Source organism: Magnolia sinica, chromosome 1 (genome assembly GCF_029962835.1).
Source record: "Magnolia sinica isolate HGM2019 chromosome 1, MsV1, whole genome shotgun sequence".
NCBI lineage: Eukaryota > Viridiplantae > Streptophyta > Magnoliopsida > Magnoliales > Magnoliaceae > Magnolia > Magnolia sinica.
The window spans coordinates 136982770-137054858 of NC_080573.1; the positions used below are offsets into that span (position 1 = coordinate 136982770).

Consider the following 72089-nt stretch of genomic DNA (forward strand, 5'->3'; position numbering starts at 1 on the left):
CACTTGAGATTGGGATATACCTCATTTTTTCTCTCACGGAATAAAATGATCTAAAAAAATAGATGGACGAATGGATGAAACACATACATCATGGTGGGGCCCGCAGAGCACTGACCACCAGCCATTGGCTGATGGCAGGGGAATAGCCAATCCGTTTCCCCATAAACCACCCAAAGAACACAGATGAGAAGCATTACTTCACCGTACGTACAATAGATCGCAGCCAAACGAAACTCGTGCGCGCCACATCAATGACAATGATGTAAAATTGCTCCAAAAATCTCATAGAACCTATTTTTTTGTGGGAACTAACCCCATCGTCTGCTTCCGTGTGGCCCACCTAAGTTTTGGATAAGCCTCATTTTTTGCCTTATATCTTCTCTTGGTCAGGCCGAGATGATGGACGGAGTAGATTTATGTCATCATTAGTAGGATCCACCATATCTAAAAATTAAAAATTTTAAAATATAAATAAAAATATCTTCCGCACACTGATTAAACCACTTTCTCCATTCTTCCTTCATTTTCGTACGGTAATGGGCGACGAAACCATCCCATAATATCTACTCTTCCATTCCATTATGCACCCCTTTATAAAAAATTTATAATAATAATAATAATAATAATAATAAAGAGAGAGGGAGAGAGAGAAAGAGAGAGAGAGAGAGAGAGAGAGAGAGAGAGAGAGAGAGCTCTATAGATCAAGAGAGAGATTAAAGCGGGGCCGGATCATTAGACTTTTAAGGTAGGTGATCTTATCCTGAAATTTATCGTTTTCATTTATTTATTATGCTTATTTAATCCAAAATTTTGATAGGAATATTATTGTTAACTGAATTTTTATATAGGGAATCCTACTCATTTATGAATTTCTATTTTATATATTTCTAATATTTAATGCTGAAATAATTTATATATATATATAATAAAATAAATTCATAAAATAAAATAAATAATTTATCTAAGTTTATATTTTAATTTTTTAATTCTTAAATTTTTATTAAGATTAAAAGTTAAATATGAATTCTTTCTAAATTTTAAAAAATTAATTAATATAAAAGTAAATTATAAAAAAATAGATTAAATTCAAATTAATTTATGAATTTATTTAAATTAGTAAATTTGAATTAATTTTAAAATATTTTTAATTAATGAGTATGTTAGTTATTAAATTTAATCGTTTAATTAATCCGAATTATATATATATATATATATATATATATATATATATATATATATATATATATATATATATATATATATATATATATATATATATATATATATATTCAAGTTTGGGTGCGACCAAAAATTTAAATTCCAATAATTTATAATACTTAGAATTAATTATAAAAATAATTTAAAATTTGAATGTAAAAAAAAAAATAATAATAATAATATCCAAAGTCCAAATTAATAACTTCCTTAAACTTATTGAATTTAGATATAAAAATAAATAATAATAAAATCTTGAATTTAGATTTAAAATAATTAGATAAAAAAATTTAAGATAGATTAACTTAAATTATTAGATAATAATTTAATCACATTATTAATGTTATATTATAAAAATCAGTGTAATATTTTTATTTCTGTAAATATTAAAATGTAAATTTTAATTCTAAAATTTTAAAGAGTTAATTAAATTAAATTTAAATGAACTTAAGTTTAAGAAATTTTTTTAAATTTTGGAATTGAAACTAAAATTTCTTGTACATTATTTCACAAAAATTCCTAAATTAAATAATAGTAAAATAATATTTTATTTAAGTTTTGAATTATTAAAGTTTCAACAAAATTTAAATTTAAAATTATTAATTAGAATTATATTATTGATATTTGATTGTGAAATAATTATTCATCTTACATGTATGTCTACCATTTATTGAGCATCAATTTTAATATGTTGGATGTAACATAAGCAAGTAGAGCAATCGTGTCTCTTGGGTGAAAGACCCTAAATTAGTAAGTAAGGCAATCGTGTCCTTTGGGTGAGAGACCCTAAAGCCAACAAGTAGGGCAATCGTATTCCTTGGGTGAAAGACCCTAGAACCCACTGGATCCTTTGAAGTCTCCTCTGTGTACAGCGTATGAGTACAATTGTGTGCGTGGACATACGTTAAAGGTACAACTAGAGCAGTAGTCTAACCAGCTAACGTACAAATGGGTCCACCACTATGAGATACCAGTGCGTGGGCGTTAATACAACGTGACCATCCACTTGGGTATGGTGTTGTAAGAAATGATATAAATGTTATGAGTATTCATGGAAATATCACATGTATCGCATTTTCACAATTCTGTTATTAAATTTCATTATCTGTATTATATTTCCTTCATTGTTATAAAATTGATATTATCTAAACAAGTTAAATTTTGGGTAAGAAATGATCCTACTGGGCTGTTATGCTCATCCTACTAAAAAAATGCACAGGTGCAGAGCTAGAATACTACAAGCAAGCGGGCCTCTACTATTAGCTTTATTTTCTAAAAAATTAAGTTTCGTTTTAATTCAATTCAAGTTTTTTTTGTTGTTTAGGTATAGTTTATGTTCAAATTTCGATGTAGAAAGGAAAAACTATCAAAAAAGTTAAATTTAATAAACACTTTAGCTGTATTTTCTTTGATATGACGGTAAATATTTATTGAATTTGATTGAATCAACTGGATTGTAATAAATGTCATTATATTATAACTCACGAACTTTGGGATTCGGGTCCCGAAGACCTTATTCGGGTACTCGAATTTCGTGGCATGAAAAGTTGGTATTAGAGCCAAGTTTGATCAAAAATTGTGGGCCTAGGATTGTCTTTAAAATTAGTGACTCAAACATATATTAAATCCCTTTACTTTTATGATAGGAAAAATAGAAATATAAATTTATGGATTATTGCATTATATTGACATCAGATATGATCTTATTTAGGCTTGACATTGAACTAATAACCTAAATCTGAACCCTAAGGAATTTTTAAGAATTTTTAGCATACTATATTAAATTGGACAGCAATAGTAAGCAGAAAATACTTAACTTACAAAAGTCATAACTAATTAATTAAAACTCCTTTTAAGTTGATTCCAAATCCCAGTCGTAGATTAATAAGTGTAGTTTTAGTAAAAAAATAATTCGAAAATTTAAATCTAGGTTTATCCTTTACCAATATTAAGTTATGTGTATACTAGTCAGGAATCATTTGTTTTTGGACAGACCTAATTATCTGAATTCTAGAATTTTCTGTAAACTTTGTATTAGGCTGAAATTTTATATAATTATAGTGACTCATATATGTATCCTCATAAAAATTTTTAGATCAATCCGATGCTTATAAGTATCAGAAACGTTAGCGGGAATAGTATCCTAAGAATCTGAATTTTCTGCACTACAACCTTGATACATATCACTGCCCGAAATTCTCTTAATCTTCATGTGTTAGTCTTTTAGATCATCAAATTTGTCTTGCAATCCAATAAATTTTTCATGCTCCTAGAGACCTTAAATAGTATGCACTCTATTAATGATACTTAGAATTCAATTTAGTTACTAAAACCTACCTTGGTTGTCACACACTAAGCTTACATGTTTAATTAATCGTAGATTATGGCGGATCAAAACATTGATGTCGGAGCCACATCAAGAGCTCCTAGTCCCGATACCACTGAAAACGGGTCACTTATGGGTGAAATTATTAAGGCCATAAGAGATCTTACAGCTCTTGTGAGCTATCAGATAAAACAAACTCAAGTGCAAGGTCAAACTCAAACCATTCACGTAGTTAACGAAGGGATAGGAACTTTATTGAAAATGTTCAAAAAACGGAGGCCGCCTATATTTAAGGGTGGGCCTGACCTATCTGAGGCCGAGGTGTGGAAGAAACAGATTGATAAGATATTCACGATTATGAAGTGCAATGAATACCATAAAGCAGAATTGGCTATTTACATGCTAGAAGGGGAGGCGGATCATTGGTGGGACTCAGTCATTAAGATGAACCCGAGAGTTGAAACCTGAAACTGGGCCCAGTTTTGTAAGAAGTTTGACAATAAATACTTTTCTTTGTATGTGAAAAATCAAAAGGCAGGAGAATTCATGAAATTAGAATAGGGTGATATGACAGTGCGCCAGTATGATGCTAAGTTCACGGAGCCATCGCGATTTGTAACTTTTCTGGTGTCTGATGAAACCCACAAGGCACAAAAATTTGAGAAAGGTCTGAGAGCCTCTATTCGTAGCCGATTAGCCCCTTTCGTACAGAAGACCTATGCCGAAGTATTAGACCGTGCCTTAGTAATGGAGAAGGACATCAACGAATATTGGAAGAATCGTGATCAGAGGAGGGACGTAAAGAGTGGTGCTAGAACTGTTATACATATATCTCCAGCCCAGCAAGATGCAACTAAGAGACAGAGAACAACATCAACATTGATGGCCAGACCGACGACAGCACTTCTTGCACCACGTTTTCGAGATTTTACTATAATTGTGGACTCGAGAGCCACACTTCTCATTTTTGTTCCAGACCACAGCGCACTCAATATCCACAAAGGTCAGGACCTTCACATCAGTCTTTCAGGCCTTCCCAGCAACAGGCGTCACCGTCTATGTCACAGTGACTCACAACCATCCTCGAGACCACCTCAGCCATATCCACAGAGGTCGCTACAATCGTACCCGAGGCCACCACAGCAAGAACCTTCATCAGTATATCAAAGACCACCTCAGCAGTCGCCGCTATAGGTTAGACCTCAGCAGTACCAGCAGTCGAGGCAGGGAGTTCAAGCACCACGACCACAAGCTCAAGGTCGAATCTATGCCCTAGTACAGTCAGGAGACGACAAAATGCAACCGTACGAGAACTTAGCGCAACAATACGAGGGCTCAATTCAAAGTTATGATGTTCCAGCACAGTCTGAGGATGGAGCGACCCAGACTTATGATGATGCCGCACCCTTATATTAGGATACAGCACCGCCAACAAATGACATTATTCAGCTTGACATCGAGGCTAGCAACGATGTAGTCGAAGGTACCATCGTCATTTATTCATCCTTAGCTAGAGCGTTATTTGACTCTGGAGCTTCACATTCATTTATTTCTTACTGTCTTTTATGCTCGCTTGCGTTATCTCCTACTCCCTTAGATAAAAAGTTAATAGTAGCAAACTCCCTTGGTAATTCAGTGGACCTAAGTCAGATTTATAAATTCTTTTCGATCATGATCGAGAACGTAAATTTACCAGCTAATCTTATACTTATGCCGATGCGAGAATACAATATTATATTGGGGATGGATTGGTTATCTTTATATCGGGCAAAAATCGATTGTTTTAGGAAGATAGTCATATTAAATATTGATGGGCGAGCACCGTTACAATTCCATGGGACGCGAAGGAAGAGAGCACCGGTTAGTTTGTCAGCCATCTCGGAAGTTGAACCTCAAGGAGTAGAATAAATTTCGATTGTTAATGAATTTCAGAAGTATTTCAAGATATCCCTGGATTATCGCCAAAGAGAGATGTTGATTTCACAGTCGATCCGGTACGTGGGACGGCACCAATCTCTAGAGCACCATACCGTATGGCACCTGTTGAATTGAGAGAATTAAGGGAGCAACTTCAGCAGCTCTAAGACCAAGGCTTCATTAGGGCTAGTACGTCGTCGTGGGGTGCACTGGTATTATTTGTAAGAAAGAAGGATGGGTCTTTCAGGCTATGCATCGATTACCGTCAACTTAATAAGGCGACTATCAAGAACAAGTACCCGCTGTCGAGGATAAATGATTTATTCGATCAGTTGAAGGGAGCTAAATATTTTTCAAAAATAGACCTACAATCTGGATATCATCAGTTGAGAATTAGAGATGAAGATGTACCCAAAACTGCCTTTAGGACTTGGTACGGCCATTATGAATTTCTAATGATGCCCTTTGGACTGACGAATGCTCCAGCAGTATTTATAGACCTCATGAACAGGGTCTTCAAACCGTATTTAGACCGATTCGTGATAGTGTTCATAGATGATATTTTAATTTACTCCCAGACGCAAGAGGATCATGCTGAATACCACCTTCAAATAGCTCTTCAAACTCTAATGGATAATCAGTTGTATGCCAAAGCTTCAAAATGTGACTTGTGGAAGAATGAAGTAAAGTTTTTGGGGCACGTGGTATCGAAAAAAGGAGTGTCGTAGATCCATCGAAAGTTGAAGCAGTGTTAAATTGGGAGTAGCCCACCAATGTGACAGAAGTGCGCAGTTTTCTCGGATTAGCTGGTTATTATAGAAGGTTCATTGAGGAATTCTCTAAGTTAGCAAGGTCATTGACTAACTTGACCAAGAAGGGTACTTCTTTTAAATGGAATGAAAATTGCGAGCAGGCTTTCTCTGAATTGAAGAAGTGATTAACGGAAACCCCAGCACTTTCTTTACTAGCCGAAGGGGAAAGATTTGTAGTATATACTGATGCATCTTATCAAGGGTTGGGATGCGTGTTGATGCAAAGTGGTAAAGCAATAACATTCGCGTCAAGGTAGTTGAAACCTCTTGAGCAGAATTATCCTACTCAAGACTTAGAGCTTGCAGCTGTAGTGTTTGCCTTAAAATTTTTGAGGCATTATGTTTATGGTGAGCAGTTTGAACTGTACTCGGATCACAAGAGTTTAAAGTATCTTTTTTATCAAAAGAACCTAAATATGCGGCAGAGGAGATGGATGGAATTCTTGAAGGATTATCATTTCGATATTTGCTATCATCCAGGTAAGGCGAATGTCGTAGCCGACGCGTTAAGCAGGAAAACGCGCAAGCTGGTGGCGAGTTTAATGATTAAAGAATGAGAGATGCTTGATATAGTTAAAGATTTTGAATTTAGACTTCGTATCGATGAACGTCGGGCTTATATTGGTAATTTAGTGGTGCAACCCACTCTGGTTAGTAACTTCTTAATTATCCATTTACATTAGCCCTTTGATTCTTATATTAAGATGTAGTTATTCAGGATTTTTTTTTCTAGGTGCGATGAATAATAGAAGTGCAGAAGAATGATGCATGGCTACAAGAGAAAATAACAAAAGAAGCGGGAAAGGACAACTCGGAGTGGCAAGTAGGCTCTGATGGTGGGGTCAGATTTCAAGGGAAGTTATGTGTCTCAGACATATCTGAATTGAAACAAGAAGTCTTAGATGAGGCGCATCGCACAAAATTCACCATCCACCCAGGAGGAATCAAGATGTACCGTGATGTATGACGTCAATATTGGTGGAGGAATATGAAGAAGGAGATAGCCAACTACGTTGTAAGGTGTCTTACTTGTCAGCAGGTTAAAGCAAAGCATCAGAAGCCGTCAGGACTTTTACAACCGTTACAGGTCATAGAGTGAAAGTGAGAGCACTTATTGATGGATTTTATTGTCGGACTACCGAAAACAAGCCATCATCATGATGCGATATGGGTGAGCGTGGATAGGCTAACAAAGTCAGCACGCTTCATTCCTATACGTATTTCTTCAATCCTAGACGAGTTAAGCAAATAGTATATCAAGGAGATCGTTAGGCTTCGCGGTATTCCTATGTCCATAGTATCCAATCGAGACCCCAGGTTTACATCACACTTTTGGAAGAGTCTTTAAAAGGCATTGGGAACGACACTAAACTACAGCACGGCTTTTCATCCGCAAACAGACGGACAAACGGAGTGGGTAAATCAAATCCTCGAATACATGCTTCGCAGCTGCATTCTTAGCTTTAAGGGAAATTGGGACGACCACCTCTATTTAGTAGAATTCGCCTACAACAATAGTTTCCAGTCCAGTATTAGCATGGCGTCATTCAAAGCTTTATACAGAAGACCCTACAAATAATCAAGTTGTTGGACCGAAGTGGGTGAAAGAACACTGTTGAGACCAGAACTAGTGCAAGAGACATCCGAGAAGATTGTCATCATTAAAGAACGTCTACGTACCGCTCAGAGTCGCCAGAAGAGCAGCGCTGACAATCGCCGAAAGAACTTGGAGTTCGCCATAGGAGACCATGTGTTCCTAAAGGTATCCCCGATGAAAGGAGTTACTCGATTTGGGAAGAAATGAAAATTGGCACCACGCTACATTGGACCATTTGAGATCTCGCAGAAAGTAGGCCTCGTAGCGTATAGACTAGCCTTACCTTATCAACTTTTTGGCGTCCACGACGTATTTAATGTATCTATGCTTCGGAAGTACGAGAAAGATGCATCGCATATCATTGACTGGGAGCCGCTGGAAATCCGAGAGGACGTTTCATACATAGAGCAACCAATTCGCATCCTCGACAGGAAGGAGCAAGTACTTCGAACAAGATCAATACCACTCGTGAAGGTTCAATGGGGGCATCATGGTGAGGACGAAGCTTCATGGGAGCGAGAAGATGAAATCTGAGAGAAATACCCCCATCTCTTTATATGATAGGTATGTTAAATTTCGGAGACGAAATTTTTGTTAAGGGGAGTGGAATGTAACAACCCATTTTTTTTGGGAACTAACCCCACCGTCCGCTTCCGTGTGGCCCACCTGAGTTTTAGATAAGCCTCATTTTTTGTCTTATATCTTCTCTTGGGCAAGCCGAGATGATGGACGAAGTAGATTTATGTCATTGTTAGTAGGACCCACCACATCTAAAAATTAAAAATTTTAAAATAAAAATAAAAATATCTTCCGCACGCCGACTAAATCACTTTCTCCATTCTTCCTTCCTTTTCGTACGATAATGGGCGCCGAAACCGTCCGATAATCCCCACTCTTCCGTTCCATTACGCACCCCTTTATAAAAAAATAAAATAATAAAATAAAAATAAAAAAGAGAAGAAACGAAGGAAACAATTAAATCAAAAATAGAGAGAAAGAGAGAGAAAGAGAGCTTCGTAAATCAAAAGAGAGAGATTAAAGCGGGGCCGGATCATCAGACTTTTAAGGTAGGTGATCTTATCCTGAAATTTATCATTTTCAGTTATTTATTATGCTTATTTAATCCAAAATTTTGATAGAAATATTATTGTTAGTTGAATTTTTATGTAGGGAATCCTACTCATTTATGAATTTCTATTTTATATATTTCTAATATTTAATGCTAAAATAATTTTTATATATATTTATATATAAATAAAACAAAATAAATTCATAGAATAAAATAAATAATTTATCTAAGTTTATATTTTAATTTATTAATTCTTAAATTTTTGTTAAGATTAAAAATTAAATATGAATTATTTCTAAATTTTAAAAAATTAATTAATGTGAAAGTAAATTATAAAAAAAATAGATTAAATTCAAATTAATTTATGAATTTATTTAAATTAGTAAATTTTGAATTAATTTTAAAATATTTTTAATTAATGAGTATGCTAGTTATTAAATTTATTTTTTTTTTTTTTCCCGAATTTATATATATATATATATATATATATATATATATATATATATATATATATATATATATATATATATATATATATATATTCAAGTTTGGGTGCGACCAAAATTTAAATTCCAATAATTTATAATACTTAGAATTAATTATAAAAATAATTTAAAATTTGAATGTAAAAAATAATAATAATAATAATATCCAAAGTCCAAATTAATAACTTTCTTAAACTTATTAAATTTAGATATAAAAATAAATAATAATAAAATTTTGAATTTAGATTTAAAATAATTAGATAAAAAATCTTAAGATAGATTAACTTAGATTATTAAATAATAATATAATTACATTATTAATGTTATATTATAGAAATCAGTATAATATTTTTGTTTCTGTAAAGATTAAATCCAAATTTTAATTCTAAAATTTTAAAGAATTAATTAAATTTAATTTAAATGAACTTAAGTTTAAGAAAAATTTTAAAATTTTGGCATTGAAACTAAAATTTCTTGTATATTATTTCACAGAAATTCCTAAATTAAATAATAGTAAAATAATATTTTATTTAAGTATTTGAATTATTAAAATTTCAACAAAATTTAAATCTAGAACTATTAATTAGAATTATATTATTGATATTTGATTGTAAAATAATTATTCATCTTACATGTATGTCTACCATTCATTGAGCATCAATTTTAATATGTTGAATGTAACATAAGTAAGTAGGGCAATCGTGTCCCTTGGGTGAAAGACCCTAAATTAGTAAGTAGGATAATCGTGTCCCTTGGGTGAGAGAGCCTAAAGCCAGCAAGTAGGGCAATCGTGTCCCTTGAGTGAAAGACCCTATAACCCACTGGATCATTTGGAGTCTCCGTTGTATACGGCGTATGAGTACAATTGTATGCGTGGACATACGTCAAAGGTATAACTGAAGCAGTAGTCTGACCAACTAACGTATAAATAGATTCATCACCATGAGGTACCAGTGCGTGGGCGATAATGCAACGTGACCATCTACTTAGGTACGATGTCGTAAGAAATTATATAAATATTATGAGTATTCATGGAAATATCACATGCATCGCATTTTCACAATTCTGTTGTTAAATTTCATTATCTGTATTCTGTTTCATTCATTGTTATAAAATTGATATTATCTGAACATGTTAAATTTTGAGTAAAAAATGACCCTAATGGGCTGTTATGTTCATCCTACTAAAAAAATGTACAGGTGTTGAGATGGAATACTATGAGCAGACGAGCCTCTACCATTAGCTTTATTTTCTAGAAAATTAGATTTAGTTTTAATTCAATTCAGGTTTTTTTTTTTTTTATAGTTATTTAGGTTTAGCTTATATTCAAATTTTGATGTCGAAAGGAAAATTATTAAAAGAGTTGAATTTAATAAACATTTCAGCTATATTTTCTTTTAGATGACGGTGAATATTTATTAAATTTGATTGAATCAACTGAATTGTAATAAAGTCACTATATTATAACTCACGAACTTTGGTATTCGTGCCCCGAAGACTTTATTCGGGTATTCAAATTTTGGAACGTGACAGCAATATCTCATTAATCGATTTGACTAAAAAATAAACACAATGGTGGCCCCATAGTCGAATCTATGGTTGGCATCCCATCCCCATTGTTCCCCGTGGTGTGACTCGCCTGAGTTGTGGATCTGGTTGAGTTTTGTTGTTACATTGTAGCACTGGCGATGGAACATGATGAACGGAGTAGATTTTACTTGTACAGCATGGTGGGACCCATAAAGTTGGGTGTTTCACGTGCTGCGTAAAACAGGGATTATAGTCGATTCCAGTTCACGAACGGAACTTGCCAGATAGCAGATATCAGGGATGGACGGTCCCCTTATCTTTTCGAATGACCAGAATGCCCCTACCAAAACCCTTTCTTTGTTAGAAAAGACCTTTTGCGCCAGAGCCAAGACAGTAATGGCTACTCAGAAGAAGAAGAAGAAAGGGAAGGAGGGGAGGGGCATTCAATCACAGAATCAAGAATCAGATTGTTCATACCTCTCCAGATTTTCCAACGGAAGGGAAATTGAAAAAAAAAAAAACCCATAAAAATCTAAGGTAAGAATTTCAAATCCAACGGCTAGAGCTTTTCCTTCTCTATCCATCTCTCTTCTGCAAATCTCACGAAAATGGCCATGACCAATTTCCAGATATCCAAAACATCATCCATTCTCAAATGGGTTTTGTCAATTTCTACAGAAAAACATCTAAAACCATCAAAATCCCCTTTTTCTGAACGCTGTAGAGCTTTCTACCCTGTAAAAATCCCATTTTGTTACATCACTATATCTCTTTTCAGTTCACAACATGCACTTTCGGAGGTGGGCCCAACACCCGGTTCCCAAACCGTAAGCCGAAACTCCAATACTCACCGAACCGAAGCGCAAGCTGCTCTATTGGACTACTTCCACTGCACCAAAGGTTTGAATTTCTTCGACGCTGAGCACATGAGCATGAATTCGCCAATTTTCCTCAGAAAGCTTATCAAAAATATCGAAAACGAGAAAGAAACCAGGCAGGCATTAGCCAGGTTCCTTCAATTCCACCCCATCAACGAATTCGAGGCTTTCTTTGAGAGCTTGGGTTTGGAACCGTTCGAGGTATCTGCGCTTCTGCCATGTGATTCAATATATCTCAGCAATCCCTTGCTTACGAATGTTCATGTCCTGTGTAACTACGGAATTCCACGTAGCAAGGTTGGTAGGATTTATAAGGAAGCAGCAGAGGTTTTCAGGTATGAGGGTGGAGTGTTGGGCTCAAAAATCCAGGCTTATGAAAAACTGGGTCTGAGCAAAGCTAGTACTATCAAGCTCATCGTTTCGAGCCCTTCTCTTTTGATTGGTGATGTTAATACAGAGTTTGTTAAGATATTACTGGAACTGAAGAGTTTGGGAATTGATTATGATCGGATTTTGGGGCATTTTTCCGAAAAGAATTCATATGACTGGAACAAAATGCTTGGAACATTGCATTTTTTAAGTCAAATGGGGTATAGTAAGGAAGAACTCGGAGGGATTTTAATAAGGAATTCTGGGTTTTTGTTAGATGGTTCAGGGAGTACAACATATTCTCTGATTGGGCTGCTCTTGAAACTGAGTGTTACGATGAAAGAGATCATGGGCTTGTTTTTGCAATTCCCTTGTGTTCAAGTCAGTAGTTTCGTCGAGAATTTGCGGCAAGGTTTGAAGTTTATGATTGAGATTGAAATGGAGGCTGAAGAGATTGGAAACATTGTCCGTTCTCACCCACAAGTATTGGGTTCGTGTTCTTTGAAGAAGCCTAACAGCTTGTTTGCAAAATTGAATGTTGGGAAGAAACGTTTGTGCGGAATAATAAAGGAGGATCCCAACCAGTTGAAGAATTGGGTTTTGGGATCAAAGATTAGCCGTTTGCCTAAATCCAACAAGGATCAAATATCATTGATGCAGAAGACAGCATTCTTTATGAGTTTGGGTTTTGCCGAGAACTCAGACGAGATGAAAAGGGCGCTAAAGGTCTGTCGAGGGAAAAGTGTCGAACTACAAGAGAGATTTGATTGTCTTGTGAATGCTGGATTGAAATGGAATGATGCTTCTAACATGATCAAGGTCACCCCACAGATTCTGAACCAGTCAAGAGATTTGATCGAGAAGAAGATCAGTTTTCTTGTAAACTGTGTCAGTTACCCGTTAGAGTCATTAGTAGCATTTCCTTTATATGTGTCATATACAATTGAGAGGGTCAAACTGAGGTATTTAATGTATAACTGGCTCAAGGACGAAGGAATGGTGAGTCCTGCATTGGCTTTAAGTACAGTCCTTGCATGTTCAGATAAGACATTTATATTACGTTTTGTGAATCGTCACCCAAAGGGTCCTGAGGTTTGGGAAAAATTCAGGAAAGAATTGTCTTCAGGCTAAGCATTATCTTTTACTCAGCATTTTAGTATTGGAAATAGTTACCGATTTTGTACATCTTTTACTCAGCATTTTAGTATTGGAAATAGTTACCGATTTTGTACATCTTTTACTCAGCATTTTAGTATTGGAAATAGTTACCGATTTTGTATATCTTTTACTCAGCATTTTAGTATTGGAAATAGTTACCGATTTTGTATGTCTTTCTCACATGCCATTAACTATTTATTATGATGAGAGAGGATCTAGTGCTGAATGCTTATATCTTAGCTATCAGTCACTCTATCTTATTACATGCGGCACACATGCAAGAAATTTGGATCATTCATTAGATGGGTCGTACTCTGCATGGGTGATGCCTCAAAAATCACAATGGTGAGGTGGTTCTAGCTGCCAATTGAGTATTTACCATTGGTTAGACTCTTTTTTAACTGTCCATTTGTAACCATTACAAGCCCTCAAATCTAGGGCAAAGGATCATCCAACTGGTGGGATGCAATCTAGGGTACAACCCAACAGATTAATGGGTCCGGATCTTGTACACATGTACACATGTAGAGAGATAAGAGTGCTTGATAACTAAGATATAATCATCAGCACTGCATACTGTTCCTTTGTAATTGAGGCTATCTATTAGTAAACTTCATTTGGCATATGGACAACATTCCTCCCATGTAGGGCAAAATTGAAGAGCTAACAGGGAGACTGTATTCTCTTATTCTTTTCATGTTTCTTGTATTGAGGGTATTTGTCAAAAAAAAAAAAAAAAGATATTAGATGTTGAAACACTGCCTTGTTTCATCCAGTTATGCATCTGTTGTTGGTTATTGCATGAGGTTGTGTATTGTTGTGTGCTTGTATTGATTTCTTCAACAGATCATCTTCTAACAATGTCACCATTTTGACGGGAGGCAATAAAAGCTACAGAATGAGGAAAACCTGTATCCCACCTGATAATGCACTGTCTGGTTGTATCTCATAATTGAATGGCTGTTGAGATGAGAACCAACTTCAGCTATTCCCATCCCCAAGAATCTCATTAATAACTCAGAGCTTTTATCATTTCTTCCTATCACCGGAAATAATATGGCCACTGCTTGGGTTCCCACCTGATAAAAACATATTGAAAGCATACCAAGGTACATAACGAAAGCACTGCAGTCAGAGGATGCACGAGTGACCAGGCATATTTCTGAGAGCAACTGTAGCTGGATTCGGTACAAACCACCTTCTTGGTAAGTATTCTACACCTTTCTGCACTGATTGGACAGTTAATTTTCAAGGACCTATAATTCTATATCATAATTCGGTTTCATGCCTACATCAAAGATTCCCTTACTGCTTTTCCAAGTTGCCAGGCACAGCATTCTTTCACATTTTCATCAATCTAACTGAGCCTATTCCTCTTCTTATCGGTTTCCTTCACTCAAAACATTTTAGAGCCATCCTTGGTTAAATCCTTAGAGCCAACAGTTTCTGAGAGAAATTGGATTAGATATCTCAAGGATTGAAATGGGTCTGATCCCTGTTCCTATGCCCGATAGCCTTGGTACCTGGCTTAACAAGTTCATTCACACAACTCAGAGATTCAGGTGCTTACTCACTTTTCAGTTGAAATTCAGAGAAATTTCAAGGGAAATGCTTGGAAAACTAAGAAGTTCGATTCTGGCTGGGAAAAGTCAGTTGAGTGCTTGGCTGGTGAGCAAGCGATTGACTTATCCTAGCCAGCTTGAATCAGTGTCGAGTCTTAAGGAACTTGACTCACCAATTCTTTGAACCAAGCAGACTCAGACAAGCACCAGCTGAGTTACCTCCTGAACTTTTCACTTTCTGAATCAGTATCAGTCAGGCACTGTTAATGGACACGTGATGAAATGAAAAACACTTGATAAAAAAATGACAAGGTTGGAAAACTAAAGAGTCTGGCCTTTGCTAGAGAGAGATGGAGAGAACTATATCAGGTGATCATTTCATTTTCAAAATAACAAGGAACACAGCCAACTGAACTCGGTTTGGCTGGGCTCAAGTACTGAGCCCAAGTTCCAGTTTTGTGGAAACTCTTTTGGATGAACAATTGACTTCACTCGATTTCTCAGCTGAGTCGTTCTCAGTTTTTTTTTTTTTCCCCTGGGTATGGATCCTACTTTCATGAACATGCTGAGAACTGAATTTTCATGGACTTGGGAGGAAAATCAGATGGATTTATGGAAGAGTCCAGTTTGGAAATCCATGGGATTGCTGGATTAGCTGCTCCATGAGCTCCAATTGGCGGAGAACCATGGGACCCAGTTGTTCTCCAATTGGCGGAGAACCATGAGAACCATGGGACCCATTTTGAAGAAGAAGATGATGATGAAATAAGAAAGGACCCCCCCCCCCAAAAAAAAAAAAAAAAAAAAAAAGGAATATGAGTATGAAGAAAACGTCATTTGGAGAAAAGAAGAAGAAGAAACCAAGACCATACAACGAAGCTTAGAGGCATGTCACATAGCCAAACAACAACAGCTTACAAGGAGCAGGGAACATTTTCTTTCCTTTTCTTTTCTATATATTCTACACTGATCGTAACTATTGGATTTGTTTCTGACATCAAGCATTTAAATATGAGCTCATTTATCTGGTTAGACATCTGCTGTTTTTCTTTTTTTCTTTTCTTTATCTGGATTACATTCCGTACATCATGACTTCCGTCATCAAGCATTTAAATATGAGATCATTATCTGGTTGGACATCTGCCATTTTTCTTTTTCTTTTCTTTTTCTGGATTACAATTAGTACATCATCAGGACTTGATAGCAAGTCTCCCCTCTAGCAACTGCATGCTGAATCATCGCAAGTCTCCTATTCATGGAGATACATTGCACTAGGGATTTTTTTTATTTTTTTATTTTTTAACCGTTTCATAGTTACCTTGAAAGTCAATAGTCCTTAAGCTGCATTCAACTTCGTTTTGTAGCTTGCTGAGAGTTATCTAACATTCAGAGTCCATGATGTGTCAGCACACTGATGTTCAGGTTGTTTCAAATAACAGCAATATGTTTCATACTATTGTATCCAGCTCTGACGTTGATACAACAGAACCATGCCCTTTTTACTTAAAATCAGAATGTTAGATAAGGGTCAAAACTACACATTTCAAAGTATCCAAGAACATCACCTTAAACTGAAAAAAAAAAAAAAAAAAAGAACGAAAAACAAAAAACAAAAAACAAAAAAAAACAAAAGCAAAAACAAACAAAACAAGAGTGATACAAAAGCTAGTCCACGCTGAAATTTTACTCATATGCCATTGTCCGTAACTTACACATGCCTAACTAAAAGCGTATGCATTTCTAGCTAAAAGCTTACACATTTTTAACAAAAGCATGCTTGCGTAGGAAACAAACATCTAGGAAACAATGACCCACCTAATAATACATGGTGAGGATTGATATCACTACAGATTTGCCAATGTTGATACGCTTGTCTGAAGTCCTCTCATCAGTTACCAAATCCAAATTCCTCCCCATTCATCAGCAGCAAGAACACAGTCAGTGCCCCTAACACTGCCGATAACTCATGGATCAACCTTTGCATAGCCATTGATGAATTATATGTAACCATTATTGGAAACCAACAAGTCCCATCTGTCGGATCCTGATCAGTCACTATTGCCAGTTCAGAAAATACACAATCGATATCCTGCTGGTTCCTCATCTGATAGTACATATTGAAAGCATAGGAAGCATTGCCGTGGAGCCCCAGGTGGTTACAAGAAGACCCGTAACCCAGTGCGGTGCAATCAGAGTGTTCGCAAGCAAATGCGATGTGCTCTTTTAATAAGCTTGTAGAGATTGTAAGATCAATCTGAGCTGGGTCCAGAACACACCACCTTCTAGATTGGTACTCCACAGCTTCTGCCCCAACTAAAGCTTTGTTTTCATTGTGGCCAGATGGATCTAATTCATACTTGGGCTTCCCGTCGAATTCAAATATCCCCCAGTGCCTCTCGAAGTTGCCCGGTGCAATGCTCTTTGCATTCTCATCTATCAGACCAAACAGATAGACATTGATCTTCCCTCTCCTCATCGGGGTCCCTTCATCACTTAAGACATGGCGAATCAATCCCTGGTTGAATCTCTTGGCATTCTTGGTGTTTGCGTTCTTGTCGCCATCTGTGGGCCACCCAACTTCTCCTATGATGATGGGCACGTCTGGATAGCCCGCTTTTTTCAAGGCCCAGATGAGGGTATCAAGGTTTGCATCGAACACGTTGTTGTAGATGATGTCTCCATCCTTGACAGGCTTGTCATTGCCGTCAAAGAAGGCGAAGTCCATGGGGAAGTAATCATTACCATAGAGGCTGAGGAAGGGGTAGATGTTGACGGTGAATGGCGCATCATTTTCTGAGAGGAATTGAATTATTTGAATCGTGAGGTCGCGGATCTCTGGCCGGAAGTCGCCAGCTGATGGGACTGGGTTCAACACTGGAGAATTGTAGATATCGGAATTGAAGGGGACGGTGGCTTTTATCCGGGTCCCTAACTTAGCCTTGTCAAGTGCTTGCTGAATGTTTTGCAAGGCCGGCATCGTGACGTTCAAGAAAGTGTCGTTGTAGGTCTTTAGGAAAGGCTCATTGCCAACAGCAACATATCTGCAAAATGGATTGTTCAGCTATTGATTTGATTTTCACCTAGATTTCAAAATATCAGGATCTCAGAACCCAAAGTCAGCGAGGTGGTTCATGCAACTTGCCACTTCAGGCAGTCCCTTGAGTTATGAAATCAACAAGCTCAGATAAAAAGTTTAAAAAGAATACAGAAAACTATGGACTCCACTTCAACTAGGCAGACAATTGACTCTGCTGTGCTGGAATTGAGTCATGGTGAGCTTGACATCAGTTACATAAGCTGAACCAACTCAGATGAGATTTTCACCTTCTGAATCAATATCAGATAGCTTAAGGACTGAATGAATAGTTATAATCAGGAAAGATGAAAGAGAAGGAGAAAGAGAACCTCTGAAACATTTAACTTGAATTTCTGCCATGTGAAAGAAGCACACAGCCAGGCATTGTCTAAGAAGGTTAACAACGACCAAATAAAGGAAGCAATTTCAAGAAAATTAGAAGGAAAACAGAGTTTAAATTTATTTTTTAAATCCATGAAGAAGAGAAAGAAAACCCTTCTCAACACTGAGACAAATGAAATGTGAGAAAACAAAATTGAAACAAACCTGATTTGAAATTAAAACAACCAACATAAAATTCAGTTTTGGAGGTGTAAAAAATATATTCAAGGGAACGGCAAAAGCTCAATTCAAGCAAGAAGAAGAACACAGACAATCCAAACGAAAGAAACCATTAAACACATTAAAGAATAAGCTCAATTTAGAATGGAGAGAACAAGAACCAAATCTCAATTCGAGGACTAACAAAAAATAACACAACATTAAGATCTTAATTTGAGACAGAAGATCACAACTGGTAGAACAAAGGAGGGAACATTCAAAAAGCAGCCTGGTTCACAACCACGAACAAAACTAAATCTCAATTCAAGAAAGACCAAGAAACAAGAATAAGAAAAGAATTCCTCAAATCCAGGAAAGAACAAGATCCCTAGAATCAAAACAAAGAAACCATAAAAACCATTATCAACAACGAGAACAAAATCAATTCAAGAAAGAATAAGAACACAGCCATCATAAGGAGCCCAATTCAAAACAAAAGAACCAGAACAAGAACAATTTCCTGATTCAAGAGAGACCAAGAAACGAACAGAAAACCTCAATTCAAGAAAGAACAAGAACAAAAGAAACCCATCAAACCATTATCAACAACGATTTCTCAATCCGGGAAAAAGCAAGATCAAAACAATCACAACAAAAGAAACCCAACAAACAGAAGCAGTAAAGCTACCAGATTACAGAAAAGAAGACCAAGATCACAGTACAATCATCAGATGAAGAAGAATCGTTTACTCAACTTGATGTTTACGCCTCCAGGATGACTATATCTGGTCACATTCTCTTCAACCCAATCAGCAGCCATGCCGGGATCATCGCTCATATCCTGCAACATGAAGTTTGGTATGGCTACCATAACCTCAATGTTGCGCCCCATCAAAGCTCTCATGGTGTTCTCATCAGCATCGAACAGCTTCACCTTCTTGAAGCCATTGTCTATCAGCATGTCAACGATCATCTCATCAGGAAGGCGATGGGATGCCATCTTCCCCCAGTTCACTCCAATGCAATTGCCATGCAAAGCCATGCAGGTGAAGAGAAGGAAGAGGAGGTGGAGGTGTGTGAAATCTCTCACTACTGCCATCTCTGTCAAGGAAGATTTTTTTATGCTACCTCTCTCTCTCAATAAGAGAGATGCTTTAGTGCTCTCAGAGCACTGTTAAGTTATAATGGTCCTAGTTACATTGGGTCACTTGGACAGTCCAAACCATTGATCCAGAGACACATCATGCCAATTTGACAAATAATAGGACAGACCTGTTTAAATTGGGTCAGGTTCATCAGTCCATCAGGGACCCGTCGTTCTGGGTACCCATGACTCACAGTTCTACTTGGTAAGTGAATCAGAGGACCGATGGTCTAGTGGGTCTGTAAATGGATGGTTGGATGAAAAATTTTAAAAAAAAAAAAAATCACGTGGATAAATAGCATCCGTCATGTACAGTAACTGGGGAAGTTGGACGTCTATCCCAATGGTTTTGGCCAATGGGTCATCTAATTAGTAGCCCACCATATCAGTTATCCCAGTTACCATAGATAAGCGCTGCATGTACAATAAAGACAAATTTGATCTACATCTTTTCTTGGGTCCATCTAAGATGTGTCATGGGCGCTGCATCATGGTTGGCAGTAGAGAGGTTTGCTCAAATACATCCCGATATATTGCAACCACGATGCATCGGGGCTTTAGCCATTGAAACTGGGTTCTTTATGATTTACCTAAACCATTTATGTGGCAGGTATTCTCGCCATTGGAATTGGGTTCTTTATAATTTACCTAAACCATTTATGCGGCAGGGATTCTATTTGATGGGGAATGCCCTCTTGCAGTTCGAATATTCTAACTGTTTGATCATACAAGGGTCAAGGTGACTCCCCTTTTCAAAGCAGACGAGCTAAATTTCAAATAATAAAATTTGAGAGATTTCAAATAATCAAATAATCAAAGTAGAAGAGCTAAATTTCAAATAATCAAATTTGAGAGATTTAATTGGTTATCCACCATACAGTGTGATAAACATGGTATAAACACTTTTGGATCATTGAAAGAGGACCCACTTTCAAATGCTAAAATCCTAATATATCATATAGCAATGCAACAGGATGTATTGGAGCAAACCAATTGATGGCTAAAAAGAGTTTCCTCCCATTGAAAAAAAACAAAAGCTTTTTCACAAGCAGGCAATAGATCTTTGGGATCTGCTCTCTTCCCTCTTGGTTGCTCGCCTCTTGAGGTGGTTTTATATCGCTTCAAAATTATTATGCTTGCCTTCCATTAAATAAAATTTCAAAAAACACGTATATCCAAGGCGTGGACCATTGAAAAGGAGAGCGTTTGGCCTCACTCTCTACTTACCTTTTCCACCTTGAATGAATGTAGCTGTATGCATGTTCTTGTTATTACTTTTCTGTGTTATTCTGTTATCAGAATTACCATTTAGTCCTGAACTGAGCCACTCAATGCTGGGAGATTTTCAAAATGAAAGAGTAAGCCACGAGATGATGGTGAAGTAGAAAGGAAAATGAGATTTCTGTCCATCACCTTTGGCTCTCTTTTTCATTCCTATTGGTATATTGGAACAGCCTATAGTCGCCATCTAATGTGGATTAATAAACAGAAGGGAAAGAATTCTGATACTCCAACGGAGTGTGATGATCCACGCCCATGTGAACAGGGCATTATACGTACCTAAATTAACTGTCCAGATCAGGGGGATCCATTTAAGATTCCCATGACCAAAATAATCACACCAAACAGATGATGATCCCAACTGGCTGATCATTGGACATCTAATTGATTGTTAAAATAAGAACTAGTCAAATCTCCAAATTCAACAAACGTCCCTGAATCAGAGGTCAGAACCACCAAATCAATCTGATCAGGGGCTCCACCCAATCTTTAGTGGGTCCCACTCTTTGGATGGTTTTGATTTAGGTACAAAGGTGACTGCATTGAATGAGATCAGACACCAAAAGTGAGAGGTTATTTTTAATTGCAACCGAATATCAAAACCAATCGACAAAAGCAAACTAAAAATCATGCTTTCTACAATGGAATGAAGATGGGAGTACAAGAGACTGTCATTTGTTTGATCAGCAAGCTTTCAGAGTCAGGACACACCAATGTGCCACATCAGCATTGTCGCGAGACATTTCAAAGACCAACAATATGCTAAACTAGTGCCAATGTAGTTGGGTTTTGGGCTTTCTAGAGAAGGTTCAGGGTTTATAATTTTGTTTTATTCATAGATAATTGACAAAATCTATACGAGGATCTGTACAACAAGGGTTAATTAAAAATCAGAAAATTTCTAAATTTCATAATCTCTAACAGTATGCTCGAATATGGTAATGAAATGCTAGAAAATGTGAGCAAGACCACCCTGGGGTGCATTTCAACATGCAATTTCCCTCATCGTACTTGCATTAGAAAGATAATAGAAAGCGAATGTGATTTGGGTTGCTTCGTATTTCAGGACTGGTTCTTCAAATCTTGGTTGGAAACAGCACCCACAACCTCGGCAAACCCAGGGGTACTGTTAGTATCATTTGCATTGTCCTCTTTGAAACAGGCTTCTTCTGGCAACCGGAAGCTTAAGCAAATCATCACCTGCAACAAGAAAAATCTTAGCAACTACCACGAGCCACATAATATACAAAACCAAAATGACTTTTCAATAGCTGAAAACGAGTTAGAGGCCACAATGCAACCAAATGATGGATGTGGAATGTTTGAAAGGTTGAGCAATTGTACCCAACAAGGATGGTGGAACTGCTCAATGTTAGAAACAACATGCAGGATGCGGGATTTGAGGCAGATGTATAACGAGGCAGATGTATAACAGCAGAGAGTATTTGAATTGATATTATCAGTTCAATACAACATTATACCGACCTTCCCATATGTTACATTTGATTTAAACAGGGTTACTTATGAATATAGTAAAGCCAGAGACTGCTTTGACAGGCCCCTGCATGAGTGGCAAAACCATGCTTTGCTCTCTCCTTTTTTCTTTTTTCGTTTTTTCCTTTTTTCCCCTCCCATGTTTGCAACTCAAACACTGATACTTAACTGTGTGGATGATCACCCAGGTAAAAACTACCCATCTTCCCAGCTAACTGCCATTATTAACCATAACAGCTCATTGCTACATGTTTGAAACTATTTCTACTTTCACTCATCAATCCCTCTAACCTTCTGAAAATGGATAACATGGCTTCTTTCTTGACCCTTATTGTCCCATTGCCGCCGTGAATGCAGCCATTGGAGTTACGAATGTTCAATGCCCGTAACACCAATACGCCGAAGGTTGGTAAGAACCTGATGGGAATGGTGCTGCTGTTCACAATCAATGACGCCAGAATAAGATTTCCATGTTGGACATTGTGTGTAGCGACTGACCCTTTTTTTTATTATGGTATGCTTTTTCCTTTTGATGGGGACCACCTGCTGAATGAGGTTGGCTTTTGCATGAGCTTTCTTGAACAGTGCACTTGCATGCATAATGCATACTAGTATTGATTGAACAAAAAACAGGGGGGGTAAAAGGGGTTCCATTAAGTCAGGAAAGTCAGGAAAATGTGAAAACAGAAAACTGAATTTTGAAACAATTCAAATAAAATCTGATATGGATGGTAAAATTAGAAAAAAGATAATGAGTGAAAAGATGAGAAACCATCGCTGGTGATTAGAATTCCCTTCCAAATGACCATGAATGCAATCATCAAAAAGGAAATGTGATAGTGTCCGAGAAAGGAAGGGGAAACATGGTAAGCTCAGGGAAGAGGCTAAGTTGAATGAAAATAGCGGTCATTCAATGAATTTATAGGTATGTGTAGTATTTATCAGCACCATTGCATTATTATGAACTGCCGAAACCTTAAAGTATTCTGCATCTGCCGATATTTCAAATGACAGGATTCAACTGATGCAGGCAAACTGCTTTGGTCATTCTGCATTATGAAGTATGAACTATCAGCACTAGATCTATGGGGGCGCGGAATCATAAGAGATCATACCTTGTTCGGAGCAACATCCCTAACTGTGTGAAATATTGGGTCTTGTATCTTAGCATTCAAAGTAGCCTCAGCCTCCTGCACAAAAACAGGAAAAGCTTTTAATTTAACTAAAATGTTTCAGAAAAAACATTTTTTAGTGAGAACATGAAAAGGTAAATAAGTTGGGATAATGGAACCAACTCCCATGCCAATTGAAGCATGGGAACCAGAGGTCATTCCACTTTTCATTAATAATGTAAAAGCAGTACATTAGGGAACAGAGGAAGATTAAATATGGATTTCATTAAACAAGTGAAAAAGGGCACAATTACAAGGGAGGAGGTTTTCTGGTGATTGGAATAATTTAAAATGAAGATGCAATGATACCTCTCTAACATGCTGGCCTTTGAAATTGGAGCAACCAAAAATGGGTACAAGCATTAAGTTAGAATATGTAAATCATTATTCTCTCCCTCCTAGAGTACGATTTGTTAACACTTCATGTTAAAAAAGGCAGAGTATGGATGACATTCCAAGGTTTTGCATTAGATTTTGGCACAAAACCTTCAAGCCATAAGATGGTTCACACTTACAGGGAAGCCAGCAGTGCAGAAAAATCTTCGATCAGCTGGTGAGCCAGTCTTTGTTGGTAAAGATATCAAGGCTTGGCCATGCATAATAGTTCCCTTTTGTGGCTTTCCACAGACCCCACCGGCTATTTCATATTCTGGTTTTGTTTTAAGTTTTAACCAACAACCCAGTCTCTTACCATCTCTAGAAATCGGTGGTGGATAGACTTATCATATTCTACAGATATAAAGGGTGCAGACTATAGTGACTAGCAAAGTAGTATTGGTCCTAGCAAAGATAGGCGCTGCTTGGGATATACAAAGCACCAACATCGTCAACCCATTGTTTTGCTAAAATAAGAGAAACAAATTCAAAATTTCACGAACTGTTCACAGATTAGAAGAAAATTACACATTTGGAAATTAGGAAGAACAAAGTGTTCATTCATACTTTATACAGACAACAGAATACTGAAACAAAATCTAGAAGCTTAAAAGAGAGATGACAAATAACCTGTGGATCTAGGTAAGGAAAAGCATCTCAACCAAGGTTTCACAAGAGGAAACTTACAGCAATTACTGATTCTTTTGTTTCAATTGATCGCAAGAAGCCATAGCAATGAATCCAAGGTAAAGGACCCTTCCAACGTTTTCTTTGGAAGCCTCTAAAAACGTCTGCCGGAATCATTTATCAAGAAATTAACACAATTATTAAATAAACATCACAAGCAATTAGATAAACTATGAAACTTAAAGATTCTGTAAAAGCTAAAAAGAAAATAGCTGATCTTTACAGGCAATACAAACTGAACTGTACTTGGTCATGTCATAGGAGAAACATATTCAGTATCCACATTTGATCTCAATTGTTATAATATTCACATAACTGATAACTCATCCTCGTGTAAGAAAATTATCAATTAACACCTTCCTAAGCTCGAAATTGTTAGCCATACCCTTTTAGTGTTAACTTTCAGGAACCCATACATGAATATGCCATATAGATGCCTGTGTAGGCATTTATCCTCGGAGATTTCTCACTGCCTTGACAACTTAGAGCAGAGTAAAAGCTTGACCATATAATACATGTGAATCCTTGGCCAAATATTTTTAGTTAAGAAGTGTTAAACTTTCAGTTTCTTCGAAGAATTACTAATATTTGATATTTTAAGCTGTTCACCAGTTATATTCATGCAAAACACAGAGACAGCAGGATGCACCACCTGGATGAACTGGGGTCCGACTGGCAGTCCAGGTTGGCTGTCCAGATGGCCCTTGTCTCCAAGGAGGATGGCATCTCATATGAAGTGGTGGTTGTTACTGAGTGGTGATATTGAGGTTCCCATCCAATAACACTGTGGCAGGGCTAGGAATCGTCCAGGGGATTGCCATGTGTCAGAATATACAAGAAGTGGCATAAATAGGTCATCGTCATCATGTAAGCCTTACCCCATCTGATCGGGGTCAGCTACATGAATCTTTTTCCACCATTCCACTCTATGTAAGGACGATAACTTTAGTTAGGCCATAGGTCAAGTTGTCGGTATCGTTGCAAGTTTCGCTGGCCAGAGATAAAGATATAATATCGTTATCGCCGATAATATCGCCGATAACCGGAAATTCAGAGAAAAATATGATAACAGTGAAATTTTTTCATGAAACTTCAAGACATGCCTAAATACACATATTTGTATATTTAGAAATTAAAAATTTGTAAAAAAATGCATTAAATAATAAATTTTCATTTAATAGGGCCCAAAAAAGCATACATTTCCATAAGAAATTACTCTAATAATAACCAAAATAAATTTATCTTAAGTTTCAAGTTGACCACACCATATGAAACAGTGGTAATAATAATTTCCACCATTGAAATCTTCATAGGGCCCAGTGATGTTTATTTGTCATCCAAACTGTTCATAAGATCACAGGGACATGGTTGAATAAAAAATGGAAATATCATGTTGATACAAAACTTTTGTGGCCCCCAATAATTTTTTGATGGTAAACATTCAATTCACACAGTTTCATGTGGTGTGGTCCACCTAAACTTTGGATATGCTTCATTTTTTGGCTTGTGCCTTGAAATCATCTAATAAAATGGATGAACTGAGTTGGATCAAATACACAATTACTATGGGCCCACATTTTACTCAGTGTGCAATTCACTTCGTTCCAGCACAGTCCGTAAGCGAAATGGCAGGTGCACCTCATCCCAGCTATTGACATCAGTAAGTGATATGGGTCTGATCATGAGGTGTGTGTTATATCCAAACCGTTAATCCATTTGAAGAGCTTGCCTTAAGCCTTTAGACAAAAAATAAGACAAATAACTATGAAGTGGACCACACTGCAAAAAACGAGTGGGGGATTGAACGTCTACCATTGAAATTCTTTTCGACGTCACAAAAGTTTTGGATCAGTATGAAAATTGGTTTTCCACTTCATTCAGATATTTATATTTTTACGAACAGATTGGATGCAAAATAAACGTTATGGTGGGCCCTACAAATTGTTTAACGGTAAAAATCATTATCTCTGCTGCTATCTATGGTGCGGTCCATATAATCTTTGGATATGATTCATTTTTTGGATAATGCTCTAAAATGAACTCTAAAAACAGATGAACGGTGTAGATATAATAAATACATCACTGTGGGGCCAACGTAACTTTGATCTCCTTTGAACCGTTCGTACAACTCGGAGCGCGAGGAGCGTCAGTGCTGGACTTCGCACGACACGTACCTACAGCAGCTATATAGCTGGTGTGAGGTACAGTAGCCCATCCGCTTCTCATGAAACCCTATCTGTGGGACCCATTATGAATTATGTACCTTAAATCTGCACCGTCCATTATATATGAAGGCTTATTTTAGTGTGTGATATAAAAAATGAACCAGATTCAAATCTTCAATGGACCACACCACAAGAAACTTTGTGAATTGAACGCATATCATTAAAAGCTTCTTGGTGGCCACAGAAATTTTGAATCAAGCTGATATTTATTTTAACCCTTCATCCATGCCTTTTTATATTTAAAAAAAGGTTTGATGACAAATAAACATCACTCTGGGGCCTAAGAAGGTTTCAACGGTGAAAATCATTATTCTTATTGTTTCTTGTGGTGTGGTCCACTGGATCTGTGGATATACTTTAATTTTGGGATTTACCCCTAAAATAAACTAGAAAAATGAATGGACGGCGTGGATAAATCACATACATTCACGGTGGGCCCAGAAAGTTTACTCAGTACGCTGAAGCGCACCGTGCGCCTGTTTGCTTCCGCTGAAGCATAAAAGCCAAAAAAAAAAAGAAAAAAGAAAAGAAAAAAAAAAAGGGTTTCGTCTGCGAAGAGGGTTTTCCAGCGGACGGGGGCGATTTTCGACGAGGTTTCAAGCAATCTCCCTAAATCTCTGGTTTTTCGCCAAAATCTCTGATTTTTCGCCGAAATCATGTATCTGTGAGTCACACGAGACGAGCGCTGTCGATTGCTGCCCATGAGATTCTTTGCTTCCGAGTTCCGATCAACCATCAACCAGGTATTACCGAAATCAAAGGTTTATTTTTCCATTTTTACCTATTTTGTCGGAAAAAATCAAAGATTATCGAAGATATCGCCGATATTTCGCCGATAATCCAGAGAGAAACGAAAAATGGGGGTTTCGGTGTCACTAGACTAGCGACACCAATCCTTTTCCACCATTCCACTCTATGTAAGGACGATAACTTTAGTTAGGCCATAGGTCAAGTCTTTTCCTAGTACTTTCACCCATGTACTTTTTGGCCTTCGCCTTGCCCTTTTAGAGCCTTCAACTTGTATAGTTGTATCAACTCACTCCTAACTGGCGCAGTTCTTGGTATCTGTTGCACACGAGCAAACCATCTAGGTCTACCTTCCCTTGTCTTATTACCTATTGGTACTACTCCTAAAATCCCTCGAATGCATTCATGTCTAGTTATATCCTTCCTTGTCTTGCCACTCATCTATCTCAACATCCTCATTTCAGCTACACTCCTATGAACGTTTTCCTTGACTGCCCAACATTCTATACCATAAAGCATGGACAGTCTTATAGCCATCCCATAAAATTTCCCTTTCAGTGCGAGTGTTACACGACGATCACATAAAACTTCAGAGGCATTTCTCCATTTCTTCCACCACGCTTGAATTCTACAGGCAACATCCTTCTCATGAATTATCAACCCAAGATATAGGAAGTGGTAATTTTGGAAAACTTCATGGTCAGCAATCTTACCTAATTCCTTGCTCCCCCTCTTATTGTTACTAAAATTGCACTCCATACACTATGCTAGTCTGACAAAGTTTAAATCCTTTAGGTCGGCATAAATCTAGCTTTGGGTTTACAGCCTCCCTCGTCTTGTCAATCAAAACTATGTCATGCATACACCATGGGATCTCTTCCTGCATATACCTCGTTAACTCGGCCATTACCAACAAGAAGAGGTACAGACTCAATTCTGATCCCTCGCACAAACCTACAGTAATTGAGAACTCACTTCTCTCTCTACTAGTGGTCCTCATATTTGTTACTACTCCATACAAATCCTTAATCATATCAATATTTCCTCTTGAGACTCCTTTAACCCCTTAGGGACCTTATCATAAGCTTTCGCTAAGTAAATAAAAGCCATGTTGAAATCCTTCCTCCTCTTCCTAATTTTCTCCATCAATTGTCTAAGTAGGAAAATAGCTTCAATGGTAGACTGCCCCGGTATGAAACCAAACTGATTTTCTAATACATTCATCCCATGCCTTAGTCTTTCCTCAATCACTCTTTCCCAAAGTTTCATAGTATGGCTCATAAATTTAATTCCATGATAATTAATGCAACTCTATACGTCTCCTTTATTCTTATAAATAGGTACCATGATTCTTTTCCTCCATTCATCTGGCATTTTCTTTGATCTTACTATCTTGCTAAACAACTTTTTCAACCAAAATAACCTAGTATCTCCGACACACTTCCAAACACCTATTGGTGTACCATCTGGTCCAAGGGCGTTTCCTGTTTTTATCTTTCTCAAGGCTTCTTTCACTTCACATATCCTAATGCTATGAAAGTTATCAATGGACTCCAACGTCATTTGGCCTTATGGTTCCTTATATCCCTATGCTCAAGGAGTGATTGCCATTTAACAAGTTCCGAAAATAACTTCTCTACATTTCATTGATCATTGACCTTGACTTTTACCTTTTGGTTATCACTCTTAAAGCATCTAAAATGATCAAGGACCCTACTCTTACTCTCTCTCACTTTTGCAAGTTTGAAGACATCTTTCTCACCGTCTCGTCCCCAACCAATGGGTGAAGGTGTGCAAGAACAAGGTAAACAACAAATTTACATCATAGTTACACCAATGGGAACTGGGATCCCACAATTAACCCCTCTACCAACACCTTCTTTAGCTTGAACACCAACCTTGGAGTTATCCTCCCAACGAAAATGGGAAGTGAGATGCCCAACAAATTAGATGTCCCTTCCTTCAATTAGGTTGCCTAATTTTCTCCAATTAGGTCACCTAATTTCCATGAATATATTTACCAAGAAAGATGCAATCACCATGGTCAGAGAGTCACCCTCGACAAAGAACAAGAATAAGAGGAGCTGAAAATTTTTTAGCCTAGGAGTAAAGTGTTTCCACTTACTTGGCATAAATGGTTTCCTTGTGGCTTAAATAAGAAAAGACCGCCACACATATGACAGTGAATGATGACCCCACACCAGCCAGCATGTTCATCCCAATCAAAATCAACAACCTAATAGAAGTTCATACAGAAAACAAAAACCAACTTCTACTTTGCATGATACTTCAATGCATGGTTTGAAACAAAATACATGGCTTGGGACTCGGTGTACAAAGCCAAATCATGAAGACTAGATGTGGTATTGTGTGCCCTGGAAAGCTAATAATGATTGTTATGATCATGTACACGGATGAACACGTGTTTGGCCTTACCATGGATGCCATATTAAATGTGTAAGAAACCTCAACTATCTTTGATTTTACAAGTTACAGAGAGGGTTTTCTCCAGTTGTCCTATGAGAACGTGAGTTTCGACAAAAGGACCACTAGCCAAGGGAAAGTTGTGTTTCATGGATCTTAGAATCCTAAATTCCATGACCAGGGATTGGCAATCCATGAAAGGTTAATTGGTCATACTATGTGAGTGAACCAGCGAGGAATTGGGATGGAAGTTCTCTATCATCAGGATAAATATGCCATGGACCTAACCCACATAAGAGTGTGAGTGGTCATGGAATGTAGGTTCTTATGTTTAGGCCTGGCTGAGCACTTGAGGATCACATCAAATCTTTGGTGTAGGAGACGCATCATGCCAAGATCATATTAACATGATCATGCACTAGCTTTGACTAGTCCTTAGATCCGAGGGCGTTTGGGGAGTACGAGGTCCTAGTGTTGTGTGTTTTGGCTCACCCCGCGAGGTTACACATTACTGGTTGATATAGGAGTGTGGTTGGTACATGCATCAAGGATGCAATTGTAGTCTATATGCTCCAACATGGGATCCCACTGGTTACCTCAAGGAACTTGTTGGTGGCTTAGATTTTAGTGATCAAAACGTCCATCAAGTGGTTTTCTAACTAGGCATGGCGCTTAAAAGTTTTTTAATATTTAATGGAATTTAACCATAGATCATTCAAAAATGTTTTTATCATGCTTGATGGATATCTGATGGTTGAGATCTTGTGGCCTACCTCTTAGATCGGCATCGAATTTTGGTCAAGAGTAGATGTCACTATAGAGTCGAGGGATTCGGTCAATTTGAGTGCATGGATAAGGCATACAGACCTTTGATGGTGTAGGCCATACCAAAGTGTACAGGTGAGGATCATCATAATTGATAATCCCTTTGAAGCTCATATTCTCCTCTTATAAATAGATCATAATCCAAGCGGGACAGAGCAAGAGAGAGCCTTGGACGTCCCTACCCCCTAGGGACGTCTGGTATGTGAGATAAAAGAGAAAAAGAAGAAGAGAGAGAATCCATCATACGTCCCAACATGTGGAGCCCACCTCTCAGGTGCTCATGCCCAACCCCATCCGAAGTGTGATAGCGGTTCTCTGCTCTCCTCTTTTCTAGGTAAGATTGGAGAGAGACTTCACTACAATAATTACATGGCACAGATGTGATGTGAGATCCTAACCATTGATTTGTGTTATTTTTGGAACTTGATAATATCTAGAGGGGAATCCTAATAAATTTTTTAAATTTTAAATTTTTAGAAAATTTTATGCTTCCATGTCTTTCGAAAATTCGCCAACACTGATCCTAGCTGACTCTAACAAGAGAGAGAGAGAGAGAGCTTTCGAAAATTCGCCAACACTGATCCTAGCTGACTCTAACAAGAGAGAGAGAGAGAGAGAGAGAGAGAGAGAGAGAGAGAGAGAGAGATTGGTCAAGAAGAGAAAAATGCAGGTCCTAAAATCATAACTAGTTCAAGCTGGAATGAATCTAAAATTGGGAAATGTGCATGCTGATCTTCCAAAAACAAAGCCCTAAGAAATGAAAGGTCAATTGATTAAAAAGAAGAAAAAGAACAGCACAGAGCCTCCAATAATATTCCCAGTTTTTAAACTTTATATCATACAGATCTTAGCCAAAAGACCGGGAAAGGTATAAACATAATATCGCATGCATTTCAAAATGGAAATGCAAGATGCTTGTCTATATAAAGTCAACCCATACAAGCTTTGACTTTCCAAGGAGGTGGGTTTATGATAATAATGAAGCAAAGAAAAAGAAGATTATCAAGTAGAAAATATCATGTCAACCCTACAACTATGTTAAGACAAAACCAAGCACAATGAAACTGAAGGAGATAAAATGAGACATGTACCAAGAAATTTCAAAGCAGAAGCAGGTAGATTCATAATCACATGATCAAAATGCTCCCAGGTGTTGGTATTTGATAATGTACAGCCTCTCATCCTCTTGTTTGTGCCCCCCTCTCTCCTACTGAGTGCAGTTATAACGGTTCCATTCATACCACTATCTTCTGCAAATTAAAAGGAACAAAAAGAAGCTACATAATCAAGATAACATTCCATAACTCAGAACAGTTTAGAAGCCACACTAACACATCCTTGATTCTGTAAGGCAAATTAGAGACGGCAGGTTTCATCATTAAAGGGAACTCATATTTCTTGCCTGAACTACCTTCACAATTTTCCGAACGTCTTTTAGCAGCATCATCAACACTCATGCATGAACTTTCTTGGCCGTTTGCACCACCAACTGCTATTTCTTTTGTTTCAACTACAAAGCATATAAATGTTAACATACTGCTTCAAGGAAGAAAGCTTTAATTATTTGGAGAGATGAAGCACCTGTTGACCTTCCATCTTCCAAAGTTTCTTCTCCATTAGCTGGCGAGTTGTAGTTTCCACAAGCTTTGGGGACAGTAACTTCGGATTCTGATTTGACATCACAAACCGGCACTGCCAATAAATGGTACATAAATGCCCTCGCATCCATATTGTACACATGAACACGATCTTCCACTTTGTTGACCTTAGCATTAACCTTCAGATAATGCGTGCTATTTGGGTTCAAGTCATTTGCATACACAACACATCCTTTCTGTGCAGCTGGGATTGCAAAAGGACCAATGCCAGCAAACATGTCACAAATGGTATCTCCTGCACGAAACTGAGAAACTAGCCGAATGTGTTCGTGTTCAAGTCTCGAGTTCCAATAGACCAAGCCATAGTCAAGCTTGAACGTGGCTCCATACTGCTTGACTTCACTGACCATGTCATCTTTCCCAACCAGAATTTCAAATTTCGGTACTCGGAACTCATTCGTAATGGTTCCAACTTTATTCACTACAGTTTTTATTCTTGGCTGGTTTTTCTGCAACAAAAAACAAAACCATCCAGCATTCAGAAACTCCTCTATAGGAAAACAAAGAAAAGTGATCAAAAAATTCAGAACTTTCTCAAACAAGACAAATAAAGACCGAAAAAGGTGGGATTCAGTCCCAAATAGTATATTAATATTTTTATTATTACCACCATTATCACAATTATTTAGATTTTTTTTTTTTTTTGAAAGATACAATTATTTAGATAATTAACGGGTGGATAATCCAGAATATAGGCTGCACGAGCAGGTGAAGTAAACATAACCTAAAGAAACGTACAATCAAAGTTCCAATCAGTGAACAATTGCCAATGGAAGATTTCAACATGAGGTTATAATGGGGACAAAGTTCTTGGTTATGTTCAAGATGTAGAATCCACGTCAAACAAAAACACCTGAACTATTGTGAGCTTTTCATCAGCACCTATTCATGTTGAGAAAGAAGTTCAATTTCAACGGCTGAAGGTAAGTATCAATGCTTGAAATAGCTTCAAACATACATCATAAATAACCCTTGCAATAACATCCTTGTAGGGAAGTAGTTCGCCAGTTATATTCAGATGAGCAATGTGACCTGAACATGAACAAGAAATGTTGTTAACCCAGTGCTCAAACTCAGACAATGCTAAAAGACAATAAACTGGAGAGCATATCGTCAGCAATTACGAAAAAGGTGAGATGAGCCAGGTTGGAAGATCAAAGTGCAAATAAAAAGGAAAAGTAGAAGGGTTATCCAGTTCACTCAGAGAATGTTTCCACATTCTAGAAAGAATGCAAAATGGATTTGGCCTGCTGCTCAATTGGATGCTTTATGTAACAACCATGAGTTCACTCCCAACTTAGAGAAGCAAAAGTATAAAAAGTAAAAGATAGAGGTGCGAAGAGTACTTAACTATTGTCTCAAAAGAAGAAGGTACCTCCACTCCAGGGGGCAGTACTTGCTTCAAAATATGGTCTAGCAGTAAAACAACAATTTGGTGATCAAAAACTTGCTCATACACGGGTCTATGTCTGGAAAATAACCAGAATCATCATTCAGGAACAGTGAATTAGACAATGTGGAAGTTATAGAAATACAAAATTGTCATTCACCAGCTTACTGGTTAATGTTTTAAAAATGCATTTCACTCTAATTGAAGAAAAGTGAAAGTGTTCATATATATCATCTATGTAACAATACTTGAGCTAACAAAGCACTATAAATACATTCTAGCAGGGAAACTTGTAATCAAACAAAACCAACAGTTTCACTAGAAAGAGTCAGTAATAAACTAACTGATATTCCATACACAACATTTGGCAGCACTACTACTCTCAAAGGGTAAAATGTTGCCCAGGTTTTACAAAATGATACCACATGCTCTCTACAATTTTATCAGATCAAACAAAAATAGGACGATGAACATAATTGTACCAACATACAAGAGAATGTGTCCTTCAAACATGTGAAATCATGGATGAATCTTTACGGAGATATAAGTTTAAACAAAATGTAGTATCCTTCAATGCTAGGATAGGTTGGTGGAGTGACAGCACCTAAAAAGCAGCAATTACCAGACTGATATTTGCGAGGTGGGCGCTTAGCCCTTTAGTGCATGTAGAAACCTCTCAACTCTCAAGCAACCTGAGCCAAGTGTTCGTTGGCAAAAAAGGCTGGCAGCGTGAAAAGGTAGACTGTTGCTGATAAAAATAAAGGCATTTTGACCACTTTTCAAGCTAGGAAACCAAACCTAAATACCTATCCTTGAGGCATGTTGGCCACTTATCAAGTCAAAAATCCATGTGGGAGCATCTTGGTCCTTATCGTTGGGGCGTTTTCTCTACTTTTCAAGATAGAAATCTTGGTAAGTACACCTAAATACCAATCCTTGAGGCATTATGTTCACTTTTCAAGTTAAACATCTTGATGATGGCACCTAAATGACAATCCTTGAGGCATTCTACCTACTTATCAAGTTAAAGATCTAGGTGATGCAGCGTTCTCCGTCTTGCAGATATTTCGTGGGTTATGCGCTCCTCTCTTGACCACTTGTTCTGTGTGTGGCATTCAGATCAAGGTGGGAGGCTTGGAAAGAGAAAGTGGCGCTCCATTATTTTGGTTGTCCTCTGGGCGGTCTGGGTGGAGAGGATTTATCGGGTGTTTAGAAATCTTAGCGTTTCTTCAGCTGTTGTCTTGTCTAAAGTTCATATCATGTTTTGAGATTGCGCACCATAAAATTGTTGGATGGGCTATTTTTATTTTTATTTTTGAGTTTGTATAGTTTGTCGGGTGGTTTTTGCCACCCTCTTTTAATAAAATTCTTATCTTTCAAAGAGAGAGAGAGAGAGAGAGAGAGAGAGAGAGAGATCTAGGTGATGGTACCCAAATTCCTACTTTTCAAGAAAAAATCCCACTGATAGGTGATAGCACCTAAAAACCTATCATTGGATGCTTCACCCACACTTCTAGTTAAAATCCTGTTGAGGGACCTAAATGCCTGTCCTTGATGCATTTTACCATGTTTCAAGTTAAAAATCTAGGAAAGGGCACTTAAATGCCCATCCTTGAGGCATTTTGACATTTTCAAGTAAAATCTTGGTAATGTCACCTAAATGTCTATCCTTGAGGAATTTTGCCCATTTTGAAGTTCAAAATCTGGGTAAATAAAACTAAATACCTATCCTTGAGGCATTTTGCCCACTTTTCAAGCTAAAAATCAAGCTAAAGCACCTAAATACTAATCTTTAAGGCATTTTGTCCACTTTTCTAGCAAAAAAATCAAGGTAAGGTACCTAAATGCCAATCTTTAAGGCATTTTGCCACTTCTCAAGCTAAAAATGTCGGTAAGGAGCCCTAGTTTCCTATCCTTATGGCATTTTGCACCCTTTTCAAGCTAAAATTTCACTAAGACACCTAAATACCTATCCTTGAGGTAGTTTGCCCACTTCAATACTAAAAATCCAAGTGGCAATAGCATCGTCTTAGTTCCCTGATAGAGTGATAGTTGGGCAGATATGTAATTAGTTTTTTGCTGTTTGCTTTTTGTAATTCCTTGGCTTCAGCCCTTTGGTAATAAAAATCATCAAAGCTCAAAAATAAAAGTCGGATAAAATTTGTAAACTGAGAAAGGCAATTTATGGATTAAAGTAGTTACCGGTTGCATAATTTAATAAATTCAGTAAAGTTGTGTTGGCCTTATGGTTTATTTCAACGTCATGCTAATCATCATGCCTTCACAAAAAGAGGCACCTATGGTCCGATTGTATTAATTGCATACGTGGATGACATTGTGGTTATAGGGAGTGATAGTAAAGGAATATAGGACCTTAAGAAGCATCTTCAACATCACTTCCTAACAAAAGATGTGAGCCATTCTCGTTATTTCCTTGTGCTAGAAGGTGTCAGATCAAAGAAAAGCATTAATTTATCTCAAAGGAAATATGCTTTGAATTTGCTTACAGGAATAGGCCTTCTTGGTACCAAGCTAGTTGATATCCCAATAGATCCAAATCATAAAGTAGTTATTGATCAAGGAGATGTGGCTGAAGACCCAAGAAGGTGAAGAAGATTGGTCAGAAAACCTATCTACTTAACAATTATTAGGCCAGCTACATCATAATGTCATATGTTGCGAATGTTGTAAGTTTATGAGTTCTCCTGCGATGTCTCGCATGGATGTGGTTGTTCGAATTCTGCGATATCATAAAAAAGAACTGGGCCAAGGAATTTTATATAAAAAGGAATAATCATCTTCAAGTTACAAGGTATTCTGACGCAAATTGGGCAACCTTCCCAACTGATCAGCAATCTACTACCAGGTACTGCACATTTATGGGAGGGTTTTTTTTTTTTAGAGAGAGAGAGAGATAACAACATTTTATGGGAGGGAATTTGGTCACTTGTTAGAGTAAAAAGCAGGGTTGTAGCCTGATCAAGTGTTAAAGCATGATATAGGGTGATGGCTCGTACCACTTGTGAGCTCGTATAGATTAAGAAACTGTTGCAGGAAATGGATTTTGAAGTGAACCTACCAATGCAATTATTTTGTGGTAATCAAGCAGCCTCCCATATTACAAATAATCTGGTTTATCATGAGAGAACCGAGCAGATCAAGGTCAAATGTGTTTCTAGTGGGGTGATTTATATGCCATATGTTCAGTCTCAAGATCAGCTTATTGATGTGTTCAAAAAGCTTTTGGCCACAGTTAGTTTATATGTATTTATTCCAAGCTAAACATCAATGATATCTATGCTCCAGCGTGAGAGGGAGTGTTAACAACTGTGGATGTGGGCCGCACACCTAGATGATTGTATTAAGGGGTTGTACAGTTGTACGGTCCACTTAGTCTTTAGCTGTGTCCATGTGTCCCTTTATTTAGTTTATTGGGTGCTCTTGACATTGTAAGTAGATGAGGGGTATTTTTGCCATTTTTACTTTTTGACTTAATATAAAAAGGAAGAAAGTAAGGACGTACAACCCTAGTTTTCTCTCTCTATGCTCTTTTTCACAACTCTTTTCCTCTTTTCTATTTCCTTTCACTTTCACATAATTCTGCAAGTCTCTACAACCTCAGCAGTTCTACTCCCAAGGGAAACATGAGAAGATGGGGTAGATCTTATGTTCAAAGGAAGGCAAGCCATCAATTGGTTGGACACCTAGGCGTATCTCTCAATGCATAATGCATGGACCAACATCTAGCACATTATTTCCTAACCTTTTCAGGGCAGCAAAAGATTGGAAAGGAAATGTAGTGAATTGTAGCAGCCACGGGTATGAGTTTTACTTTATGGACACTTGAAAGTAGCAAGAACACAACCCTCTTGGTAGAGCTTAAAGGACTTCTCGTCACTGCAATGTTGATGATGGGTGAGTGTTCCAGTTAGGAGTGTTAAAGAAGAAACACTTCTACTAATGAAGGGATTCCACATCATAGAGCATCAAAATGGTGTTAGTCAAGTCCTTTGTAAGGGTGTTTATGGAAAAAGGAGACCTCACCCTCATCTAGTCCTATTGGTCACAAAGGCAATGTGCCATCTGCTGATTGGATGCCCATTGAACCAATAGATATGGAGGTCCTCGCACTAGCTCTTCAGCCTGAGATGGTTTCCAACCACTTTGTTACCAAGAATGATAAGGGGTTAAAATCTTCGGGGACTGTCCATCCTCTGGAGTTTGCCAGCTCTCTCCTCAATCAAACTACATGGGACATGAGCAAATGATCAACCACCCTCCATTCTAGAGGCTTCTATACTCTAGCTATTTTGACCAAGTTGGTGTTAGATTGTTGAGGATTTTCTCAATTCGAGGGGGATGGTTTTGCTAACCTAAGCAGGGGCTCTTGGCAAGACATACACTATAGCAGCAGGGACCCAGCATTGTACTGGGAATGACATGAACCCAAGCTTTCGGAGCTTGCACCAATGGTCGCGTTATCAAGAGAGAAATAATTCGCTTCTTTCTGAATCTCATTATAAAAAGTAAACTTGTAATTTATTTCTTTTTTCTTTTTTTTTGAAGGATTTTTTTATTTTTTTGGAAGGCAATTTTTTTTTAAGAGTAAACTTGTAATTTGATTTGTGAACTATTCAAACTCAACAATTTGTATTGGGATCACAAATGATCCAGGCCTGTGTAGGTTCGTGTGTGGCTTGGGACAAACTTTGACCTATTCAAAGTTTCAGTTTTCCATAGCCTTATAACCTATAGTTTCTTTGATTACTTCCTAACATTGAAAGTTATGAACCTTTGGAATTTGAATCAATGAGTTGTGAATCATGTAATTTTATGAGTTGTGAATCATGTGATTTTATGGCATGCACTTAACTCTGAATTTGACAGTCTGATGAATAATATAGGGCTTGAATCGTTACCCAATCTGTGAAGTTCTAGTGCAGTAATATAGGACTAGACAATCATACAGACAGTAACTTATGATATTATATTCCAGTTAAGTCTTCTACTAACTATTCTGATTTTTTTTTCTCTTTTTAGCTGTTGTAAGCAAAATCTTGAAATTGATTGAATTTCAAATCAATTAAGAATCAGGCTTTCCCTGAGTCCATATTGAGTTTCAAGTTTTTATACCATCTTACTAATATAGTGAAAGCATGGCCTAAACCACTGAACTTAGACAGTTGAGCACCATATATGCTCCTTAATCCTTAACCGGACTATCCTCAATATCATAAAAGAAAAACATGCAGAGGAAAAAAAAAAACGCATCTGGGATTTACTTTCTAAAAGAATTGAAACTCACCTGCACCCCAATAGGAATACCCAAGCGTCAGTGAATATGGGATGACTTCAATCTTGCATAATTTCTTCAAAGCATCCAGTGTTTGATCCGGAATGTCAGATAGGTCTGATTCAGATCCAGAAGTTCATTAACAGAGATAGAAACAACAGGGCATAATGCAGAAAACTGCATCTGGAATGAGAGGATATTCATTTTCATAAAACAAACTGGTCAAGACAATAAAAAACAATTATTAAAAAAGATTTCGTGGAGAAAAAACCACGGGCAAGCACAACGATTAGTCGATAGCTTCCACGTATCCATTTGTAAGCAACAAACAACTTTTTTTTCCTGGGTGAACAACAATGGCTCAAGCCACAATGAGTTGCTAGAAGCCCCCAGAAGTTTTGAAGAAAATTTTACTTTAATCATTTCTTGCAACTCACAAGGAATAGCACAAAGGTAACATATTGTTTACAGAAGGATTTACCAAATATTAGCATTTGAACAAGGATTTTATGATCATTCTAATGGGCCTTTTTATGATCGCTGAATCCCGTCTTTCTAGGATGGTGAACCAGATTCCAGGCGACGTATCAGATAAGAAAAACAAGGTTTCAGGGGGCTAAAAGCAATTTTTAAGAACGTGCATGAAGTGACCAGAACCAGTGCATGAATACATGTAAGTAAGTTGATGCAAGCTAAAGGAGGCACTTTTTCATTTGGATGTTTGCTTGATTTCATTGGGTAAAGGAGGTCAGAGTTAGTCAGGCAAATTATCAAAGAAAAGTGTTCAGTCATTTTTAAATGGTCACAGTTCTCTTTATTTCACCAATTATCAGGTGCTTTTCAGACATTCACTGACATATATAACATTCTTACCAGGCTGTTTGATCCTTTCAGATAATATTACGTAACGGTTCCTTTCACATGATGGATCTTCAGTGATGGGTTTGACACGGGCCTTATCCAGCAAATATCTGTGAAACAGAATCCCATTAAAACCTCTGCAATCATAAGCTCAGAAATCCCCAAGAAGGCCCAAGAAATCTTCCCAAACCATAAAGGATAAGCTCATAAGCTCCGAAAGCCACCACATTAGTATTCACAAATTCAAAATGATAAATTATAATCCCCACAGAGGACAGAACTTGCGAGCATCAAAGCTTCATTAAAAGAGAAAGCATGAGTAGGCCCCAGTTGCAAATGATGGAACTGTATACCAAAGAATCTATACATACATTCCACAAAATATGACAAGCTCTTTCTAGTATAGTTTAACAAATTTATGCCTCCTTAAACAGTAAAAAACAAATCACTTGTTGGCACTTGAAATGCTAGATTAGGATCAGGAAAATCCAGATAGCCAATTCTGTACACATGCCGTTCACCTTTAAGTGGTCGAGACTGTCAATTGGTAGGTACCACTATGGATGTGTGGTACTTCAATAACATCCACATTGGACAATCCTAGCGATCCAATTCTTGGCGAGCAATTGGATGCCTAAAAACAGAAGATAACCAACAGTCCATTTGCAATGGATAAGACCCACCAATCATATGGCTAGATTGCACTTTTATTCCATTACCCATACACAGTGGGGCAACACAAGGTGAAAGGATTATATCACTGAAAAGGGTAGCTAACTTGGCCTGAAAAAAAAGGCAGTTGGTTTTGGCAAAGCATTACCTCATCCATTTATGCCCCTCTGGAGCTGAAATTTACATAACAGGAGAGCTCATAAGATGCAAACTTTTTTTTAAGCAATTAACAACAAATTTTATTAAAACCCACCAAAGAGGGACATCAGTCCCAATAAGATGTACTTTAAAGTAAAATTACAGTATCTAGATGTGAATCTGGTTTGACACTTAAATTTAAAATTTTGAACAAGTTACCGTGATGATACATTACTTGTCATGTATTATCAGTGCATCACAACCAGTATTTCAAGAATGGATCTACATATTGCCTGTCTTAAATGATGACAAGCAGAGGAGGAAACAAAGCTGACATTGTTTTGTCACTCCTTACTATCATTCAGCCTTCAATAATATTAAAAAAAGATTAGATATCAACTTTTGCCAGCCCTTTGTGGAAGTCATCAGCTCCTCCTGGAGTATCAGCTTTCCTCTGGCTTGTATTATAGACAAAGTGCTGATGGCGGACAATCTTAAACAGCAGGGTTTCACCTCTCCAAGAATATATGTGATGTGCAAAGCGAATGGAGAAAACCGTCCTCATCTTTTCCTTCACCGTCCAATGACATCAAGTGTCTGGAATTTCTTTATCTCTGAATTTCAAATTTCATGGGCCTCGAGACAAACTATGAGAAAGGCGTTTTCTAGTTGGATCTACGGTGTATAGAGTGGGAATTGCAGAGTGCTTTGGAACCTTATTCCCTTGGCCATATGTTGGGAAATCTGGAAAGAGAGAAACAACAAGATATTCAACGACTCTCAAATCTCTTTCAATGCTCATTGATAAGGTTAAAGGAATGGTGATTGAGTGGACAGCATCTTCAGCTAAATACAAAGGGTGGTCTTCAGATGACATCCATAGATAGTGGCCCAGTTTAGTTGCTGCTGGTCCCTTTTCTGCTCACCCCCAAGTAGCCTGGTTTCTTGCTCTACCTGGAATGCTTAAAATTAATTGTGGTGGCCTCTCTCATGCTGATGGAAATGCCGTGGTACAGGGGGATTCTCAGGCACACGGCAGGATCGCCGGTCATTGCTTTCTCTGCCCCCACTACTCCTCGCAACCAATCCGTGCAGAAGCAATGGTGCTGAGAGAAGCTCTCTACATTATATCATCCCAGAATTTCAATCCAACAGTGACTGAAAACCACGCTGCCAAATCTTAAGATGGGTCAAAGACAGAAAAGCAATGGCCATAGCAATATGTTTTAAATGGTATCAGATTCTTAACCAGGTTAAACATTTTTGTTTAACATGGTAAAGTGAGAATCAAACAATCAAGTTATTTCTCTAGCACTTCAAGGCGCTTCTACTCAGATATGCATATCAGAACTTCGATTCCTTCTCAATGTTTTAATGAAATCTTTTTGAGGTTGCTTGTTCAAAAGAAATAATAATAATATAAATAAAAGTTGAGAGTATATAATGATGCAACCAATGTCCCTGGACTAAACAGATGTAACAAGAAATGCATGAAAAAGGGCACTTTATCCTCATATAATTCTCTAGCCATGGTAAAATAAAAAGAAAAACAAGGAAAAGCTTGAAGTACCCATTCAGTATGCCACTGACACGCTTGCAGAGTTCACGAGGAATTCGAAGAGCCCACAATTTCAGCTTCAAGTCAAACTTACTCTCGTCCAACATTGCATGTTTTTCAAGGTTGACTGTAGGAGTGACTCACTCACTCTATACTCTGCAGTAGAAAAGAAACAATAAATAAAATAAAATAAAATAAAAATCTCACTACAATACAACAGTAATACAAATGAAGTTTACAAAATTCAGAAGGCTAGATACAAGCCATTAAGAAGATAATGTACCCTCTATGAACATAAAAACATTGGATATCTAAACAGCACATGTTTGATAGTATCCCTTGATGAGCATAAGAACATTGGATATCTAAACAACACTTGTTTGATAGTCTGCAAGAAGACCACATTGAAATCATGGTTTTCTGAACCAATGGCTCGGGCCAACTCGTCCGTTCCTGAGTCAAGTAAGGACTCGGGTGAGAGGGTGGGTCACTCGTCCAACTCAGGCTGAGTCGGGTATGGGAAGGTGGGGGGGGGGGGGGGTTGACTTGCGGCACTGAACTGGACTGGACTCGACGAATCTGAATCAACTTGGATGAGTGGGCAATCCGTGCACGGAATTCTATTCATGACGTATAGTGCCTGGAGTGGATGACCAGCTGTTCAAAAATCACACGCCCAATTGGACAATCCTGCATCCAAATTGTTCATCTTTCCTTGCAGAATGTGAAATGTAGGCTATTTAGTTTTAACCCTCTATCTGACACACCCCAATTGCACAATGGGGCATCCACAGTGGTACCCCAAGCAGAAAGGTTTCAATCAACAGAGCCTAAGCCCCATTTATGGTCGAGGTCCCCATGTACACTCTGCCATCTAAGCACGTCTTTATGTACTTTGAAAATACCAAATTTCCAAAACATCCATCAACAAGTTGGGGGAAAAAAAATTGATAAATCCAAACCACCCAAAACCAACTACACAGGATTCCATTGATCTTTCATATGATTTCTAATTCTTTATAATTTATCTTTTTTATCTTTTTTGAGAAAATAAACATTTCATAACCGTCCCTTTACTACATCTTCTACATGGATACTAATATCTGGTCATTTTCACCCTTTCGGCTGACAATTGCTACATCTTCTTTATTAACCGTCCCTTTCTTGGGCCACCCATTTAAGGATTAGGGAGATTTTTGGAGCATGTGCCATCCACAGTGGGACCCACAACATCAACGTTTTGGTTCCCTGAATCATGAGTCCCACTTGTACAAAACCAGAAACCAGCCTCAGCGGCATTGTACAATACCTCAAAGAAAACCTTAGGGGCCGTTTGGATGCCTGTAACTACTGTAAAATGTAAGAAAGTTACAGGTGACTTTCTTACCGTTTGTGTTTGGGGGAGAAATGTTACAGGTAACAAAGTCTCAACCTGTATCAGGTAAGATTGCAAGAAATGTAACAGGGGAATTAGGTGTTTTTCAAGTCACATGTTACTTTGTTACAGGCAACGGCTATCCATTTCGAATTTGGGAGATGGGAGGTGGAAACGCAGCTGCATTGAAAGTGCACCTACCTTCTCTGATCCGACGTCTCCTTCCCTCTCTCTGTCAGCGTCTCCTTCTCTCTCTGCTCTAGCAAGGTAAGCCCTAAACCCTTATTTTTTATCCTCCTTTTTTACTCTTTGTTTTTTCCTCTTCGTCATGTTTTTTCTTTTGCGTCAGTGCGAAACGGGCGCTGTTTGCCCAGGGTGCGGTTTCCGATCCCTGACAGCGGGGCCACCGTGATGTACTTTCCTTACATCCACACCGTCCATCCGCATTGAAAAGCTCATTTTAAGGTATGAAATAAAAAATGAAGCTCATCCAAATCTCAAGTGTGCCACGCCACAATAAATAATCTTAACTGAATCCCTACCATTAAAAACTTCTTGGGTCCATTGGAATATTTATTTGTCATCCTACCCCCTTGACAAGGTAATAAAGACTTGAATGAAGAGACCACGCAAGTATCATTTCAATCCATAAAACTTTTGTGGCCCACGAAGTTTTTAGTGGTCAATTACTACTGTTTCATATGCTATGGAAACTATGGTCCACCTGAAATTAGATCTTTTTAGTCTTTTGGATCGTGTCCTAAAATGGGATGCGGATTGCATCCTATTCCGCCTGTACCTAACCAAGAGCAAGCGGCTCTGTGGGGCAGGCCCACCATGATGTATTATTTTATCCTTATATTATTTTAAGATATGTGGGCAGAAAATGAGGTAAATCCAATGCTCAGGTGTGATCCACTTTAGTGTTAAATTTACTTCATTTTTCCCTCATATCTTAAATTGATCAAGGAAAGTGAATGGATGGCATGGATAAATAGGTACATCATGGTAGGCCTACCACAAAACTATTTACTCGTGATTAAAGACGAACAGGGGTAGGACGCAATCCACATCCCCTAAAGGATGAACGACATAGATGTGAGGAAAATACATCACAATGGGCTCTATAATTTGGGATCCCACTCACCTTAATGGATCCACTCTAGTTTGGCTAGTGACGTTAGCTAATAACTAATTCACTACTGGTTGATGCTTTGCGAGCCTACCATGTTGCATGTGTTTTATCCATGTCATCCATCTATTTTTTTCATATCATCTTAGGGCTTGATCCCAACATAAGGAAACTACGGTATATCACAATCTTAGGTGGACTACACCACGGGAAAATGGTAACGATCAAATGTTCATGATTAAAAACCTCCAGGGCCTATTGTAATGTTTGTTTGACGTCCTACTTGATGATTAGGTCCTAAAAACCTATATAAAGGGAAAAAACAAATATTACTTTGATTTTAAACTTATGGCTCCTAAAAAAATTTTAAGTTACATATAAGTGGGCCTACTTTTACATATATTTTAATACTCAGCAGGCTAACTTTTAAGACCCACCTAATAATTGATAAAGCTTATGAATCGGTTTAAATATTTATCTAGATGAACTCAATAAAATTATATACTTTTATCCTAACTTTTATACATGTTAATTTAATCTTTAAACAATTTCATACTCTAAACTTAAATTAGGATGAATACACAACATCTTATCTCTATCTACTTATAGGTTATCTAAATGTAGAAATTAAGTTATTCATAAGTAAGTTATAAATTACACTCAAACAGAATTACGTATATATACAACTTACTTACTACTTAAAAAACTCCCAGAAATCCAAACACAGCCTTAAAGCTCGTATCTGAATCTAAATTCAAAACCCTAACTTCTTCATAGGATGCTTCTCCAAGCTAAACCCTAAAAACGCTAAAAAAAAATTAAAAATCCAATTGCAGATTAGGGTTTGTGCTTGCCTGATGACCAAAAATATCCCCGGCAAGATTTGATCCAAAGTCCGGCAAGAAACGCCGGAATCCGGTGGAGAACTGCGGGAGTAGGAAGGAGTATGAAGGAGCACGGCAGTGGAAAGAAAGAAGCGCGAACTACTAACAAAGAGGAATCTTATGATGCGCAAGTGCGACCATCGTCTGTCAGTATACGCGGGTTTTCGAATCGGAGAGTGGACCCGTAGTGTACATACATAAGGTAGGCCTCGTTATCACGTGTCATCGGTGCAGACCATCTCAGCAGTCCATGAGAGTTGGGCCTCACTATATCGATAGCCTAACCCAAATGTTCAGGCCAGTCCACTCATTAGGGGGTCACGTGTGTACCTGAATGAGACCATCGTCAGCAACGACTTTAGACCGTCCATCTGGCTTATTCTAGCGACATGAAATCCACGTGGTTGGCCCACCTTCTGCACAGTTTGGATGTTTTGTACATTGTATATCACCCATTTTATGGGAGGCCATCCAAAAATCATGACTTTAGGAAAAATTCAAACCATCCCACCGGTAGCTTCTTTTTTTAAAATGGAGGGTCAAGATCGTTTGCATAAAATTAGATCAACCTACGGGCCCACATCCCTGCATTGCCTCAATGTCCTCTGGCACCAGGAGGCGGATTTCCTGCGCAAGCCTTTTGCACCGAGTTCCTGATCTGGTATGGTAGGTGGGGCCCATCCTGTGAGAAATTCACACTGTCCATCCGTCATGAGAACTCATTTTGTGACATGAGTTTTAAAATGGATCCAAAACTCAAATGGGCCGCATAAGAGGAAACAGTTGGGATTCAGAGACCACCGTTTGAGACACTTGCATGGCCATCAGGTTTCATTCAAGGCTACACCCAGATCCATAGCTCAAGTGGTAGACTGAAAGATACCTCGTTTCAACACGGAGGTCTTGCCGTTTGATTCCCTGGTGGGGGTGGCTAACAGTGAAGTGTGATTGGCAGTGGGTGTACCAACAAGCTTAAAGAAAAAAAAAAAAAAAAGGGTTTCAATCAAGGCTAAGCTGTTTTTTATTTTTTCACTTTATCTTAGTGGAAATGACCTTATAAATGGTGCAATATAAACATCAAGGTAGATCTTGTGAAGGTTTCAATGGTAGGAAACTTTGTTTTTCCTCTTGTGTGGCCCACTTGAGTTTAATTTGGATCCACCTCATTTTTTATCTCATGCCTTGAAACGAGTACTTCTCAAAATGGATGGACAATATGAATTTTGTAGAAACATCATGGTAGGCCGCACCTTGAATCCCAACTTACAAGATTAAAAGCTTCGACCTTGGCACCGTGGATTTGGGATTGAAGGGATTTTAAAACCCCTTATATATTTAACACCATGAGGTCACCGGGGGTTTTAAATTCAGGGGGTTTCAATTCCCTTCAAAGAAAGGGTTTTAAATTCAAGTTGAAAGCTTGGATTTCATTTCAAAGAGTTGCATGTGTAACATGCGTTTATTGCGCATATGTCCCACTAATGATATCACAAGACAATTTAGATTATTAGTTGCATCACTATAATTACTTTAAGATGGTGATTCGTGTCATATAAACATTGTTCATGTAAATCAATGGTTAAAAAATCATTGGTTAGTACTCGGATGTACTATTGTACTTGTCGCTCATTTCAAATTTGAAATTTCATCAATTTTAGGCAAAAGTCTATGTTTCAATGGATTTATCACAGTTAAGCAATACATATGCTTACTTATTAGATATTAAAGTTGATGTAATAATTAAATTCAAACCCATGTAAATATATCATGCATAGTTACTTTTGAATTACAGGATTCCGAATCAAGAAAAAATTTTAGGGATTCCAAATCCACACTCTAAAGAGGCTCCATCTAAAATTCTGGTAGACTTCATTATAAAAGGACAATTTAGCCGGTGACTCAGCATCAACCAACTAACCAACGTCAAAGCTATATGGACCCCCTTATGTTGCATGTGTTTTATCCACATTGTTCATCTATTTTGGCAGCTTCTTTTCAAGCATTGGCCCAGACCGAGGGTAGATGCAGGTGAACCATACAACATAAGCCAGCGGGAATTAAACGCTTTCTATTGAAAACTTTTTTAGGGGCACAAATGTTTTGAATCAATCTAATATTTGTGCATTCCCTTCGTCTGTTGGATGTAGGCCAGTGGAGCCCATTTGTGAGCAATCACTAATAGGTACGTCCCATGTTTTCTCCGGTCTCTTCCTTTGAATTAAATTTCAAATTCAAATATGAATTTGATTTTTAATTGAAGATAGGGATTTGATCGGATTATTTGGCCTTATCTCAATCCCACTTAAACTCTCCTTCCTCTGTTATAAAAAGGAATGCGCTTCTCTCGTGTAAAAGCAATTGAGTCATACGATAAACCGAGAGTATACAAAGAGATATTGTGTGCGCTATAGTCTGTCCATTTTAGCTTGTCCTTGGGACGATCTGATCCATAGATCGCAATCCGGAGCCACTATATACCGTAGGATCAGAGGTGTGAATAGTTCCATCTACTCCAGTAGTAGATAGGCGGGTCGTTGAAGCACCGTTCTTCTGCTTTGTGAAGGTTCCAAACTTCGTGTAGACCGTCAGATCTTGAGAGCTCACCTTCCACGCTTCCCAACGGTGGTATCAAAGCATTTAACAGTGGATCTCCGATTATTTTCATATAAAAAGGTAAGTGGCTTATCCTTTCTTTTTGGATTGAAATCCAAGGCTTTCAAATGGTATTGGTTCATGTATACCATTTTGTTGATTTAAAGATTGATCCAAGTAATGTATCACATACGTGTACATCACAATAGAAATATAACACATGCGTGTACATCACAAATATATGTTATACCATAACTTTTTGTACACATGGGGGGTCATAATGGCTAGTCTACATTATGTCACATCTTAAGCATACGTAGAGATCGGTTTGACTGATGTTGTTGTATTGAAATACAACATAGCTATTAGTGGCTAATGTTGTTGTATTGAAATAAATCACTAGCTGATGTATTTGAAAAGCGGAATGGCTAAGTACACGCATTCTTATTCTAATAAGTGAGTCCATATATGATTACCATACAATAAAGAATCCACGTGATGTACCCCATGAATATACATTACAGCAGATATATACTCCCACTTTAATGTTGAATGTGGACTGTTGTTGTGTTTTTCTATAATCGACCGTCCATTGGTAAACCACAGATGGAAAGGTTAAGATTGTCCCATGAAGGAAAGTTTGTAGGATATAGTCCATTCATGGTGCAACTCAATCGACCAGCGGTGTGGATTACCAAACCATGAAAGTATGTAGCATATACCCTATACGTGTGCATCATACCAACTAAATAGTTATTGAATTAAAGTCAACCACTAAAACATAGCTACTAGTGACGTATCTCACCATACTTGAATTGTTGGTTGTTATACACGTGATGGCTCATGTACATGTACACACGTGATGGCTCATGTACATGCACACAAGTGTATATGCACGTATGTTGGCTGATGTACACGTGTACACATGTTTAAACTAACTTCTCCATATGTTGGCCGATGTACACGTGTGCACGTATACTTAGTTGATGTGCACATGTACACGTGTGTACATATGTTGGCCGATGTGCACGTGTACACATGTGTACATATGTTGTTCTGATAGATAACTTCAACTATATACATAGCATCTGTACACGAATTGGCTAGTGTACATCTAGCCATAGTTGTATTCATGTACGTCAACAACCCATGAATTTCCATAGTTGTACTCATGTACGTCAGCAACCTATGAATATTCATGTGTTGTATTCTTGTACGTCAGCAACCCAAATTGAATATTTCTCACATTGAATATTCATGTGTTGTATTCTTGTACGTCAGCAACCCAAATTGAATATTTCCCACATTGAATATTCATGTGTTATATTCATGTGTTGTATCCATGTGCAAATCATGTATTGTATCCATGTATTGTATCCATGTGCTATGAAATGTTCATGTGTAGTTCAGATGGCAAGATATGTGTTGTATCTAAACCCTCTAACCATATGCAGAACTAGGCAGTCAGTAACACATATGGATCTTATCACGAGGTATGTGTTGTATCCAAACCGTCCATCCATCTGGTGAGCTTGAATTCATGACAAATATAATTATCAAGTGGGCCACATGAATGCACGGCATGGATAAACCACATATTTTTGAGATTGGCTCAAAGGAGTTTACTAAGTACCCAATTTGATTTCCATGTCACCTGTAGCAATGTGGCACATGTACATGGACTAAGGGCCGCTTATCTGGTAATTATGATGCACATATTACAAATACATAATGATGCACAAGTGAAGTGCTGTGTGTAATGAATGCATATATGCTTATGATATGATAGTCTCATGAATTCGTATGATGCCTCTCTTGTGTAATGTGGCATATGAATGATGTTTCCTTTATAACTTTTTCTTCACTATTGATCAAGAAATCATTAGTGATCGAAATGATCATCAACCATGATAATCAATGTTGATGAAAGGATCTATCATCAACAATGATCATTAACGGTGATGATCAGATCCATCTCTAATAAACATGATCACTAGTGAAGATTGAACTCTCTTCATATTCAAGCACTTTCTTTATTTTTTTCTAATGATAATATGTGTGATATAATTAGGCTTGATGTGTTTAGATCTTAGCCCCCTACATTTTCCATTAGAAATTACAAAACTTAGTGCTTAAATGCTCCCTAAAATATAAAGATTGTGCATAACCTGAGTGAGAGTTTATTATCCTCCACAAAATGATGCATGCAACTATGTAATGGAAAGTTTCACGTTATATAAATTTATTCTTATAAAAGCATTAAATCTCATCTTAAAAGGAGAACTTGATTGTTCTACACCGCCCATTCGGGTATGTGGACTTTCAGATCTCATTAAGATGCGTTTATTACTTCTATACTTTGAAAATTTGTATAACATATAGAAATGTTGATGATTAGTGTCAATACCTTAGATCATAGCTAAGTAGTGATACTCATACAATGTAGAGATAACCACCAAAGCGTTAATCGCTGAACAACAGAAAGGACAACATTTCGACGGCAACAGCTACGAAGACTAGTCCCACGCGGTGCGATGCCTTCTGGACGAGGACGACATATCTCACATACTCGATAAAGTTCAAGAGGAACCCATCCTGGCTGAAAACAGAAATTTACAAGAACATAGGGTTGCGATGACTCGCTATAATAAGTGGCGAAAATAAAATCGTTCAGCCCGTAATGTCCTTCTTAGCACTATGCACAAAGAACTCATACCTACGTATGAAGTGCATGAAACCGCTAAAGGAATCTGGGAAGCTCTGACAGATGCCTACGTGCAGAAGTCAGATGCGAGAGTTAGGGCAATAGAATTAGAATTCCAGGAGTATAGGATGCCTGTCGGCTGCCCCATCAAAAATCATATTCGTAAGATGGAGCAAATGATAGGTGCCCTTAGGAATGTTGGGTGTAAATTGACTAAAAATCAGAAGATTATAGCCATGCACCGTTCCTTACCTGAATCTTGGGCCCAAATCAAAAGAATTTTGAACCATACTGATTCTATCACTACATTCAAAGACTTTTATGGTCACTTAGTACGTGAGGTTGAAATGAATGCAATTCAGCCAGTTTCGGCCAAGGCCTTTGTAGCAGAGACCCATAAGTAGAAAGCTAACAATAAACGGTCCAAAACTCGCAAGAAAGCGAAGAAGAATAATCAAGAACAGAAGATCACAAGACCTTCTCCAAATCTCAAGAATGAGAATGGAAAGAAGAAGCAGAAAAAGACAAATATAGTCTGCTTTGTTTGTAAAAATTTCAGCCATTATACTCGGCAGTGTGCCCACAAAAAGACGGTAATTTTTTAGTCACAAGATACTTTGTGTGTAGGCGTTTGTTCTGAGATCATTTCCGTTGATACTATATGTAACGCCCTGAAAATCGGGGGTCGAGTATAACTCAGCTCCCGAGTTCCAAAACATCACTTATACAACATGTTTAATGATGGTTGTATGTTGCCTGTATTAGTGCATGAAACATGAAGTAGATTAAGCCAAATCAGCAAAACATAATCCAGGACAGTTGTAATACGCAAGCGAAAGACTGAAATGAACATATAAACTAGTGTAATCCCCAAAGGATGTATGCAGTGCCGGGTTAATATTTATAAGTGTTTGTCTCAAAATATAAGTATCAAAATGAAATAAACCACTACAATAATAACCCTGAATCCCCGTAGCTCAGGACACAGCTCACATGAACCCGCCTGAGAACTGCATAAAGGAGAACGCCTCCTCATCGTCCTCATACTCGTGGGTCACATCATCATCTGCATCTAAGATAGAGTCTGGTTGGTGTTTAAACACCATCTCAGAACGTGGGAGTGAGTGATCAACTCAGTAGAACTATATAGCAAAGGTTAACATGTTATCAATTCAATCAAGCAGTAATGATAAAGCAGTACAATCAAATAAGTCCTAATTACTCTTGTTAATGCAAGGATGTATGGAGAAATGATGCATGCCCTCGCCTGCACTCCCTCAGCGTCTTCATCTTACGGTACGCATGACAACCTCCCGCAGTGCTCCACAATGCCAAAGCATATGCAATGCGGTGCATAAACATGATTACCAAGTTCTTATTAGTCCTTTTTATACAGCAGGATTGGGAAGCTAAGGTACCACCCTTTATATCATTTACCCAACATTGATCCATCTAAGGTTGTCAGTCCTAGTTAATCACATACGATAGGCAAGTTCAGGTCACTACTACCAACGCCCTACCAACTGACAGTCTATTTTTGAAGGCTCGTCACCAACCCGACTGGAGACCACAGCCAGGCTACGCCGAGGTAGGCCTGCTCATACTCGTGGTCACTCCACTGACGCCCTACCAACTGGCAGTCTATTTTCGAAGGCTCGTCACCAACCCGACTGGGGACCGCAGCTAGGCTACGCCAGTGTAGGCTGACAACTCGAATACAGTGTCTCATACCATCAATTCGGCTCACGAGTGTAAGTTGCTCACTGGTCATTACGGGGAGGCTTGTCGCCCCAGCGTAGGTGTAACGCCCTGAAATTCGGGGGTCGAGCATAACTCAGCTCCCGAGTTCCAAAACATCACTTATGCAACATAATTAATGAATGATGTATGTTGACTGTATTAGCACATAAACACGGGATAGATTAAGCCAAAACGCAGATATGATTCAGGGGTAAGTGAATAAAGCAAGCGGAAGACTTATAGTAAAATATGTGTACAAGTGTAAGTCCCTGAATTACATATACAACCAGATCGTGTAAAAGTGTTATTTATCAAAATTTATAAGTACAAGTTACATCATTTCAGTTCCCAAAAATAGTAATCCCATAGATCCCGCGCAACAGACCGAGGCTGGCTAGTAAAACTGCATATAGGAGAAGGCGGCCTCGTCGTCATCCAGCTCCCTCTGCCTCAGACGTCACATCCACATCTGCAACATCGGGGCCTAAGACAGAGTCTGGTGGTTAAAACACCGTCCCGAAACGTGGGAGTGAGTGATCAACTCGGTGGAACAATAAGGCCTGGTTAACATGCTATCGGTTCAATCAAACAAGAATGATAAAGCGAGACAATTAAATAAATCCTAAGTACTCTTGTTAATGCAAGTATGAATGCAATATGATGCGTGCCCTCACGCGTACACCCTCGGCGTCTTCATCTTACGTTACGCATGACATCGCCTCACAGTGCGCCACAGCTACAAAGCACATGCAAATGCGGTGCATGGATATGATTACCAAGTTGTTATTAGTCCAATTCATACAGCAGGATTGGGAAGCTAAGATACCTTCCTCATATCATCATCCAAACACTGATCCATACTAGGGTCGTCAATCCTAGACATCTCATACGATCATATAGTTGAGGTCGTAGCAAAGGGCTCGTCACCAATCAATGCACGCCTTTCATGCCCTTACTACCACAGATCGGCTCGTCACCTCCTTGTGGTATCCAGGTATGCTCGAGGTCACTACAAAGGGCTCGTCACCAATCAATGTAGGCCGACAAAAACGAATATAGTGTCCCATACCACCATAATCGGCTCACGAGTTTAGTTGCTCACCGGTCACTACGGGGAGGCTCGTCACCCCAACGTAGGCCGACGGCTCGACCACGGTGTCCCATACCACCATGTCCGGCTCATGAGTCTTAGCGGATCAGGTACCATGATTATTAGGATTTCACTGTAAGTTCGGTACCCTAGATTCAAGCAATAGCGTCCATACATGGTTAACATACACTGGACAATCGGGTTAGTTGACGAACTCGACTAGCACGAGCGCACGTTGAATTGAACGACATAGAGTGCGCAAACACTCGGCGTGGCCAAACCACTGCGCCAACTCTAATACGACTTGGGTTCGTCTAATGCGTCTCACGTGGCGAAAGCAATCTCAACCACGACCAAAGGGTCAATTACCGATTTCTTGGACTAAGGCATAGTCCCAAACATCCTACACTACGACAGATATTCATATGGAATGTAAAACAATAATGGATCAACAACTCAAATCATGTTACATACACATCCGAATAATATCAACTTAACATAAATGTAAGCATAGGAGATGCTTGAATTTAAATAACTTGGAATGTAAATGCATAAGGAAATCATGCGCATCCATAGGAGTATTGAGAATCACTTCTCAACGCCCACACTTAGTGTAATCAATTACACTTAGGTCATTCATGCATTTCTACAAACACTTAGCATACAAGGAATAACATACATGACGTATGTTGGAATACATGCACTTAGACAATTCCCTTTACCAAGGAGTTGTCATACATGCATCTAGCATACATACATGACCAATAATCATGGCAAGCACAAGTGCGTATTTTATACGTATACGGTACTTTATAAATACACATAGAATACACAAATCTCAATATAGCACATGCATATCGGAAAGCAATGCAAACATAACATTTGACATGTGAAATCTCATCCATAACAAGAATAAATCACTAACTGGGATTGAAAGCCTTGAAAACCATAACCTATACACTTAAAGTCCGCACCTTAAGCAAAGAAAGAACCGCCGAACTCGATTTAGACGAGTTGTCTTCGTCCACGGCGCAAGAATACCCTAAAATAAGGAGAGAAATGAGATACAACAACACCACGTCTACTCTAAGCTCTAACACAGGTTAGGGTTAGGTTAACTTACCCCACAGGAACTCAGAATCGTCAGAGGAACGATTCAAAGTGAAGATTCAAAGGTGAAGAAGAACAAGGAAGAATCAAGATGATTCACCAACCAATCTCTCTCACTAACTCTCTCTTTTCCACTCTATCACAAACCAAGACATAGACAAAATAAGTATGGAAAAGAGAGCTACGGTTTAAGGACTATATATAGGCCTTAAAATGATGGAAATAACCCGTGGTCAAGGTATACTTAGGTAATAACCAAAGTACGCCTTTCTCGATCCAACGAAGCACTTCGGTGGGCCTATAACCACGAAAGGTCGGACTTAAGCTCACCGACCATGGATCTAGGTCAGCCTGAGTTTTCGTACCACCGGCTCTTCAGATCGGCCGTGGCGGACCACACTCAATTCAACGGTCACGGAAACTCGATCAGTCCACAAGCACTAGGATATGCCAGGGCCAACATCCTGATCGGAGGGTGAAATTGGGTCGAATCCAACGGTCGGATAGCTTAAAATCGTCGCGCAGGCACGACTCAATTTCATAAAAAGCTTATTAAATTCCAACCGTTCTCACACTCTTCACTCCGAACTCAATCAAATCGACCCAGAACATCAGATCGACTTGATTTTTGAGGTGAAGACCAAGCCCAACTCAGTGACCGCAACAGCCTAAGATCATCGCCATCGGACTTTCGATGCGCGGTCTAGGTCCGATCCAGATCTTCCAAAAAATCCCCAGAACGACTGGATTTAGCGATGGATCCCAGATTTCAGAGTGATGTAGCGCTCACTAATCTGCACGTTTAGAGCCATGCAGATACAATTTAAAGTGATTGATGCGAATTTCACAAGCAATCAAGTAGAGCGCTAATTACCCCAAAAACAACTACTTAAGGAAAGATTAGCACAAAATTCCAAGGTCGTTACAGTAGGCCGACAGCTCGACCACAGTGTCCCGTACCACCATGCCCGGCTCATGAGTCTTAGCGGATCGTGGTACCAAGGTTAAACGGACATTTCACTAGTAAATTTGGTACCTTAGATTCAAGCAGTAATGTCCAAACATGGTGAACATACATTAGGTCAATCGGGTTAATTGATGAGCTTGACTAGTGCGAGTGCACGTTGAGTTGATCGACATGAAGTGCATAAATGCTTCGTGTGGCCTAACCACTGCTGACATCCCAAGTATGACTCGGATTTATCGAACACATCCTGTGTGACGAAAACAACCTCAGCGACCAATTCGAGGCTTGTTACCAATTACCTGAACTGTGATATAGTCCCAACCATGTACAATCATAATAATTAAGCATATGAGATAATCAAAGCAGTAATGAAGACTTAAGTCAAATCCTACAATCATTTGAACATACTATGGAATATAACTTAAACATGTTTATATAGTACATGGAAGAAATCATACACTCAGTTAAACATGAATTGCATACAGTACATGGGGGGAAATCATACACACAACTAAGGTAGTTGGGATTCGTATCTCAACTCCCTACAAAACACAATTTACTAACTACTAACTCATTCAGTCATTTTTACAAACACTCGGACTACACCTTCCAACATATATACCATACGTTGGTTATAATACGTATTTGGGCAAAACCTTTCGTCAAGGAAGTGTTGTCTACACAACGATCATATACTCACAATAGTCAATTATGGCAAGCACGAATAGACATTCTACACTCATTCAGACATTTTCACAAACACTTAGACTACACTTTGCAACATACATCATGTATGTCGACCACATTACATATTAGGGCAAATCCTTTTTGCCAAGGAGTTGTCGCATACATAACAATCATATTCCTACGACAATTAATCATGATAACCACAACATCAGATTTCAAATGCATACAAACATTTCAACAAACACAAGAAGCACTTTATTTACAACATAAGTTATACATATACGTAAAATGAAACAGATATCGCATTTGGCATATGAAATGGCACCCACGTCAGTAATAAATCATTATCTGACATTGAAAGTCTTAAAAACCATAACATATACGTATATAGTCTGCACCTTACGTCGGTAGACACGTAACGAACTCAATTTGTCTGTTAATACATCGTTTACGGCACAACGACAACCTACGGTATGAAATAGGTTAGCTATTTCATCTATTACACTATTTAAATCCCTAGAACGGATTAGGGTTAGGATTTCTTACCCAAGTACGGAGTCGAAATCATCAGATTAGCGACACAGATGTGGTAGCCAAGCCGGTGGAGCGATGGGATGGAATCCTAGGAACTCTCTCCCACTCTCTCTCACTTCCTCTCTCTTTCCTTCTCTCTTTGCTCTCTTCTCTCTCCTAGGTTTTCTAAATTCGTATGGAATGAGAGAGTGAGGGTTTAAGACCCTCATATAGGCCCAGAACTAACGAAAATAGCCCCAAGGCCATGGTATACTTAGGTTATAACCAAATCGGGCTTATTCCGATCCAACGAAGCATTTCTGGAGGTCATTTTGTTGAATGCGGTCGGACTTAAGCTCACAGATATTGGATCTTGATCAAGTTAAGTTTTCAGTCCGATCGGGTTTACAGATCGCTCGTGGCGGACCAATTTCAATTCAGCGGTCATCGAAACTCGATCAGGGCCACAAGTATATTGGCATATGTGGGCCATCTTCCCTGAACCGAGGGTGAATTTGGGTCAAAATGCTTATAATCGGCGGGCAAGCGACACGACTCAGATTACTTAAATTCATATTTAATTTCTAAATAATTTCACATTTCTCACACTCTTCACTCCGGACTCAAGCAAATCGTCTCAGGACATCATCTGGACTTGATTTTTGAGGTGATAGTCAAGTCCAACTAGGCGATTATAATTGTCTAAGTTTATCGCTATCGGACTTTCGATGTGCGGTTCAGGTCCGTTACAGAGTTTCTAAATGCTACCGTGAGCAACTGGTTTTAGAGTTCGATCCTAGATTTCAGGGTAACGTAGCGTTAACGATTCTACAAGTTTTGGGTCTTGCAGATCGTATTTGAAGTGATTGGTGCTAATTTTACAGGTAATTTAATTTAGCGCTAGTTGATCCTCATTAATTACTAAAGGATTTGGTCCTAAGTGGTTTCTTTTTGAGGTAGTGCTCGAGTTTCTGTATGGATTTTTTCGGGATGTTACACTATATCTAATGAGTGAATTTTGAATTCAGGCGCAACAAAGCACATGACACAGATTCATAGAGGACTCAAGGAATTCCGGCCTGTAGCCAAAGAAAGTTACAAGCTGTACATGGGCAATAACGCTGTTGAAGACGTACTAGGGATTGACGTTTTCTATCTCCGTACGCGCACAGGGCAAACAATAATCATTCGTAATACTCTTTTTGCACCGGGGATGCGTCAGAATTTAATTTTTGTTTCTAAGTTATTATTTGATGGTTTTGATATTCGATTTTTTGAGACGAGTTTCTTTGAGATTGAATAACCTCATCTTTGCATGGGAAAATTTAATTTCAGATTTATTTATTCTAAACGTAGATTGTGATAATGTCCCTCTTGCTTTATCTGCTATGTCGAATAAAAATGTAGTATCTGAATCTCAAAAATGTTACGCGAGGTTAGGTCACATCGGAAATGATCATATGGCAAGACTAGTACGTTCTGGTCTGTTAGACTCCTTATCCAAAGTTGATTTGTCATTTTGTGAACATTGTGTTTCCGGAAAGACTTCAAAGAAACTATTTTCCAAAGTGGCTAGGTCCAAGGGCACGCTAGAGATAATTCATTCAGATATCTGCAGACCCTTTAATGTACATACCAGAAACATATGTCAATATTTTGTCACTTTCATTGATGATTACTCGTATTATGGATATGTGTATCTCATCTCACGCAAATCTAAGGCTTTTGATTGTTTTCTTAAATATAAAGCTGAAGTGAAAAATCAGCTTGAGAAAAAGATTAAAATCCTTCGATCTGATAGAGGTGGCGAGTATACATCTGAAACGTTTAAGTCATATTGTGAAAACGTTAGAATAGTTCGGCAGTACACAATGACTTACACTCTACAACAAAACGGTGTTGCAGAGAGAATGAATAAGACACTATTGGACATGGTTAGATCGATGATGGTACAAGTCAATCTCTGTACCATATTCTGGGGAGATGCACGGTTAACAGCCATCTACGTCCTTAATAAAGTCTCATCTAAATCCATTCCTAAGACTCCATATAAGATGTGGTTTGGGAGGACTCCTTCTTTAGCCAACCTACGCCCTTGGAGATCTTTGGGATGTATTTTGCTACCTACTTAGCATAGAGGTAAACTTGATAGTAAAACCATTGAATGCGTATTCATTAAGTACCCTATGCATTCAAAGGGATACGTTCTAGTTTATGAGGACCATGGACGATGGATTGAGATAGAATCCCAAGACGTGACCTTCGTTGAAGATAGATACCCAAGCCGAATAAAGCAAAAAGTTCTAATAGAACTTTTTGAAATACCCGATGTATCTCAGGAGAGTGGGAGTTCTGCTCCTCAAGATGAAGATGCTCCTATAGTTCACCAGGACAGTGGGAGGACATCTCAGCAGGCTCCTGAGTTACGTCGAAGTGAAAGAGGATTGATTCCCCGAAGATACTTCGATATTGAGGGGCAAACATTCTCTTGCGTAGCAGTTGATGATGATGAACCTGATTCGTATCAAGATGCATTATTATCTTCTAACTTGGCCGATTGGGTAAATGCTCTGGACGAAGAGATCGCTTCCATGGAGAAAAATAAAGTCTGGGAACTTGTTGATTTGTCTTCCAATCGCAAAGCGATAGGTAATAAATGGGTACTTAAGATCAAAAGAAAGACAGATGGTACAATGAACAAGTATAAAGCACGATTAGTTGCTAAAAGTTTTACACAACAAGAAGGCATTGATTACGAGGAGACCTTTTCACCTTTGCAAAGTTCTCCTCAATCCACATGATCTTATCTATTGTCGCAAGTTTAAACTTAGAGTTATATCAGATGGATGTAAAGACCGCATTCTTAAATGATGACTTGGATGAAGAGATATACATGTAACAGCCCATGAGTTATGTGGACAAAAAGCATTCAAAGAAAGTCTAGAAGTTGTTGAAATCTATCTATGGGCTGAAGCAATCTTCAAGATAATGGTACATGAGGTTCCACCTGGCCATCACCACTTTCGGATTCACGATGAGTGAAGAAGATCATTATGTATACATGAAACGGTCTGGAAGATCTTTTCTGATACTATCTCTATATGTAGACGATATCTTTTTAGCTGGTAATGACATGCAATTGTTAATATCAACTAAAGATTAGCTATTCTTGATCTTTGAGATGAAAGACCTCGGTGAAGCCAACTTTATTCTTAGGGTAAAAATCATCAGGGATCGCCCTAAGAAATTTTTAAGCTTGTCTCAAGCAACCTATATACAAAAGATCTTAGAGCGGTTCAGGATGGAAAATTCAAAAGCTATTGAAACCCCTATGGATAAAGCTACTAAGCTAGACAGGAAATCGTATCCCCAGACTGAAGCCGAGAAATTAGCTATGTCCTCAGTAACTTATGCAAGTGCAGTAGGGAGCTTAATGTATGCTATGCTTTGCACCAGACCGAATATTATCTATGCAGTTGGCATAGTCAGCCGTTATCAGAGTAACCCGAGACAATCTCATTGGCAAGCTGTCAAACTTATATTTCGCTATCTCAGAGGAACAAAAAACCTAATGTCGTGTTATGAAGGCACAAACCTTGAGCTCAAAGAATATTTAGATGCTGCTTGGGGTAATGACGCCGACGAGGGAAAATCTACTTCAGGGTATGTATTCTTACTCGAAGGAGGAGCTATCTCATGGTCGAGTAAGAAATAGACATCCACAGCTCTTTCATCTATGAAGGCCGAGTACATTACATGTTGTGCTGCAGTTCAGGAGTGTGTATGGGTTCGCATATTTCTATTGAGTCTGGGTGTTGTACCGAGTGTTCGTCAGCCTATATCGCTGAAGATAGACAATACTTCTGCCACTGACTTGGCAAAGGACCCTAAACACCACCAGAAATCTAAGCACATTGAAATCAAGTATCATTACGTCCGTGATCAAGTAAGAGATAAAAAGGTCGCCCTCAGCTACATTCCTATTAAGAAGATGATGGCTGATCCCATGACGAAACCTATAACTAGAAATCTATTTTAGGTTCACATCAGGCAGATGGGATTGAGAAAAGTTTGAATGATGTACTTGTTTTGTAAGACATTCGATCTTTCATGAATAATATATTCCTTTTATTCGGTATTGAATACTAATATAAACTAGGTAAGTAGATCATCAGCATTTATCCTGAGATCATGTAGGATTTTTATTTTTTGTCGGCAGGCCGGTTACCCACTAGCACGGATTGACCAACCTTTAATGTACAAGAGAGGTATATTTGAGGCTATGTTTATACATTGAGGTATGAACTTCCCTTTATTGTGAATAATAGAGAATGAGGATATGAGTAAGTCGTATCCGCATACAATCTTATAAAGATTGTAGATGAGACTGATACTGTCGAATAACATAATCGCATCATTCTGTTACATGCGATCAATATTATGACCTGAAATTAAAGCCAAGTTATGAGGTTATGAGATGAGTCATACCTCATGTGGAATGACCTGTATATTGTAGACCCGACATTCACCTAGTATTGTCTACTTTATGACGTGGATTGTAGCCACGTGCTGGGACCTTTTACCTAGAGATTGCTTTGATTCGATCTAATCACTGCAACGTGCGAGTAGCCAGTCCCGTAGGTGACTCTTTATGTCCATAGCTACCCTCCTCTTGTGTATATGAGGATGAGATTGAGTGTTACTACTTTAGTGTACTATGACGAAAGGTCCTTAATTGGCCAGACTTAGTTACGCTAGGAAAGCAGCTTGATTAATTCCAAATTATACATCTGCGTGAGGAAGATCCCGTGACAGCTATACCAAGTTTCTAGAACTATAAATACGCACTTGAAGACTTATCCGCTGGCAGTATCGAGTTGTTTTTATTAGACTTTTACAAACAATATTTTTCTTAAAAAGCATATATATATATATATATATATATATATATATATAAGTATTGCTTTGAATTGGTTTTAGTCGAAGTTTGTGAAAAATCAAGTTTTCAGAATAACTCGATAAGTTGGATAAGTGCGTATATTGGCCGATTACTCTAAATCGGGAGTTAACTTCATCCGGTGTGGTCATGCGAACTAGGACAGACATTCCAAAGCTTGAGTTATTGAGTACTAGTCAGGTGGTCACTTAGTACTTAAGCACCCGTGAGAAAATTATGGTGATTCAGCTGGTCCCATGCCTCTGATTCTTTTGATCGCGATGTTTGGTTCTTTGATTGTTATTAGGCAAGTTAGATGGACAAATTTATGTGCCTATCCCACAATGTGATTGAGTGGGAGATGTTGGATGTAGGCCAGTGGGGCCCACTTGTGAGCAATCACTAGTGGGTACGTTCCATGTTTTTTCTAGTCTCTTCCTTTGAATTAAATTTCAAATTCAAATATGAATTTGATTTTTAATTGAAGATAGGGATTTGATCGGATTATTTGGCCTTATCCCAATCCCACCAAAACTCTCCTTCCTCTGTTATAAAAAGGAATGCACTTCTCTCATGTAAAAGCAATTGAGTCATACGATAAACCGAGAGTATACAGAGAGATATTATGTGCGCTATAGTCTATCCATTTTAGCTTGTCCTTGGGACGATCTGATCCATAGATCGCAATCCGAGGCCACTATATACCGTAAGATTAGAGGTGTGAATAGTTCCATCTGCTCCAGTAGTAGATAGACAGGCCGTTGAAGCACCATTCTTCTGCTTTATGAAGGTTCCAAATTTCGTGTAGACCGTCAGATCTTGAGGGCTCACCTTCCGCGCTTCCCAACATCATCCTGGTTTTTGTGACCTCATCAAAGGGTTGGATGCCAAATAAACACTACAGTGGACCCTTGGATGTTTTTAATGGTGGGCATTAAATCAATACTATTTTCCCGTGGTGTGGTCCACCTAAGATCTAGATCTGCCTCATTTTTTAAATCATGCTTAGAGTGAGCTTGTTAAAAGGATGGACGGTGTGGATAAAACGCATGCAACATGGTAGGGCCTACAGTACTTTAACACCTTCTAGCTGGCTAGTGTTGGGGTCATCAGCCAAACCGTGTCCGCTGTACCGTACAGATGGGATGTTGGTGCGTGTGGGGCCACCGTGGTCTATATGCTTCATCCATCAAATACATCTACCCACCTAACGCAACGCCCCAAAAGTCACACTATTTAGGAGGGCCACACACCTGAATTTAGAAATTTTAGGCAAGATTTTACACGTTCCTGTTGCCCAGCCTACCAGATTGTGGATTCGCCATATTTTCTGCTATAAAGGCCGAACACATGGTGACACGCCTAATGGATGGAGACCAACTAATCATGGAAATTCTGAATTTCGGTGTTCTTATTGGTGAGTTATTTGATACTCTGTCTGGTATGACGCTCGATATGCAGGCACTTAGAAATGGTACACGTGGAATTTATTAACTCAAAGCTACCCGACTAAATCGTGGAACCTACTGTCACTTAGTCACTATCTAAAACTTGTATTCGTGGAACCCTTCTGACCTCTGATTTCTTGATTTCTGGGCACTTGTTTTCTTAAAAATGGACCATTGGAAATTTCTCACGCCGGACCGTCCAAAAATGTTCGCCAATCTATGAAGAGATGGTATTATAAGGTCGGCCTCATTGGAACTTTCCATGAGGTGAGTTGTGTGGCCCCACCGTGATGTGTGTAGACATCAATACTATGTATCTGATGGGTCCCCTTTAAGCCATGGGATATCCCAAAAAACAGCTGTATGCATAACACGGGTGGACCATATCATCTAAAACTATATGAAGACATGCCTAAAACATATAAAAGCATTTAGTGGGGCAAACCTGAGTTTTGGATGCGGCTGAAACTTGATTTGGCCCCTCATCCAAGTGGGACGCACACAATGGAAGGGCTGGATTTGTGAGCCCCATCTCAATGGGCCCAATAAACAATCATAAAGGTTTTAATGGGCAGGTAATCCCTCTCAACTATTGTATGTGATGTGGCCCACCTAAGTCAAGGATTTGACCCGATTTTTAAGCCCATGGCCCACCATAAAATAGTGCATCTGATTGATGGGATAAATGTCCGGCACACATCACAATGGATCCCACACAGCCTCACGGTACCATTTGCCACACGCATATGGAATGGTAAGGTCGTGCTCATGGGGTGAAGCTGTGTGGGCCCCACCGTGCATCTACCCCTGTCAGTTAAATACATCATTCCATGGTGGGCCACAGGCTTAAAAATCAAGTCAATCTATGATTTAGGTGGGCACACAATATACAACAGTTGAGAGGGGTTACCCTGTCATTAAAACATTATAATTATTTATTGGGCTCACCAAGATGTGGTTCACAAATCCAGACCATTCATTGTGTGTCCCACTTGGATGAGGTGTCAGACCAAGTTTCATCTGCATCCAAAACTCATATGGGCCCTATCAAGTACTTTTATAAGTTTTAGTAATGTCTTCACATGGTTTTAGATGGTATGGCCTACCTGAGTTCCATATACAGATGATTTTTGGAATATCCCATTACCTAAATGGGAGCCATCCAATGCACAATGTTAATGTTCACCCACATCATGGTGGGGCCCAAACAGCAAGACCTCATGGGAAGTTCTAAGGAAGGTCGGCCTCCCTCGATGGTAATACCATTTCCTCTCTCTCTCTCTCTCTCTATATATATATATATATATAAAAAGAAAAGGCAAGATGTGAGGATATCTTGCGAAAAGCTTCATCCGGACAAATCAGTCAGTAGTTACATTACATGGAGACAACCCACCAAATACATCATTAAGCATCACATTCCCCACCAAACACACCATTGGCCCACGGTATTTTGAATTGTTCTTCGAGTGGACCTGATCAGACAATGATCATAAACATCTTTGATGACATGGTCTGAAGAATTAAGTTCATGGCACCCGAACAAGCCCCATGTACGTAGAAGTGGGTAAAAGATGGGACCTTGCCCATGAGACTGAGATCAAGGTCAGAGCTTAGCCCATTGAGAAGACTGCACGGTTCCAGGATAACCATGAGGGGGCCATGTCCTGCAAAGTTAAAACAACCTCAAAAGTATTTAATACTCTGGCTGCATTCACACTTGATATCCGCCACTTAAAATAGTACACGTGGCATATATTAACTCAAACTCAAATAATTTACGGAACCCACCATCCCTAAATTGCATTCTAGAGATTAGATTAGTTGAATTACTTATATGTAGAAAATGCATTTTCCCAATAATTTCTAGTGGGCTGTGTATCATCCTTTAGGGTGTGTTTGGGCAGTGGGATTAGAAGGGATTAGGTGGGATGAGATTCATCTGGTCCTGTGCTAATTCCACTCTATGCTTGGGAAGAAGGGAAAAGCTTGGAATTAAATTAGATGGAATTACATTGGGTCCTGTGTCAAATTCACTCAATTTTAGTAAGTTGTGTAGGTCCCACCATGATGTGTGGGCTATATCCACACCGTCCACCCATTTCTCGATATTATTTTAGAGCAGGGGCCAAAAAATCAGGTAAATCTAAAGCTCAAGTGGACCCCGCCATAGAAAGCAACGGGAATTGAATACTTATGTTGAAAACTTCTTTGGGGCCATATAAGTTTTGGATCTACCTAATTTTTAGGCCCATGCCATAAAATGAGGTTACAAAACAAATGAACAGTTTAGATATAACATGTGTGTTATTCTTAGTAATTTCAAATGATGGTGAGTATATTTATTCAATGTACCACCATATTATGAACAAAGCATGAAATTAATCTTATCCCATGACACCATATTATGAACAAAGCATGGAATTAATCTTATCCCATGACAACAGGGGACAATCCTAGCATGGGTAATAATTATGTTTTTTGAATCCTTTCCCACCTAATCCCTTCTAATCCCGCTGCTCAAACACGCTTATTTTTAAGCTCATTCAGAGTATCAAAATATTTCTTCAGTGATGTTTTGCCCACTACTTTTCACATGTTAGAATTGATGGAACATTCTGACTCTTCGTTGGTCTATTTTATTTTTTTTTCAAAGATTTATGTTGAATGAAGGCTTCAGACTAGCATGACACACCCACGTGTCATGTATGGTACGAGTAGGATATTACATGTGCCCGAGTCCTGGGGCTGTCAACCTGTTGGTTCTGGTTTAATATTTGGAATAGATTTTGAGCATATGGGTCTGGGCTGCCGGTGGGTCTTTTTGAAATCTGGACCCTGCTTTGCTCGGGGCAGACCATGAACAAGCCTACTGCTAATCATAGTGGACTAACTAGTCTTTTTTATTTTTCATTTCTTAACACACGCACACCATAGTGGAATTTCACCGCCTATGGGTACTCGAACCCTTTACCCGTTGTTGAAACTCCTGAGAATCTACCACCCGAGTAAGAGTAAGGACCCATCAATTGCTTAGAGCAGACGAGACACCCACCTGTTTTTTGTGGGTGGTTGGGTCCCAACCCGCCTGAGTATCAGGTCAGGCAGGTTAACCCATTGCATCACCATAGGGTGCTTTTGGTTGCACACACCAAATATGGTGAAAATTAGTAGCACTGATATCATGAAATTTAAATCAGGTTGTACTTTTTGTAAGTATGGTTCAAATGATGGTTCTCATTTACCAAATAGAGTGGGTTTTACATGTGTGACTAGGTTGACCCATAGTGTCTTACGTATCTTGTAAAAGATATTGTAGACCGTTCGGCTGGCTGAGACAGGCCACGGGGTCCTGGTTCAAACTGACCCGACCAGTGGGCAAGTCCACGCGCATGTGAGCCTTGCCCATCCAGCATGGAACGCCCATGCTTAATAGGAACTTTTTGTTAGGTGGGTTACACTTTCCTACACATTCTGGACAATTAGCCCATCAGGTGCACCGCGTGGGCGAACACAAATGGAGAGCTAGAAAGAAGTTATATTGACCATGAGTTAATTTGTAAGTCGTGGCGTATCCGAGGGGTAAAGTTTCATTTCAGCATATGGCGCTGGTGTTGATGGGTTAGGTCTCACATGCACGTAGAATTAACAACATATTAGTTCTAAAAAACATAAATATAATAGAAAAATTAAAATAATAACAACAGAAATAACAAGAGAAATATCTAGATAACTGAGACAGGGTAATAAAGGCAAGTTTGTCTTCACGGGAAGATGAAGTCTGCCTCATAATACAACAGCTCTCATCAAAGATGAACAGCTTAGATATGGTGTACTTGCAGTCACAGCCACACGAACTCAAGAATATCCAAATTGGTTTATCTAAAAGGAAAACAAAAGGAAAAGTAGGTATCCATTAAGGCTGACATATGAAGCAACATAATAAATACATGTTGGTGCATGTTTGCTCATATTAGGTAGGTATGCAATGACTCAATCTTATCATACATAAGCAAGACAAAGAATATGCAGGGAAAACTAAAAGTGGCCAATCAAATAACACATGACACCGCGCTGTGCCATGACCACGACGCGCGCATGTGAAGTTGCTCTCATGGTATATCCTAATTTTCCAAAACAAAGAATTAGTGAGGGGTTTTAATATAAAAACTTAGTTTAATTTCTTAATAATACTTTAATGTGAGACAAAATTCAATTAAGACAAGCTGATCAACAAAGGTAAAATCAATTTTCCTATATTTTACAAATCTTATTTTTTTAAAATCATTTTAATCTAATAGAGGAAATCTCGATTTATAGTACGAGGAAAGTAGTGGCACATATAAAGATGGTGGTGGGAGAGAAAAGGCACTGATGAAATTTTAGGAAAATAAAAATAAAAATTTATAGTAAATATGTAGGCAACATGCAAAGAGAGAGAGAGAGAGACAGGCACCCATAGTTTCAGCGATGGATGACCTATCTTCATATTTTCCTATGTTGTGACTCACCTAAGCTTTTGATGTGTCTAAGTTTTGGGTCGGTCCAACGATCGTGTAGTATGGTTTTCATGTTGTCTTTGCAGTGGGCCCTAAAATACCCTTATTACACAATTTCCCTAGCATTGCATTCCGTGTGGGCCATGTAAACAGAGAGAGATTTGAATGAGTTACTTAACGTTAGAAAATTGAAAAGATGTAGGCAAAGTTTTAACAACGACATGCCTTTTGTTGAAGAATGCTCAATTATATGCTAGACAATAATTATAATTTTCTATTTTCAAAGTACTACTAACCTTATTTAAAATGTCTTTCTATTTCCTTTCAATATTGAAAGTTTTATACTAGACAAAACTATTTATAATGCCAAAATTGTCTAAATGCTACTAGCATGGGAGAAAGACTACTCTAGCTGCATGGAGTATTATAATCCCAAGCTATATGAGGCCGGCTACAGTGTCTACGTGACACCCAAATATTAGAATGATCTAACATTTACATGACTCTTAAGAAGCTTTTGATTGTGGGTGTTCAGTCCCCACTATTTCTTATGGTGTGACCCACTTCAGATGTAGATCTCTTGATTTTTAAGCACATGTTATTGTTGGCACTCAGTTTGTTTTCTATCACGCGTGGTGTGCGTAGGCATACTAGAATTGATAAATTGACTAAATTCAAACCGATCAACTTTAACCCCAAGTGTCAAAATAAACAGAAACGTCTAATCGATGGGTGGGGTTCTTCCTCTGGAAATCGGTCACCTTGTGTCTTTCTCAAGAAATGACTTTTTCAGATACCACCGCAATTAAACAAAATGAAAAGCTCACAATTAGTTACTATGAGCAATTACAAGAATGCGTTTTTTGAAAAAAATACGTAATATTAATAGAGAACAAACTAGTGTATGAGTGCAAATTTGGATTACAACTAAACATTATATCTAAAAATCATCATTACTCCTAGAATAAATCGGGATAAAAGATAAATTGATAGATTGGTTATTTTTTATTAGATTACGTTGGATTGTATATTAATTTTTAAGTTGTAGATTTTCTTTCCTATTTATAGATTTTCCTTGTAGCTTGTTCTTCCAAATGTTTCTTCAATTATTGTAAAAGTTACAGTAGTTGAAAAAACCATTTCCTGATCCTTTATTTCGTCACCTTTTGTTTTTTTGAGAGTTATTCTTCTATCATTCAAACTTTGTTTCTCTTGATCGCCTTTTATAATTTAAGTTGCTCGATCGCGTTTTTCTATTTGCTCGTTAAACTTTTTGAGTAATTCGACCACATCACTCCATCGATCATCCACGTATGTGTAAAAATAGATTACGCTGAGTATGATTTTATAAAAATACTCAAGTATTTTGAAGATCTTTTCATCCATCTCATATTTCTTATGCAATGTCACACGTTACCATCATATTAACTTAACCCAGAATGGCTTGAAATAAGGTACAATAGTTATAATACAAGCCGGTGTAATTGATGGACAAATTTGCTACAACACAACATTATGCATTAAAGAGCTTAGGCTTAATAGTGCAACTATACGAAGGAGAATTTGTCACTAGATGTCTTTTATTTCGCAAGTAAAATCTAAGTAGTCCAATGAATTTTTTTTGACCATTGGTGATCATCCACGGGTAAAAAAAAAACATTTATCAATATATATATATATATATATATATAGGGGAAATGGTTCTATGCAGTTGAGCTCATGGGAACTTCTCATGAGGTCGAGCTATGTGGGCCCCACCGTGATGCGTGTCGACCATTTACCCTATCACTCAGATGGACCATTCCATGGTGGGTTTGGGGCTTAAAAATCAAGTCAATCCATGACTTGTGTGGGCCACAACACATACAAAAGTTGAGAGAGATTACCCTCCATTAAAACATTCATAATCATTTGTTGGGCTCATCGAGATGTGGTTCACAAATCCAACCCATCCATTATGTGTGTCTCACCTGGATGAGGGGTCAGACCAAGTTTCAGATGCATCCAAATTTCAGGTGGGCCCCACCAAGTGCTTTTATTTGTTTAGGCATGTCTTCACATGATTTTAGATGGTATGGCCCACCTGAGTTCTGTATGCAATTGATTTTTGGGATGTCCCATAATTTAAAGGGGACCCATCAAATGCACGGTGTTGATGGTCAACACGCATCACGGTGGGGCCCACACAGATCGACCTCATGGGAAGTTTCCATGAGCTCGACCGCATAAAATCTTTTCCATATATATGTGTGTGTATGTGTGTGGAGAAAGAGGAAATCATCTCTAAGGGAGAGAAAAAGTTGGCAGTGTGCAAGCCTAACCTGGGTAAAATATCTATCATAGCCTTTTACTAGTGAAATCTTGATAACCTTGTATGTGCTAGCTGCATTTTTTAAATTTTGAAAAAACCGCTTTACCTTTTCTTCAAATGTATTACCATGTGCTTCAGATAGTCAAGGCTCCCTATATAGGCTTTCCATATAGGAAAACTAAAAATGTCAAAAATCTAAGGCAGCATGTGTGTAGATAGTTGAAATAATTACATAAGGCTTGTTTGGAGCATGGAATTGATTTATAATCTTGAATTTGAAATTCCAAATTATGAAATTTTGAATTTTTTGCTCTATCCGATGACACAAATTTTCAAAATTTTGAATTTTAAAAATCATGTTGGGGAGCTTGGAATTTGACTATAGACGTCTTAAAATTATTTTGTATTGTATTCACATGAGAATGAATATAATGGATTAAATGCCTTCAAATATGCAAAATATGACATGCTACAACACAAGACCATTATTACACAGTTACACTGAGCTCATCATGAGACAATTCTAGCTAAAAAAATAAGGGAATTCTAAGTTTTTAATAGCCTATAAAAGCATGCTCAGTAATTTAATTTATAATTAAATTTACATCTTATATATTTTTTAGTAATTGCCAACTTTTCTATGGTATAGCTCACGAGACGATTGCATGGGCTTGATTTTTGTAGCTTCCATTGCTGCAGGGTGAATGCAAGTAGATGAATTTGATTATATTAAGAAAAATTAAAAGGTTCTTTTGAACGGGAAAAAGGATGAAAATTTTGAATTTTGATCTTTCCTGGAATTTGAATTGAAAATTTGTGGAATGATCTTATTTTTACAAATCAAGAATTTCATTTCTCAATTGCTGAAGAGCCAGGATTTTGGAGTGCCAAACGACCCCGTAGAGATTAGTAGCTGGCTAAACTCACCTTCCCACCTCACACGTGGCACACATCTGCACTGATCCGAACCATTGACGTCAGGGTCACCCCAAAAGGGACCATAACTTCGCACATGAATTAAAATTATTCTAGCCATCCCATTAGGGGCCAGAAAATGGACGGTTGAGAAAAAAAGCCAAGCAAAGAAAGGAAAAGAAAAGCTTAAAGGAAAGAGCGGCGGCACCGATCACATTCAGTGAGTGGGAATTACGCTAATTAGACAGCTGCGACCGTTCAATTACCAGAGTCTTCCTCTTTTGTTAGCGTGATGTGATTCATCATATCAATGTTTCAGACGTCCCAGAGTCTGCCACGCGTAGGGCAGATGAACAGTCTTAAGGCTGGGGAGAGCATCTTTAGCAGGAGAGTTATTTAAGATGGGAGTGGATTAGGTGCGGCCCGGCCTCACCTAAGATTGTGCGGCCCTTACTGTGGGGCCCACCTTGATGCATTTATTTATATTCAAATGTCCATCCATTGTTACATATCATTTTAAGACATTAGTGCAAAAATTAAGCATATTCAAATATGAAGTGGACCATGCTATTGGAAACAGTAGTGTGATTGAATGCTTCACCGCTAAATACTTCTTAGGCCCACTAACATGTTAATAAGGTTACATAAAGAAGTTTTTAACGCTTAAGATTTAGTTTTCATTTTTTTCTTTTTTAAACCATATCATAA

At 38.2% G+C, this 72089-nt stretch overlaps 3 protein-coding genes and 1 long non-coding RNA gene across 7 annotated transcripts; 1 reads left to right on the forward strand and 3 right to left on the reverse strand.

Moving 5' to 3' along the window:
- The first annotated feature begins 11274 nt into the window (after nucleotides 1-11274).
- LOC131219996 (transcription termination factor MTEF18, mitochondrial-like) lies at nucleotides 11275-14011 on the forward strand. Its single transcript, XM_058214978.1, has 2 exons — nucleotides 11275-13366; nucleotides 13512-14011. Exon 1 carries the CDS (start codon nucleotides 11560-11562, stop codon nucleotides 13327-13329), a length of 1770 nt encoding a protein of 589 aa, XP_058070961.1. The 5' UTR covers nucleotides 11275-11559; the 3' UTR covers nucleotides 13330-13366; nucleotides 13512-14011.
- Nucleotides 14012-16367: 2356 nt separating this feature from the next.
- LOC131220031 (glucan endo-1,3-beta-glucosidase 8-like) lies at nucleotides 16368-20353 on the reverse strand. The gene is made up of 2 exons (XM_058215011.1): nucleotides 19290-20353; nucleotides 16368-17959 (listed from the first exon to the last, which is right to left on the reverse strand). Exons 1-2 carry the CDS (start codon nucleotides 19631-19633, stop codon nucleotides 16807-16809), a joined length of 1497 nt encoding a protein of 498 aa, XP_058070994.1. The 5' UTR covers nucleotides 19634-20353; the 3' UTR covers nucleotides 16368-16806.
- A 1414-nt stretch (nucleotides 20354-21767) lies between these two features.
- Nucleotides 21768-42634, reverse strand: LOC131220008 (tRNA (guanine(37)-N1)-methyltransferase 2). 4 transcript variants are annotated; one of them, XM_058214991.1, is made up of 11 exons: nucleotides 42491-42634; nucleotides 40123-40220; nucleotides 39262-39366; nucleotides 33917-33979; nucleotides 33525-33598; nucleotides 32490-33015; nucleotides 32320-32418; nucleotides 32000-32158; nucleotides 24688-24791; nucleotides 23569-23643; nucleotides 21768-22159 (listed from the first exon to the last, which is right to left on the reverse strand). In XM_058214991.1, the coding sequence occupies exons 1-11, from the start codon at nucleotides 42583-42585 to the stop codon at nucleotides 22022-22024; spliced, it is 1536 nt and encodes a 511-aa protein (XP_058070974.1). In that variant the 5' UTR covers nucleotides 42586-42634; the 3' UTR covers nucleotides 21768-22021. The 4 variants fall into 4 exon arrangements, with proteins under 4 accessions (XP_058070974.1, XP_058070968.1, XP_058070980.1 ...); XM_058214985.1 differs by having other exon boundaries at nucleotides 32311-32418; XM_058214997.1 differs by lacking the exon at nucleotides 32320-32418.
- LOC131220038 (uncharacterized) lies at nucleotides 23691-24681 on the reverse strand. The gene is made up of 2 exons (XR_009158523.1): nucleotides 24044-24681; nucleotides 23691-23951 (listed from the first exon to the last, which is right to left on the reverse strand). It is a non-coding gene; the product is annotated as an uncharacterized LOC131220038 (long non-coding RNA).
- Nucleotides 42635-72089: the final 29455 nt, after the last annotated feature.

Coding starts and splice junctions, on each gene's coding strand:
- LOC131219996 (XM_058214978.1), top strand. CDS start 11,560: ATGGCCATGACCAATTTCCAGATATCCAAAACATCATCCATTCTCAAA.
- LOC131220031 (XM_058215011.1), bottom strand. CDS start 19,633: ATGGCAGTAGTGAGAGATTTCACACACCTCCACCTCCTCTTCCTTCTC. Junction 17,960..19,289: donor CCTGGAGGCGTAAACATCAA/GTTGAGTAAACG, acceptor TCCATTTTGCAG/ATATGTTGCTGTTGGCAATG.
- LOC131220008 (XM_058214985.1), bottom strand. CDS start 42,585: ATGTTGGACGAGAGTAAGTTTGACTTGAAGCTGAAATTGTGGGCTCTT. Junction 33,599..33,916: donor TTCTTCTTTTGAGACAATAG/TTAAGTACTCTT, acceptor GTTCATGTTCAG/GTCACATTGCTCATCTGAAT. Junction 22,160..23,568: donor GGGATGTTGCTCCGAACAAG/GTATGATCTCTT, acceptor TTCTTGTTGCAG/GTGATGATTTGCTTAAGCTT.